We start from the raw sequence: 72,089 nt of genomic DNA, 5'->3' as shown, positions 1-72,089 counted from the left end.
AGCTTATATACTTCTGGAGACTAGAGGAGGTAAATTATCTAATTTATATAAAAAATGCATCATAAACGCATATACGTTTTTCTGATGCATATGTGTTTTTTTCATTTATTGCATTGACGGACGCTTTCCAGTGAGACAGTACTATCTATTATTTTTGAATTTTGTTTTTTGAATTACCGTATTTTTCGCCGTATAAGACGCACCGGCGTATAAGACGCACCTAGGTTTTTGGGGAGGAAAATAAGAAAAAAAATATTTTTAACCAAAAGGTGTGCGTTTGGTGGGTTTGGAACTAGGTGGTCTGTGGATGGCACTATTACTGGGGATCTGTGGATGACGGACACTGTTATGGGGGGATCTGTGGATGACGGACACTGTTATGGGGGGATCTGTAGATGACGGACACTGTTATGGGGGGATCTGTGGATGACTGACACTGTTATGGGGGGATCTGTGGATGACGGACACTTATGGGGGGATCTGTGGATGACGGACACTGTTATGGGGGGAACTGTGGATGACGGACACTGTTAGGGGGGAACTGTGGATGACAGACACTGTTATGGGGGGATCTGTGGCTTTCACTGTTACAGGGGGATCTGTGGCTGGCACTGTTACAGGGGGGGGGGATCTGTGGATGGCACTGTTATACATGTGTCATCCACAGACCCTCCCAGCCCATAACTGTGCCATCCACAGATCCCCCGCCGCTCCTGTATACTAATATAATATGTCTTATCCAATTAATAGTTATTAAATATGCCTCTTTATTCCTAAAAGTACCTTAAATCCTAAGCGCTTCAGTACAATGCCGGCAGGCCGGGCAGCCGGCGCGGCGCGTCACTCACTGACGTCACTTGCCTGCGCCGCCTGCTTCATTCATAAAGTAGGCGGCGCAGGCAGGTGACATCAGGGAGTTACGCTGCCGCCCGCCCGGCCTGCATTGTACGGATGAGCTTAGGATTTAAGGTACTATTAGGCATAAAGGGGCATATTTAATAACCATTCATTGAATATGACATATTTTATTAGTATACCGGAGCGGCGGGGCGGGCCTTTAGTACAGTGACTGCACCGCCCCGCCGCTATTGCCGGCCCCAGCTCCTCCTCCCAGTCCCTCCCCGAGTCCTCGCTCTCTTTACATCGCTGCCAGCGATGTAAAACTGACTGCATTCGCCGTATAAGACGCAGGGGCATTTCTCCCCCATTTTGGGGGAAGAAAAAGTGCGTCTTATACGGCGAAAAATACGGTATATTTTATTTTTCTCTCGATTGCCATTTTCTGAAGCTATGCCTATTTTCTGAAAAAGTATAATATTGTAGAAACTCAGACTTAATATATATCAAGATGAAATAGGAATCACAAATGAGATCCATATATTTGTGGCATAGATAATGATCAGATGGCCACTGATGTGAAGATCCATTCCACTTTTTATTAAAACCCAAAAGAGGAATTTGTCCCACCCACCACTTTATGGGTATAAATAGTACCAATATGGGGATTGCTAGTAGGAGCCACTGAGGAAGGAGCTTGTTGCTCCGAAAAGCGTTTGGTACTATAGCAATCTAGAAAGACCCCTGACATAACCGTTATGACATAACCATAAGAGTAAGGCTACTTTCACACTTGCGTTCGGGGCTCCGCTTGTGAGTTCCGTCTAAAGGATCTCACAAGCGGCCCCGAACGGATCCGTCCAGCCCTAATGCATTCTGAGTGGATGCGGATCCGCTCAGAATGCATCAGTCTGGCACCGTTTGTCCTCCGCTCCGCTCAGCAGGCGGACAGGAGGCAAACGGATCCGTCCAGGCTTACAATGTAAGTCAATGGGGACGGATCCGTTTGAATTTGACACTATATGGCTCAATTTTCAAACGGATCCGTCCCCCATTGACTTTCAATGTAAAGTCTGGACGGATCCATCTGAGCAGTATCACTTTCTGGGAACAAGCCTCCTGAGTTCCGTCCCCTCATTGACTTTCAATGTAAAGTCTGGACGGATCCGTCTGAGGCTACTTTCACACTTAGAATTTTTTCTACAATATAATGCAGACGGATCCGTTCTGAACGGATCCCATCATCTGCATTATATGAGCGGATCCGTCTGGGCGGATCCGCTCTGAGCGCAAGTGTGAAAGTAGCCTAACCCATCCAAAGTATACCAAGCCAAGTGCATTGGACTTCTAAAGCATGCTGCATCGGTGATTTAACAGATAGTCCAATCACGTGGGATGCCGAACAACGGTACACACCGGCTACAACACAGACTCAGGAGGCTTGTTCCCAGAAAGTGATACTGCTCAGACAAAAAAATCTCACAACGGAGAAATAATGTGATAACTTTTTATTTCATGATAAAGAATGGCATATAGAGAACACAGAGGTAATAGTAGATTCAATCATTAGATATATTACCATCTGCATTGAATAAGGAGGACAATATGTATATAATATGAAATATGAACACTAATCAGCTATGTCTGGATTAGACTATCAATTATCATGCACATTGATCTATGAATGAAATTGAACACCTTCCTTACTAACAATCATGCAATTGATTCTCATTTTTAATCATGTGCATTGATTTAAGAATGAAATCGGAGTAGCTGTATTAAGATCTTCATTAACAGACTTGAGTTCCGTACTCTTATACTATCGTGGTCATCAATTGAGTGAAATGGAATGATGAAATACAGACATTTCTGTGTGGCATTAGCAATGTGTAGGGTTATACAAGATTTTATTACAATTTTTTATTTTATTTTTAACTTTTTTATGGTCTTGATTTTGTTTATACATATGTGGATACAATAAATATCTGCTTTCGATATATATCTGTCCTGGATACATTCCTTGGTGATTGAGTGCATGTTAATACATTTATATAATAGTACCGACATCTGCAAACAGAGTCCTATCCCATCTATCAGAGGTTTGTTCACCCTAAACATATGTATCGATACGGGAGTACGTGTTTGAGTTGGAGTAAAACCAGTAGTCTCTTTCAGAGGTGTACAAACAACAGCATATATCATAGAGGTCGTAAGACTTCAATAAGGTAACAACAGTTACCCATCTGGTGGTCTGGGAAGAGGTTGAATCTAATATGGAGTTGCATTAAATTGCTACACATACAGTATCTCACAAAAGTGAGTACACCTCCAAGACGACCACTGCCTTGCTGCCTTGCTAATGAAACTGAGGATAAAGGTAATGGACTGGCCAAGCATGTCTCCAGACATAAATCCAATTGATCAGCTGTGAGGCATCCTAAAATAGAAGGTAGAGGAGCTCAAGGTCTCTAACATCCACCAGTGGAAGTGGATTCCAGAGAGGGCACTCCAAATTTATATTGTTATACAACTGTACACTGACTAGTTTACATTGTGTCAAAGTGTCATATTTTCAGTGTTGTCCCATAAAAAGATACAATATTTACAAAAATGTGAGGGGTGCACTCACTTTTGTGATATACTGTAATTACTAGATCCTTCTGGACCTTTTAGACTTTTTTCACTAACTTTTTCACAAATTGTTCAGTATGGAAATTTGGGAATCCAGATTAACAATGGTATATTCCAGGGATGCCCAACCTGTGGCCCTATAGCTCACAGCCTACAGCTATCAGCCTACAACAGGGCATTGTGGGAGTTGTAGTTTTACAACAGCTGGAGGGCATCACCGGTATGTCCTATATGATTGATAGTATAATGAATAATCAAATATCTACTTTGTGGGTCCAGCCAAGTATTATTGATGGATATGGCTAAAGATTTCTTAAGGGCCATGAGAGCCCTTCTTTGTTTCTTTGGAAATGTAGTGTAAAACACGTTAGAACTCCTTGTGAGTCAGTTTGAGTATTTTTTGGGATAAAGGCCACATCACATTTAGAGGTAAGTAATTCACACCTTAAAAGTGACCTATTTATGCCTTTAACATTTAAAGATAGTACATTACATCCCATACTGTGGAAAAGGAAAACTGCTAAAAAGCAAAACATAACATAGAAAAAAATTATTGTACGTAAACTGAAGAAGGAGTAGCATCTAAACTCACATGCATGGGGGTAGAAAACACTACTGGTGTCAGAAAGCACAACAAGGGTACACATCCCCTCTATAATAGGAACTGAAATCACAAAGACTGTCAGTCATTAGTAACCTCATGCAGTTCTTGATCCACTCTTCTTGGTGAAATCCAAGAGATCAGTGGAGGGTTGTCATCCGTTTCAATGTTCAATTTTTTTCAATATGGCCATGCCCTCAATCACAGTGTAGGCATGTATGTTGAACCTTTACGGTTAATAAATAACTTGGTTGGGAAGTGTAGCTGCAGATAAGTTTTTATAGAAATTAAGCTGGGCATATGGTTCTGGCAATGTTTTTTTTATTTATTTTTTCTTATCCACTTCCATCATTTTCTCTTTAATGTGATAGAACGTATATTGCACTATTATGTCTCTAGGCATTGTTTCTGGGAGGTTACAAAGTTTACGAACCCTGTGAGTCCTGTCGATACTCAACACGATGCAATGTATTAACGGTTAACATGTAAATAAATCCTGTTATTGCAGCACAACATGTTCAGTGTTAATGCAAGGTATAGTTTTTAGAAAAAAAATTCTAGCAATAAGCCTATGAAAACTGCCAAAACATTGCTAAATGAATTAGAAGTAGCAGAGAATCAGGCTTCATGTCACCCACCACTGGAACAGGCCACTATGAGATATTTAGGCCCCGGCACCCAGACAGAGGAGAGAGGTCCCATAGCAGAGAATCAGGCTTCATGTCACCCACCACTGGAACAGGCCACTGTGCGATATTTAGGCCCCGGCACCCAGACAGAGGAGAGAGGTCCCATAGCAGAGAATCAGGCTTCATGTCATAGCAGAGAATCAGGCTTCATGTCACCCAGCACTGGAACAGGCCACTGTTCAGATATTTTTAGGCCCCGACACCAAGACAGAGGAGAGAGGTCCCATAGCAGGGAATCAGGCTTCATGTCACCCACCACTGGAACAGGCCACTGTTCAGATATTTTTAGGCCCCGGCACCCAGAAAGAGGAGAGAGGTCCCATAGCAGAGAATCAGGCTTCATTTCATAGCAGAGAATCAGGCTTCATGTCACCCACCACTGGAACAGGCCACTGTCAGATATTTTTAGGCCCCGGCACCCAGACAGAGGAGAGAGGTCCCATAGCAGAGAATCAGGCTTCATGTCACCCACCACTGGAACAGGCCACTGTCAGATATTTTTAGGCCCCGGCACCCAGAAAGAGGAGAGAGGTCCCATAGCAGAGAATCAGGCTTCACTTCATAGCAGAGAATCAGGCTTCATGTCACCCACCACTGGAACAGGCCATTGTCAGATATTTTTAGGCCCCGGCACCCAGACAGAGGAGAGGTTCATTCAACTTTGGGTTGCCCCGCAATATAATGGTAAAATTAAAAAAAGAGGATTGAATGAGGAAGTGCCCTGGAGTACAAGAATATATGGTTATGGGGAGGTAGTTATAAATGTCTAATCTGTACAAGGGATAGACAGGTCCTGTGGGATCCCTGACTGGTTCATTTTTATGAATGTCAGCTTGTCCACATTGGCTGTAGACAGGCGGCTGCGTTTGTCTGTAATGACGCCCCCTGCCGTGCTGAATACACGTTCAGACAAAACGCTGGCCGTCGGGCAGGCCAGCACCTCCAAGGCATAAAAGGCTAGCTCTGGCCACGTGGACAATTTGGAGACCCAGAGGTTGAATGGGGCCGAACCATCAGTCAGTACATGGAGTGTGCAAATGTACTGTTCCACCATATTAGTGAAATGTTGCCTCCTGCTAACACGTTCCGTATCAGGTGGTGGTGCAGTTAGCTGTGGCGTGGTGACAAAACTTTTCCACATCTCTGCCATGCTAACCCTGCCCTCAGAGAAGCTGGCCGTGACACAGCTGCGTTGGCGACCTCTTGCTCCTCCTCTGCCTTCGCCTTGGGCTTCCACTTGTTCCCCTGTGACATTTGAGAATGCTCTCAGTAGCGCGTTACCAACGTGCGCTTGTACTCGCGCATCTTCCTATCATGCTCCAGTGCAGGAAGTAAGGTGAGCACATTGTCTTTGTACCGGGATCCAGCAGGGTGGCAACCCAGTAGTCCGCACACGTTAAAATGTGGGCAACTCTGCAGTCGTTGCGCAGGCACTGCAGCATGTAGTCTCTCATGTGTGCCAGGCTGCCCAGAGGTAAGGACAAGCTGTCCACTGTGGGAGGCGTATCGTCATCGTCCTGTGTTTCCCCCCAGCCATGCACCAGTGATGGGCCCGAGCTGCGTTGGGTGCCACCCAGCTGTGAACATGCTTCATCCTCATCCTCCTCCACCTCCTCCCCATCCTCGTCCTCCTCGTCCTCCAGTAGTGGGCCCTGGCTGGCCACATTTGTACCTGGCCTCTGCTGTTGCATAAAACCTCCCTCTGAGTCACTTCGAAGAGACTGGCCTGAAAGTGCTAAAAATGACCACTCTTCCTCCTGGGCCACCTCCTCTTCAATCATCACCCTAAGTGTTTTCTCATGAAGACATTGTAGTGGTATTGTAACGCTGATAACGGCGTCATCGCCACTGGCCATGTTGGTGGAGTACTCGAAACAGCGCAAGAGGGCACACAGGTCTCGCATGGAGGCCCAGTCATTGGTGGTGAAGTGGTGCTGTTCCGCAGTGCGACTGACCCATGCGTGCTGCAGCTGAAACTCCACTATGGCCTGTTGCTGCTCGCACAGTCTGTCGATGATGTGCAAGGTGGAGTTCCACCTGGTGGGCACGTCGCATGTGAGGCGGTGAGCGGGAAGGTCGAAGTTGTAACGCAGACAGGCGAGCAGCGGCAGGATGTGAACGCCGGAAGCGCGCACAGACGGCCTACACTTTACGCAGCAGCTCTGACATGTCGGGGTAGTTGTGAATGAACTTCTGCACCACCAAATTCAGCACATGCACCAGGCAACCGGCTAGTCCCAGAGCTGCAATGAGATTTCGCCCATTATCGCACACCACCAGGCTGGACTTGAGGCTCACCGGCAGCAACCACTCGTCGGTCTGTTGTTCAATAACCCGCCACAACTCCTGCGTGATGTGGGGCCTGTCCCACAAACTTATGAGTTTCAGAATGGCCTGCTGACGTTTACCCCGGGCTGTGCTGAAGTTGGTGGTGAAGGTGTGTGGCTGACTGGATGAGCAGGTGGAAGAAGAGGAGGAGGAAGCCGAGTAGGAGGAGGAGGATACAGGAGGCAAAGAATGTTGCCCTGCGATCCTTGGCGGCGGAAGGACGTGCGCCAAACAGCTCTCCGCCTGGGGCCCAGCTGCCACTACATTTACCCAGTGTGCAGTTAGGGAGATATAGCGTGTCTGGCCGTGCTTACTGGTCCACGTATCTGTGGTTAGGTGGACCTTGCCACAGATGGCGTTGTGCAGTGCACACTTGATTTTATCGGATACTTGGTTGTGCAGGGAAGGCACGGCTCTCTTGGAGAAGTAGTGGCGGCTGGGAACGGCGTACTGTGGGACAGCAAGCGACATGAGCTGTTTGAAGCTGTCTGTGTCCACCAGCCTGAATGACAGCATTTCATAGGCCAGTAGTTTAGAAATGCTGGCATTCAGGGCCAGGGATCGAGGGTGGCTAGGTGGGAATTTTTGCTTTCTCTCAAATGTTTGTAAGATGGAGAGCTGAATGCTGACGTGTGACATGATGGAGATACTTGGTGACAGAGGTGGTGGTGTTGGTGGTACATCCTCTGTTTGCTGAGCGGCAGGTGCCAACATTCCTCCCGAGGCGGAGGAAGAGGCCGAGGCGGCAGCAGCAGAAGAGGTAGCAGGGGGAGCCTGAGTGAGTTCCTTGTTTTTAAGGTGTTTACTCTACTGCAGTTCATGCTTTGCATGCAGATGCCTGGTCATGCAGGTTGTGCTAAGGTTCAGAACGTTAATGCCTCGCTTCAGGCTCTGATGGCACAGCGTGCAAACCACTCGGGTCTTGTCGTCAGCACATTGTTTGAAGAACTGCCACGCCAGGGAACTCCTTGAAGCTGCCTTTGGGGTGCTCGGTCCCAGGTGGCGGTGGCCAGTAGCAAGCGAACTCTCTTGGTGGCGGGTGTTCTGCTTTTGCCCCCTGCTCCTTCTTTTGCTACGCTGTTGGCTCGGTCTCACCACTTCCTCTTCCTCTGAACTCTGAAAGTCAGTGACATGACCTTCATTCCATGTGGGGTCTAGGACCTCATCGTTACCTGCATCGTCTTCCACCCAGTCTTCCTCACTGACCTCCTGTTCAGTCGGCACGCTGCAGAAAGACGCAGCAGTTGGCACCTGTGTTTCATCATCAGAGACGTGCTGAGGTGGTATTCCCATGTCCTCATCATCAGGAAACATGAGAGGTTGTGCGTCAGTGCATTCTATGTCTTCCACCCCTGGGGAAGGGCTAGGTGGATGCCCTTGGGAAACCCTGCCAGCAGAGTCTTCAAACAGCATAAGAGACTGTTGCATGACTTGAGGCTCAGACAGTTTCTCTGATATGCATGGGGGTGATGTGACAGACTGATGGGCTTGGTTTTCAGGCGCCATCTGTGCGCTTTCTGCAGAAGACTGAGTGGGAGATAATGTGAACGTGCTGGATCCACTGTCGGCCACCCAATTGACTAATGCCTGTACCTGCTTCGGCCTTACCATCCTTAGAGCGGCATTGGGCCCCACCAAATATCGTTGTAAATTCTGGCGGCTACTGGGACCTGAGGTAGTTGCTTCACTAGGACGTGTGGCTGTGGCAGAATGGCCACGTCCTCTCCCAGCACCAGAGGGTCCACTAACACCACCATGACCATGTCCGCATCCGTGTCCCTTACTAGATGTTTTCCTCATTGTTACCGTTCACCACAATAAGAAAAAAATTATTTGGCCCAATGTATTAAATTCAAATTCAGGCCTTTTTTTACAGGCACCTAACACTATTTGGCTATCTATTTAGGTACCGTATTACGCTAATACAGGAACAGCAGTAACAACAGATTTAGCTGAATATAAATTGTAGGCCTAGTATTAAGGCCCTGGATGACAGGTATCCCTTTATGGACAGAATTAGACTTGGAAATGCAAGGTAGCGTGTGAAGTTATTGAGGATGACCCTATCAGCACCTTCAATGTAATATACCCTTTTATGGATAGATTTAAACTTGGCCTGCTACAGCAGAAACCACGGATTTAGGGAATTGCTAATTTGGGAATTGAATTTCAACCCAGAACAAAATATATCCTTTGCCAGACAGCAGACAGTTTTACAATTGGCTAACCACAGCTGAAACACCAGATTTAGGGCACTGCTATTTTGGCAATTGTATTTCACCCCTCAATAAAATAGCAAGCACAGCCAAGCCCCTGATGTAGGATATAGCAAAAAAAATAAAACACTATTGATGGTTAAATGGACTTGGTGGCAGCTTGTGCTGGCACATCCCAAGACACAAAATGGCCACCGATCACTCCAGAAAAAAGTAACAGAAAAACGATCTGGGCAGCCTAAATACAATGAGCAATTAACTAGCAGAAGTTGAATGATACACAGCTGTAGATCGATCACTTCATTAAATGTAAATCCCTGCCTAATCTCGCCCTAACAGCAGCAGCTGCATCCTCTCCCTACACTAATCCGAGCAGAGTGACGGGCGGCGCTACGTGACTCCAGCTTAAATAGAGGCCTAGTCACATGCTGCACTGGCCAATCACAGCCATGCCAATAGTAGGCATGGCTGTGATGGCCTCTTGGGGCAAGTAGTATGACGCTTGTTGATTGGCTGCTTTGCAGCCTTTCAAAAAGCTCCAAGAAAGCGCCGAACACCGAACACGAACCCAGACTTTTACGCAAATGTTCAGGTTCGGGTCCGTGTCACGAACACCCCAAAATTCGGTACGAACCCGAACTATACAGTTCGGGTTCGCTCATCCCTATAGAAGAGCTCTTGAGATGATTAGTGTGAGTCTTTCTATATTGTACTGAATCCTTTCATACGGCACATTTTACTGGGGGACAAAGAGGATGACAGACTTGGTTGTAATTAATGATAGGAAGCTACAGTTTCATGTGGGTCAAGTCGCCATATGTTCACGAGCTGCATTTTATGAAGTCATTAAAGCAAAAGAAATTTTGAAAAAAGGTGAAAATGACAACCAACAAAACAATAACAAGTAGATTTTTGCTAGAGAAAGAGGCTAGGCATTGAAATGATTAGGAGAAATGTAAATTATCTATTTGGTGATACATATTCTTATATAGCAGAGAATGCTGCAGTTATAGCTGTACCATAACTGATAAATATGAACTTAAAGTTGCAATGCCACATAAAGTGTAATAGAAATAAACAAAATAATCAAAAATTGCACTGTGTCTTTCAACTTGTTTTTTGTGTTCTCACATGTGGATTGTGTCTTTTTACACCTTTTGCTGTTTATGTATCAGCCATAAATGTGCTGTTGTTTCATGTTGATCCTCAGGGATCATTGATCCCTAGATGAATGCCAGGAATCAGGCAATTGCAATAACACATAGGATTTGTACTGCCTGGATCCTGGTCAATAATGTGACATAATTAGAACATTTCCATTAGTTCGGTAATGGTTAATGACCGATAAATTTGTAACCTAAGATGGCAGTGCAGAATAAATGTTAATAAATAGCTGTTTTTATTTATTTTTATTTTGTCCAACAGTTTTCAAAATTGCTGGTATAGCAGACAGGCTTATAAAATAAATTAAAAAGCTTTAAGGGGTTGTTTATTTTAGGGTGGCCTTTCTACTAGTAACCCCCAGGTGGCCAGACCTGTAGAGGGAAGCATATTTCCCACTCATTGCTGCTGGGCTACCGCTGCTGCTTCACTCCGGTCTCCACGTGTCAACTGGAAGTCGGCAGTCTTTTTGTTTTTTACTGCCCATTGTCCCAAAGCCATAACTTTTTAATTATTTATTTTTTCATTAATATAGCTGTATGAGGGCTTGTTCTTTGTAGGACAAGTTGCACTTTCTAATGATATCATTTAATATTGCATACAATGTGGTGGAAGATGGAAAAAAATCCAAAATTAGGTGGAATTTGAAATTTTTTAAATTCTACAGCAGTTTTCTCTATGCGGTAAAACAAACCTGTTACCTTCATTGTCTGGGTAAGTACGATTACAGTGATACCACATTTGTACAGTTAGTCTTGCATTTTAATACTGAACAAAAATATAAAAACCTTTAAAAAATATTTTTTTCTTTTCATTTCCATATTCTGACCACTATAACTTTTTTGTAGTGATGTGCACGGAGCTGTTTGAGGGATAATGTTTTGTGGAGTGATCTATACTTTTCATGGATACCATTTTGGGGTATTATAACTTTTTAATCACCTTATATAAAAATTTTGGGGGGAGGTGAAGCAACTATAAAATACTGAATCGGCCATTCATACATTATGGGATAAATATTTTTGATATTTTGATAGTATGGGTTTGCACGCGGTGATACCCATAATGTTTATTTTGTTGTTGCTGTTGTTTATCTATTTAGATTTTGAGGAAAGAGGGTGATTTAAATTTTTAAATTTAAATTTTATTTTTTTACATAAAAAAAAGTTCCTATAGGAACTTGAACAATCAATGGTTAGATTGCTTGTCTCTTAGACTCCAATGCATTAGCATTGGAGTCTAGATTGATTACATTATGTTCCTATAGAGTCGTGCCATAGGCAGGCTCGGCATAGCAACCCACCTATGACAGCTTTGGATCATTCCGGAAGACGGAGGCTGCCGCTTTCACCATATAGCTCCACTGATCCCCACTAGGGGGAATCGCTGCAAGCCTGGGAGCATGTGATCCCTCTTTTTAGCTCCCAGATGCCATGGTAAAATGTGTGTGATCTACGTTATCATTGATAGCATACATTAGCCCTGAGTGTCAACAGTTTAAAAGCACGTGGGCAGGGGGGCGTGGCTAGGCTGCTGAACGAGATGGCTGCCTGAGTACAGAGCTCCTGCACCTCAGCGACTATAATCTTGCCTGCCTGCCTTTGATCACACTGCAGAGCTACCACAGATGAACAATACCCCCGGTGACATTATGGGGAAAACAAAAAAGCATCTGCAGAAGCTACAAGACGGTAATCTGGAGAGCTACTTTGACTGGGGAAAGTTTAAAGATGGCGCCGACGATACAGACAGAGCGGCACTAAGATCGCCTATAAGTGCAATGTCTCCAGCACCTGCTGCTCGATCGCCCTCCCCACCAGACATCTCCGACAGCACTGTCCTTGTGCATCATTCACCTCTGTCTCTTCCACCGACAAAGGAGGAGGCCAGGGACGCAGGACAAGCTCACCATAGAATCCAAGATGGCGCCCGTCCTCCTGCTCAACGGGACCACCTGCCTGGATTTCCTCACCCCCAACTGATTGCGGGACACACTGGGAGCAGAACCCAGCTGAGTGAGTACACCTCATGTGCTAGTGCCACCCCAGATCCCTTCCAACTGCTCCCCACCTCTGACAAGCCGGTCACTGAGGATTCCCTGAAGAATATGCTGCTAGCTTTAAAGTCCTCTTTGCAGACTGACATTGCAGGGCTGATTAACCCTCTCTCTGCTAGATTGCAGGCTGCAGAGGAGAAAATCCATCATGTGGAAACAAAGATGGGCGATTTTGCCTTGTCCCAGAATACTATTATCGATGCCCACAACACCTTGGCTGATGAGCTAGAAGCTGTCAAATTAAAAATGGCGGACCTAGAAGACCGCTCTAGGCGCAATAATGTCAAGTTCAGGGGTATTCCTGAAGAAGTTGCCCCTCAAGAGCTGCAAACCTATTTAAAGGGATTAATAAAAGTGCTCCTACCACAGATTCCAACACCAGACATGATTATTGACAGAGCCCACAGGCTTCCTAAACCCCCACACTTGGGTCCGAATGTCCCGCGTGACACTTTGGCGTGAATTCATTTCTTTCACACTAAAGAGGCACTTATGGCTGCAGCGCGCAACAAGAACCCACTACCTGCTCCGCATCAGAAAATCAAACTTTTCACAGACCTCTCTATGGTCACCCTTCATCGGCGCAGAACGCTGCTGCCCATTACGACGGCCCTCCGGGACAATTATTTTCCCTACAAATGGGGTTACCCTCTGAAGATTCTTGTCCGGAAAAATGGACAGACCCATGCCATCAAGACCCTGGAAGAAGGGAAACATCTTCTTTAGCTGTGGCAAATTCCGCTGCCTTCCAGTAAGGCGGATACTGACCCTACCTCCATGACCGCCCTTGCAGCAGAGGGCTGATGCCCTAGACACCCCCGCAACAGATGACATCTCCTATACCAGGATTGCCACAGGGGCAAAGCTTTGTTTACTCTTCCCCCTTGGTTTCTCTGTGACATCCTATTTGGGCATTTTAAAAGCATCCAGTTGTTATGGTGCAGGCCCTCGGATACCTTTTTTTTTTTTTTGCTTAGTTCATTTTGATTCTAGCACCGAACTCTCGCCTTACCTATACTTAGACGGTTACCACCGTCTCGTTTATTGCCTACTGAGATTTGGACGGCGACCTCCGTCTTATTTGTTTTGTTTGTTGACTCTCCCACCCTCCCTCTTCCCTCCCTCTCTTACCCTCGATAGTGCCTTAGTAATCGTAATTTTACGTATTGATATTGCATACTTTTACTGTGTTTTCTTCTTCTTAGCAGGAGCTAGGATAACTATACTCTTTTAACATCATGGGTCTCAAGATTATGTCCCTTAATGTTAAAGGCCTTAATTGTCCTCAGAAAATATCTTACATGTGGAAAGAAGCTTTGTCAGCTAATGTTGATGTTTTATGTATTCAGGAGACTCACCTACTACAAGCAGACGCCGATAGAGTACGCCACCGCCTGTTTCCTAATATTCTGCACTCCCACTGTGGCAGGAAGAAAAGATGTACCCTGATCGCTGTCAAAAACACTGTTGCCTATACTCCCATAAAAACCAGACTTGACCCGAACGGTCGCTATATTATTCTAGTTTGCTCCATCAATAACATTACATATACACTAGTTAACTTGTATGCCCCCAACTCCCGACAACTGGCCTTCCTACACAAACTGATGCGCAATGTGAATAAGCTCAAATAGGGGAAAGTAATCCTCTGTGGGGATTTTAATACCGCTTTACAGCCTAACATTGACTCCACATCCCCTGCAAGGAGACTTGATAGAGGGGTTGCTTCCTTCCTGTGTTCTGAAGGCCTAACGGACATATGGAGGGCCCAACATAGCCTGGAGAGGGACTATACCTTCTTCTCCCCAGTACATATGACATACTCAAGGATAGATAAGTTTATGGTGGACCATCCTTCCCTACTTCACACACTATCTACTGAGATTGGTCTTATCAAATGGTCGGACCATGCCCCGATCGCTATCACCCTCGAGGAACGGTTTCAATCTTCAAGAGCCCCTATTTCTCTATAATAACCCGAAGCATGTTTTGGAACTTTCCGCACACCTGAATGAATACTTTCAATTTAACAGTGGATCAGTTTCAAACCAGTTTGTCTTGTGGCAAGCCCACAAAGCGTTTATACGGGGATCTATGATTAAGCTGAACTCCACAGTCAAGAAACTCAGAGAGCGAGATATTACACAAACCTTAGAACACATTGCTGACCTAGAAGCCATAAATAAACCCTCCCCCACCCCACAGACTTCTAATGAACTTAGACTGGCACGGAATAAACTTAGCAGCCTACTACTCCAAAACTACCACAAATCCCTTCTACGGCTCCAATCCAAATTTTACTCCCAAGGAAACAAAGCGGGCAGACTTTTGGCCCAACAGCTGAAAGCCCAACAGTCGAAGTAAAAAATCTCCCATCTGGTACATCCCACCACTAAGATGAAATTAATTGATCCCAGAGACATTGCCAACCAATTCAAAGCATACTATCAAGCACTATACAATCTAAGAGATGACACTCCACTACCTGAAAACTACTCGGCCTTAGTAGAGGAGTTCTTCCTGCAAGCGTCCCTTCCTACTCTTTCCCAGTCACAATTACAGTCACTAAACGCTCCATTTTCAACCACAGAAATCAAGAAAGTGATCACATCACTCCCATTAGGCAAATCCCCTGGCCCTGATGGACTATCTGATGAGTAATTTCGCCACTTCCAGCATATCTTGGCCCCTTACATTTTGGAAATGTTTAATGCAATACAGGAGGGACACTCTTTCCCCCCAGACATGCTAGAGGCACTAATCGTCACTATCCCAAAACCCGGCAAAACACCTGATGTACCCCAGAATTTCCGACCTATCTCAGTGCTTAACTCTGACGTTAAAATTTTTGCCAAAGTCATTGCTAACAGATTAGCTCCACTCCTCTCATCACTGATCCACCCGGACCAAACTGGGTTTGTGCCAGGCCGACAAGCTTCTGACAATACCAGGCGAATCGTGGACTTATTCAATTATGCTGAGGTGCGTGGTCTCCCAATGCTTGCGATCACATTAGATGTGGAAAAGGCGTTTGATCGCCTGCATTGGGACTACGCATTTTCGACACTCTGCCACATGGGCTTCTCAGGACAGATACTACAGGCCATCCACTGCCTATATTCCTCTCCCTCCGTGAAAGTATGGGTCAATGGAGTACTGTCGGATTTGTTTGGAATCACCAACGGATCGAGACAGGGGTGCCCTCTATCACCCCTATTATTTATCTTAGCATTAGAACCCCTAGCACAGACTATAAGAAACTGACCTTCAATAGCGGGGATGGAGATAGGGGAAAGATCCCATAAAATTACACTTTATGCGGATGACATCATTCTTACTCTGACCGACCCCATCAACTCGTTAGGAACTGCCCTTAGAATGATCTCACATTATGGCTCCCTCTCCTACTATAAGATTAACAGCACTAAATCTCAAGCATTACCCATTAACATACCCACGAAGGAGAAGGCCACCCTACAATCTTTTCATGAACTAGACTGGCAAACGTCAGAAATACCCTATCTAGGAGTAAAGATTACTTCACCTTGCTCCTTTATGATAGGAACTATCACCCCCTTCTAGCCACTCTATCGCGTGACTTGACTAGCTTCACCATGAAGGCATTGTCCTGGGTGGGTAGAGTAGTTTCTTTCCAGATGATGACCCTCCCCAAGCTCATATATATATTCCGTGCCCTACCAATCCCGGTCCCTGCAACATTCTTCAAAAAGGCACAGTCGATTTTGGGCAAGTATGTCTGGGGTCCAACCAAGCCCAGAGTAGCCCGAGCATTATTGACTAAGAAAAAACACGCTGGAGGATTAGGCCTCCCTGACAATAAAGACTACTTCTGAGCGATAACACTCTCATTTGCTCGGGAATGGTGGATCCCTGACAATACAAAAGCCTGGATTCAGATTGAGTCCCATACAATCAAACATGCTACTTTGAAGGATTACCTGATCCATTCGTTGTGGAACCCTTCCCAATCGCATAATGAATTACTGACAGTACAGCATGTCAGCAACCTATGGTCCACAATTCACAGAGTGCAGGCAGACTCCAAATCCACCCTGCTACCTCAAGCAGACATAAGCGCACTGGAACTCAGCATTACTGACATTAACCTGACAAATTGGCATGGAAAGGGGATCATCTCCATATCCCAAATAATGCCAGATGGCCGCCTCCTCCCCTTTGATTCACTTCACAGCTTATTCGCATTGCCGCACACAGAATTCTATTTGCAAATACGACATTTTATCGCAAATATTGAACAATCTCCACCCTCAATAAACTCTTGCATACTAAGACTGTTTCAATTCCCATCCCTCTTCAGAAAACATACCACACGATACGTATATGACGCATTAGGAGACAAGGCCACATTCACCAAGACCTGGGGAAGACTTTCCTAGATGAAGATTGGATTTTAGCTATTAGGTTTCTGGCTTCTAATTTTAAATGTGTCACCCATTACAAGGCAGGGCTTAAGACCCTATTACAATGGTACCTTACTCCACAGAGGCTAAACATAATCTACCCCTCATCCTCCCCACATTGTTGGCGAGGATGCGGCGCTAAAGGCTCTCTACTTCACATTCTATGGGACTGCCCAATACTCACCCCTTATTGGCACAGTGTTTTTGACTTGATATCAGGGTTGGCAGCCCAGAATATTAAACCTACCCCGGAGCTGGCTCTTTTGTTTCTGGGTATACACACTATCCCTCCAGTACATAGGTATATCACAGGACATGTTTTACTTAGTGCTAAGCTAATTATTACACGTCACTGGAAGCAACCAACCTCGCCGACCTTGGCGGAGGTCATACAAGAGATTAACACGTCTTGTAGGTATGAACATTCCATACCTTGCACGACTATTTCTTCTAAATCCAAGCAACTTACCTGGGGTCCTTGGCTCCACAATCCTAATTACTCACCCTAAATTTTGGATAACTATGTACTATTTAATGCTGTTGGACAACACCAAATATTACTTGAAGGCCCTTCCTTCCCTTCCCCCCTTTTTTCCTTCCCCTCATTCCCCCTGATTGTTATGGTCCTTTTGTTTTAGACCTTAATGTACTCTGTTCTTACTATGCAAACCATCCACATATTACGCTCTAGTAGCAAGCCTATTGTATAAGCGTTTACACATGCTATTTTGATCAAGAATTTCCGGATGTACGGCTTGATCTCTATGCTTTACAAAAATGCCAATAAAAATTATTTACTCTAAAAGCACGTGGGCACCATCTTTAAAGGCCTGCCCAGTGCCCTACGTGTACGGTGCTGAATAGGAAGGGGTTAAGATGCACAGATCACATTCACAATTGTCAAGTTTTGTTTGGTTTAAAAATATACATCAAATTTACTGAATGTCAGAGCAGCAGATGCACTTTAGTAATAAAATCACTTTGTAGAGTTGAACACTTTAGTTTGAATTACAGAGTTCACAAACATTGATTTACTTTACAAAGGCCTCCATTAAAAAGCATTCACCACTGAGTACAGCAATTTATAAACTCAGTAAAATAAATTTAAGAATGCATTGAAAAATCATTGTGTCAATAATTCTGATAAAATGTAGGAAATCTGTAGCATACTGTAGACATGCTGAAAGACATCCAGCCATGGGTTCTGGCTGCAAGTCTTTTTCTTTCTGAACTCAGTGTGGGAGGTAAATCTTTATGTGAATTCTTTTTTTTTTTCCATGGACTGCTGACCCCATTTTCCAGCCAAAGCCACCGGCTTTGACATTTATTGTAGATTGTAAAGATCAAAACCTGAATGGGTATTCCTCTCCACTAAGTACAGTATGTAAGCTGCTGCTGCTGACAAATTCTTGGAAAAAAGGGGGGGACGACTGAGATTGCAGTGCGTGTTGTACTGTCTTTTCCTGTCACAAGAGACACTTTTGCTACTGATTGGGATCCTGTTTGCATTTCATTTGCATAATGCACTTGTCATGTAAGTAAGAAAGAATAAATTAAAAGAATTGTTGTTTGGAATAAATTCTCTGTCTGATTCCCTCTGCACTTCACATCCAACCCCTTCATTTCCTGTCTGACCAAGCAGAATGTAGCAATACAACACAGGATATAACATAAAAAGTGCGAGAGGCTTCCGTTTTATGTAGATCTGTTTTCATTGTTTCCTTTTTTGTCCATTGCTTGCCTTGGATACGAGTGTTAGTATTTGGTATAGAAGGATACCAGAGTAGGACCATGAGATGAAATAAGGACAGACAACGTGCACATCAACTTTTATTGTTACTATTGCACACACAGGACATACAGATGTGTTCACCATTATCTTTCTACAAATATCATTAAGGATGCCGATTTCTCAGATTCAATGCATTATCGCAACATAATAGCAAAACAGTTGACAGGCTGCAAATCACATCACAGCCACTGGGTGGCCACATATAGACACTTATAGCATAAACAATTTCAGAAAGTGTTTTGCAAAAAAATTAAAATATTTTAAGATTAATACCTTAATCTTTGGTAAATCTTACGAGAACAGGCTATGTAAGTGAGTATAGTACTCACTGTATTCTAGATCAATGATCGTATAATAGATAAATAGTGGTATAATAGTACAACATTGGGTGCTAATTATCTTTATATAGTGCTACCATATTTCACAGCACTTTACAATTCAGCCAAGTATAAAGCACTAAATTATAGGAAGACTAAAGATACATTTATCTTTAAGACTTTTATTGTAAAATTTGGAAAGCAGCTTTTTACAATTCACTTGTTAAAAAAACAGATATTGTTTTTATACTAGTGACTGAATACTGTTAAAAGAGCCTCAAAGAAAATGAGTCCTGACTGACTGCCGTTTAGCTGAAGAAACCATTTACACTGAAATCTCTAACTGTGTAATAGGAGATTTGCAAATTCGAAAAAGTTTCTAAACTTTTCTGTATGTGAACACCACCAACAAACTTGGCGGTGTACAGTTTGATTATCTGAATTACTTCTACCAATATACCAATGGATAATTGAATTCTGGTTGAATGGTCATATTATGTACACATATGTACACTGAATGGCCACTTTATTAGAGAGACCCATCTACTAGGCCAGGGATCAGCAACCTCCGGCAGTCCAGCTGTTCTAAAACTACAACTCCCAGAATCCTCCTTTCACTTCTGTGGCAATTACAAGAACAATCAAGTAAGTTTGTATGCTGGGAGTTGTAGTTTTGCAGCAGCTGGAGTGCCGAAGGTTGCTGATCTCTGTGCTAGGCCATTGGTCATTGTGGCATAGATTTCCTTAGATAATGAAACAGTTTTACAGGAATATTGACCAATGTAGAGAGGACAGCTTCTTTAAATTACCACAAATTAGATAAAGCTAGCAAAATGCTCTGAACAGCTAGTTCTACCCCATTCATAGTATTAATGTCTTAGGTCTGTGAAGGCCAAGGAAGCAAGGAAGATTTGCTGTCATGTTCTTGGAACCAATATATAACTAAATAATTCTGCCCTGCTGAAAATGTCCTTCTGCCATAGGGTAAACAGCTGCCATGAAGGGAACGATCTTGGTTGCCCACAATGTATAGGTAAGTCCTACTGTCAAAATGTCCATCCACAGATACCAACAGCATGGTACAACATAAATCTGGTACTATGCTGTTGGAAGCATGTTTTCCACTGATGTATTATCCAATTTTTGTAAACTTTTACTTACTGATAAAATTACTTCAAAGTTGCTCAGATTGCTTGATTTTCTTGTTCTCATGTCACACTACAACTGATCTAGAGAAAACTTGCTTAGTTTTTATATGCTGGCACTTTAATATCATGTATCAATTTTTTAGACACATGACACATATGTGTATTAAAGGGTATCCTGGAGCTTTCAACTATAAAATCACAATAACTTCCTAAACCTCAACATTTAGGGGAATTATTATGTGGACAGAAAGTGTCCTCAAGCACCCACTTGAGTGTAACTACCCACATCTGTGCAGGGAAGAGAGAGGAAGAAGACAATATATTTATATTTACATACTTGGAAATAAAACACCAGCTTGAGTGTACACAACCTTGTTTACCTAGGTTATTGAATGGAAACAACGAGGGTCATTTATCAAGTAGAAATACTAAATTTAGAGTATTTAATGCGCAGATTGTGGCGCAAAGATAATTTTTGTCGCAACGTGCAACTTCTCCCCGCTCATGCCAGGTCTAAAAAAGGGGCGTGCCATGCTAGCCCCTCCCATTTTTCCATTTGCCTGTTTTAGGAAGCTGCCTTACATTTAGAAGTGGAGGAGGATACGTCAAATTTATGTAGATGCCTGCACCTCTTCATAACTCCGGCGGATTGACCGCCAGCTATAGGGTTATTAAGACCGTCGTCTAAAATGCCGGTCTTAATAAATGTGTCCCACTATGTGCATTTATTGTGATGTATCTGTGATTTTATCCCATTTTAGATTGACCACATTTATCCTGGTGACCACATAAAACCTAGTTTCATTGTAAGAATGACGGGCCAATTTCTCTTTTTTGTAAAGGTATTGCATTTTGTTTTATATGTATTGTTGTGTATTTTATTACAATTTTACTGTTCATTCTAGCAAGAGAAGGTATGGTTGGCAATGGTTGGCAGGAACAAGGCTAACTCGCCTTCCCCCCCTCTTGGCAGTTGTGGGCTGGCCCTACTTCCTGTCAGGGGGGAGTACCAAAGGAGACAGCAAAACACATAGGAAGCAGATATCAGAGCTCCTTCTCCTACAGTTTGTTACTCCATTCACCTGTGAGACCATAACTCCAGAGAGATCTTCAGAATGCATAACATTGTTTCCAGAAAGCATCAGTGTGCCAAGACAGTGAGTGATAAGTGAAACTTACAGCTTTACAGACATTGATATGTGTGGGACTTGACCTTGGCCTGATTCTTTTAACTACCATTCAAGTCCACTGAGCCCCAATGAGCAATGGCCTGAGGGAGTACACCTTGACACAACACCTCATAGGGGCAACTACCACTCCAATCCTCTGCACTGGATCCTCGCTGCAATAAGAGAGATCCCTAAAGGGACATATCTCTGCTTGTGGAAACCTGCCTCTTGAATTTATAAAAAAATAAACAGATTGGGAATAATACTAGAATGTGGTGAATATTACTAGAAATCACAGGAGGACCATTATTCTAAAACATAACCTTTAATTATGATATATTAAAAGCCAATACACCCATAATTTAATGCACAAGAAAATAAATTGAAAATACAATTTTGTTAGCTAAAAGAAAAGAAAATAAATTGAAAAGAAAAAAAAGAAAAGAAAACTGATGCAGAATGACTATTCCACTGTCTTTTGTTTATGAGAGGGTTGACAGATATGTCAGAGGATTTGGGCATGTCCCTAATACTGACCCTAACTCTGTTGCCCTACCTGCAAACGGAATAGCTGCCCCGTGTCTCGAACCTGCTGATGGCCGTAAGGTCACCCTGACACGGGGGAGTATTCCGACTCTGTGGAATGGTGGCCCTAAATAAAGACCTGGACTACTATAAGTACAAAAAATAGCAACCAAATATTATGCCCCAGATGGGGTGACAAGAACCACCAAAATGCCATGTATTGAAGAAGAAAAAAGGAAATGTGATGTGAATAAAGATACAACACGAATATCCTAAAAAAATGTCCTTAACCGTCCCTACGTGTTTCACCTAGTTGATTTCAGGCTCCTCAAGGGACATATCAACATAAAAAATACCTGTCACCAAAGTTGTCACCAGAGAAAGAAAAAAATATAAATATAATATGTTTATCAGATAATAATATAGCCGTTAGAATGATGACTAGCGGACTAATAGATACTCAGTAGTTAAAGCCAAAAGTCTGTTACATTAATCCAAAAGGACACAAGGTACACAGCCTATTATATTGTATCATATACCTCCTGAGTTGATAGTGGTATTAATTAAAAAAAAATTTTTTTTAATTATTTTAATTATTTATATATATATATATATATATATATATATATATATATATATATATGTTTTTAGATAACCATAGTGCATAGATAACATTGCAAATAGATATGGACACATAAGTCAGATAGAAATAATGACCCTCAATAGTAAAATATAATACTTGGCCATGCACAGACAAGATAACAGCATATTCTGGCCCATAGAGTAAATGGTGCACAGTCTATCCTAATTACACCTTTGATAGTTGCGTGCCCATGAAATAGGGGCGACCTATGTCCGGTATATGCGACACTCAGGAGGTGGGGGATGGCTGTGTTGTCCACAAGGTGAGGGCAGCAAGAAGCTAACAACGCTGTCGCTATTTATATGTTACCTCCGGGTACCATCTGACATCATCGGTACCCACGTGACTTCGCTGCCGATCACGTGATCGCGTCGGCCAGCTCAACGAGCCGTACTGTGTGAGTATGGCTATACTGTATGCCAACGATAATAGAGGGACTTGACAACAGGTATCCCTATACATATCTAGTAGTTTAATAGGGCAGGCAAACCCATGTTAAATTATGGGTTACGTGTGGTTTCCTATATAGATCACCTGACTTAGCTAGCGATCATGTGATCTAGCCAGCTTGTCAACATCTCCCTATTTAAACCAATAAAGGCTAGATAGTGGGTAATTGCAGCACAGGGGAGAAGATAAATATTCTCTATATTTAAACAAGTACCAGCTGTGTTATAAGGCCACAGAGTACTAATAGATGTGTCAATTAGGTAGCTCCAGAATTATCATTTATATAACATCTATATGGGGGTGATTAACTGAATTATATTGGGGACCCCTAGGAGAGGTTAAACTCCTAAGATCAGTGCGTAAGAGTATATATGATGAAGAGATAAATCAATGCATTCATTTAATCCAGAGGGTGCAATGGTATTAAGCTTGAAAATCCATCTGGACTCTTTTTGTTTTTGCCTATGTATTTTATTCCGCAGTCACATTGAGCCAGATATACTACTCCCAGAGTGTTACAATTTGCCAAAACTGTGGGTATAAAATACTTTATCTTCGGAGCTGTTTTCAAAAGTTTTCCCTAAGGATATGTACATGCATGCCTTACATTTACCACATCTGAAAGTGCCAACTTTCCTATTTAGCAGCCACGTGCTGATTTCTGGAGAGTCTGGAGAGTGACTATGGACCAAGAGAGTGACTATGGAGAGTGACTATGGACCAAGGTATCTTCTATACTTCGCCCACATCTGTAAGTGATAGCCGGGCTCTCAGGTAACACTTCAGTTAGATCTGGGTCTGTCTTGATTAACAACCAATATTTTCTTTACCTGGGGTGTAGTAAAGAGGAGCGATCTCTAGAGTTAGCCCAATTCCATGCTTCATGTAAGCATGGACTCGGGTATCCTCTTTGTTTGAAGCAATAAAATAACTTGGATGCCTCCTGTGTGAAATTCTCTGGTTCTGAGCAGTTTCTCCGAACTCTCAAAAATTGTCCTTTAGGGATAAAAAAACTAAATTAAATTGTTGCAAAACAAACAAGTTGTGGTGATGTAAGTCCTTAGACCTGGAGTCCATAAAATATTTGACTGCTGCTAGACCCTTATTATGAGGAATTGAAGTGTAGAGCGCCTCTACATCGATGGAGGCAAACCAGCTGTCTGGTTCTATGGTGATCCCTTCAATTTGTTTTAATAAATCGGTCGTGTCACGTAGATACGACGGTAGGGAAGATACAAAGGGGTGCAGTATCTGGTCAATATAAGTTCCTGCATGGTGGGTTAAGCTATTGATACCTGAGACTATGGGGCGTCCCTTTAGGGGAACAATCCCTTTATGAATGTTGGAAAGACCATAAAATGTTTGTCATGGAACCATGAACCAGACGTACAACAGAGATAGGTGGAATAAGAATGCTTTATTGAAAATCAAGCCGTAGCTAAAGTCCAAACGGATGGCTAAACCGAAGCAGGGTCTTGCGTAGACGGAGGTCAGGAACCAGGAGGGTAGTCAGACGTAGCCAGGATCAGGAACCAACGGGGTAGTCAGACGAAGCCAGGATCGGGAACCAACGGGGTAGTCAGACGAGGCCAGGATCAGGAACCAGAAGCAGCAGCAGTCTTTGAAGCATGTGCACACAGGAGGACCAAGCAAGGAACTGAAGCCACAGACCTTCTATATATATGAGCTAGGCATCCAGCTCCTCCCAGTGGGAAGGAGGGGCAGCAGGGTGGGAGGCTACAAGAAACCCAGAAACCAAGATGGCCGCCAGCACATGTCAAACGAAGGAGAACAGTGAGAAGGTAAGACCATGACAGTACCTCCCCCTCAAGGGCCCCTCCTCCGCGGAGTAAGGAACGGTTTCAGAGGGAAGCGTGCGTGGAAGGCTCGGAGCAACGCAGGAGCATGGACATCTGTGGAGGGAACCCAGGAACGCTCCTCTGGACCATAACCACGCCAATGGACCAAAAACTGCAACCGACCGCGGACCAGGCGTGAGTCCAGGATATTGCTCACCTCATATTCCTCACGATTGCCCACTTGGACCGGACGGGGCCGAGGAACCGAGGAAGTGAAACGATTACACACCAATGGCTTCAACAGGGAGACATGAAACACGTTGGAGATCCGCATGCCAGGAGGAAGCGCAAGGGCATAGGCTACCGGGTTTACCCTGTGAAGCACTCGGAAGGGACCAACAAAGCGAGGCGCCAGCTTGGGAGTGGGCACTCGAAGGTTGAGGTTGCGGGTGGACAACCATACACGGTCTCCGACCTGGTAGGAAGGAGCGGGCGCTCGTCTGCGATTAGCCTGGAGTCTCTGGCGTTGCGCAGAGACCTCAAGGGACCTCTGGATCTGTACCCAAGAAGTACGTAGGACGGAAAGGTGATCCTCCACAGCCGGAGTATCCTGGGGAGAGAATACCTCCGGTAACACGGCAGGTTGGAACCCATAATTGGCCATGAAGGGAGACGTCCCAGAGGAAGAGTTCACCGCCGTGTTCCTGGCAAACTCAGCCCAAGGCAGGAGGTCAACCCAATTGTCTTGGTGATCGGAGACATAGCAACGAAGGAATTGCTCCAAGGCCTGATTGGATCGTTCTGCGGCCCCATTGGACTGAGGGTGGTAGGCTGAGGAGAAAGAGAGATGAATCCCCAACTGGGAGCAAAAGGCGCGCCAGAACCTGGACACAAACTGACTCCCCCGATCCGACACAATCTCCTTGGGCAAACCGTGCAACCGGAAGACCTCCCTGGCAAAAATCGAGGCCAACTCTTGTGCAGAGGGTAACTTCTTGAGAGGAACACAGTGGCACATTTTGGAAAACCGATCCACAATCATGAGAATGACCGTGTGGCCTCGGGATGCAGGAAGGTCCACAATGAAATCCATCCCCAGGTGTGACCATGGACGCTCCCCGGTGGCTATGGGTTGCAAAAGGCCCAACGGAAGGTGCCGAGGGGACTTACTCTGGGCACAAACGGAGCATGCCGCTACATATGCGGCGATGTCGGAACGTAGAGAAGACCACCAGAACAGACGTGAAACCGCCCAGGACAGCTGATTCTTTCCAGGGTGCCCCGCGGCCTTGGAGTTATGGTAGGTTCGCAACAACCGAGTGCGCAACTCCTCAGGCACAAAACATCTGCCGTTGGGTCTCCCAGAGGGAGCACCAGATTGAGCCGCCAAAATCTGCTCACCCAGAGGAGAGGTCAGGCTGGTGCGAATAGCAGCCAGGATCTGATTCGGGGGTATGACCGTAGTCGGAATCGACTCCTCCCCGGACAGCTCGGAGTACTGCCGTGATAAGGCATCCGCTCTGATGTTCTTGGAGCCGGGTAGGTAGGAGACCACGTAATTAAAACGTGACAAGAACAGAGCCCATCTGGCCTGACGTGGTGTCAATCTCTTGGCCTCAGAGAGGTAGGTCAGATTCTTGTGGTCCGTCAGGATGAGAACCGGAACCACCGAGCCCTCGAGCAAGTGCCTCCATTCTTTAAGGGCCTGCACGATGGCCAATAACTCCCTGTCACCAATCTGATAGTTGCACTCCGCGGAAGACAGTTTCCGGGAGTAAAACCCACAAGGAAGCAGAGGACCCTCTGGTGTTCTACGCTGAGACAGGAGGGCGCCTACTCCCGTCTCAGACGCGTCCACCTCGAGGACAAAAGGCAACCCAGGGTTGGGATGCGACAGAATCGGAGCCGACACAAAGGCGGACTTTAGAGCCTCAAAAGCTCGGATGGCCTCGAGCGACCAGACCTGAGGATTACTGCCCCTCCTGGTCAGATCCGTGAGAGGCTTGGCTAGCATGGAAAAGTCCCTGATGAACTTCCGATAATAATTGGCGAAGCCCAAAAAGCGCTGCAGGGCACGAAGCCCACTGGGCTGGGGCCACTGTAAGACAGCTGAAACCTTCTCAGGATCCATGAAGAACCCCTCAGCGGAAATGATGTAACCTAAGAAGGTTACCTGGGATCGGTGAAATTCGCATTTCTCAAGCTTACCGAACAGCTTGTTCTCTCGTAAGCGTTGCAACACTCGTCTGACATCCAGAATGTGGGCCTCCATGGATGCAGAATATACCAAGATGTCATCCAAATAGACCACCACACACTGCTGCAACAGGTCACGGAAAACATCGTTGATGAATTCCTGGAAGACTGCGGGCGCATTGCACAACCCAAAGGGCATAACCAAGGATTCATAATGACCGGTCCTGGTGTTAAACGCGGTCTTCCACTCATCGCCCGCCTTGATCCTTACCAGGTTATATGCCGCCCTCAGGTCGAGTTTGGTAAAGACCGTGGCCCCTTTGAGGCGATCGAACAGCTCGGAAATCAAGGGTATCGGGTAAGCGTTCTTGATCGTGATGCGATTGAGACCCCTGTAGTCGATGCAAGGCCTCAACTCACCGCCCTTCTTTTTCACAAAGAAAAATCCAGCCCCTGCCGGGGACGAGGATTTGCGAATGTGTCCGCGTGAAAGCGCCTCCCTCACGTACTCCTCCATGGCCTCATTCTCCGCTACCGACAGTGGATAGACTTTGCCACGAGGAGGAACGGCACCAGATTGTAACTCTATGGCACAATCGTATGGGCGGTGCGGAGGTAGGGCAACCGCACACACCTTATCGAATACATCCCGGTACTCCTCGTATTCAGGAGGCAACAGAGAGTCCGAGGAAGTACACAGCAACTTGACAGGCCCATGGATGCAACTAGCCCCACACTGCGGTGACCACGAGAGGATCTCGGCCGATCTCCAATCGAAAGTCGGATTATGCTTCTGGAGCCAGGGGTACCCCAAGACCACCGAGTAGTGTGGAGACGAAATAACCTGGAGACAGACCGACTCTCTGTGAACGGCACCAATGGCCATCCCCACTGGAAGGGTCTCCTGAGTCACGTGTGGCGGCAGAAGGGGTCTGCCGTCTATCGCCTCAAGAGCCAGTGGGGAACCTCGAGGCTGCAGAGGAATGGAATTGGCGGCGGCGAACACACTATCAATGAACAAGCCACCAGCACCAGAGTCCACCAACGCCTGGGTCGTCACCGAGCCCCCGACCCAGGAGAGGACAACAGTAATCAGTGGTTTGTCAACACGGGAAACCGGGGACGAGGAGACTCCACCCAAGATCTGCCCCCGACAGGACCTCAGGTGCGAGCGTTTCCCGGACGGTTCGGGCATGCCAACCGAAAATGCCCACCGAGACCACAGTACATGCATCGGCCCTCGCGTCTCCGGAGTACCCTCTCCCCCTCGGACAGGCGAGCAACCCCCAGCTGCATGGGTTGACCCCCAGACCAGTCATCCCCAGGAGGCGTGGGAGGAGAGGGAGGCACGGGTGGGACAGCAAACGTAGGCGCCAATCTGTTAGAAGGCCTCCGCAGGCTCTCCTTAAAGGAAGGTCTCTCCCTGAGTCTGGTGTCAATCAAAATCAGGAAAGAAATAAGGGACTCGAGCTCCACTGGTAGGTCCTTGGCTGCAATCTCATCCTTCAAGGCATCCGAGAGACCATGAGAGAAAGCAGCGACCAGAGCCTCATTATTCCAGCCCACCTCTGCTGCCAGGGTACGAAACTCAATGGCGTATTCAGCTACGGATCGTGAACCCTGTCTGATGGACATAAGGAGCTTCGCAGCAGAGGCAGCACGAGCCGGCACATCGAATACCTTCCGAAGAGAAGCAACAAAACCGGAAAACTCGGCAACCACCGGATTGTTGTTCTCCCATAAAGGGCTGGCCCAGGCCAAGGCCTTGTCCGAGAGCAGCGAGATCAAGAAGCCCACCTTTGATCTCTCAGTAGGAAAGGCATGTGGCAGCAACTCGAAATAAATGGCCACCTGGTTAAGGAAACCTCGGCACTGAGTTGGCTCTCCCCCAAAGCGCTGTGGAAGGGGGGCAGAACCGGTCATACCCCGAAACACCGCAGGTGCAGCAACAGGTGTCGGGGTAGACTCTGGCGCAACAACCGGAGCGGCAGTAGGAGCGGGCCCAGGAGCGACAACCGACCCATCGGCAACGGAAGCTAAATGAGCCGTGCGTTCAAGCAGGGTTTGTAACGCCACAGCGAACCGACCCAACAGGTGATCCTGCTGATCAAGTCTGGCAACCAGCGTAGGTAGCGAGGATGGCCCTGTACCGTCAGAATTCATGGCTTGGTCCTAATGTCATGGAACCATGAACCAGACGTACAACAGAGATAGGTGGAATAAGAAGGCTTTATTGAAAATCAAGCCGTAGCTAAAGTCCAAACGGATGGCTAAACCGAAGCAGGGTCTTGCGTAGACGGAGGTCAGGAACCAGGAGGGTAGTCAGACGTAGCCAGGATCAGGAACCAACGGGGTAGTCAGACGAAGCCAGGATCGGGAACCAACGGGGTAGTCAGACGAGGCCAGGATCAGGAACCAGAAGCAGCAGCAGTCTTTGAAGCATGTGCACACAGGAGGACCAAGCAAGGAACTGAAGCCACAGACCTTCTATATATATGAGCTAGGCATCCAGCTCCTCCCAGTGGGAAGGAGGGGCAGCAGGGTGGGAGGCTACAAGAAACCCAGAAACCAAGATGGCCGCCAGCACATGTCAAACGAAGGAGAACAGTGAGAAGGTAAGACCATGACAATGTTGCTGTTTTAGGGGTTATAGGTAACAGAAACTCAAACTCTTTACGATCAATATATTTGTCTTCTAGACCCTCACGTAAAATCTGAGATAATTCAGCTTAATAATTAATGGTTGGGTCTACTTTCAGTAGTTCATAGCTTTTTTTATCTGATAGTAAAGAAAGACACATATTCCTATATTGTTGAAGGGAAAGAATAACAATGTTTCCTCCTTTTATCAGATGACTTCACTATGATATTTCTGTTTGTGCTGAGTTCCTCTAGTGGCACCATTTCTGCTCGAGTATAGTTTTTATTTGGACATGTGTATGTTATTTTCTCTAAGTCCCTTGTGTCTGACCTCAAAAAGATATCAATATTCACTTCATTCAATGTTTTTGGTGGCATTTTTACACTTTTCTTCTCAGAGTCGTGAAAGGGCCCTGACCACTTGATCATTCATTTTCATCTAATAGATGTATCAGATTGTCAAAACCCTCCAAATCACCTATTTCTAGGCTTAGTTCAGAACATCTCTTTTTGTCTGAAGTAGCAAAAATTTTATGTCAATGGAGTTTCCTCATAAAGAGGTGTAGATCTTTAATCCATTCGAAACAGTTGAATCGTGTGGTTGGCACAAAGGTAAACCCCTTTCTCAATACATATATTTTGTCGTTTGACAAAACCATCCCTGACAGATTTATTATTAGGGTATTATCAGGGGATAATGTGGTTATTTTTTGTTGTTGTGTTGTTGAGGTTGTTGTTGATCCCTCAACACATAAGTATTTAATGGAGGTTGACCTAAAAAAGTCACAGGATTTGGTATAGGTAATGCAGACAAGCCAGAGGGTCCAGATGAACAACCATCCTGGTCCGACTGTTCCTGAGTTCTTTCGGTCCTTGTTCTGTCTCCCATTCCACCTGTATTCTGTGGGCCCCATTGTTTAGATGAATATGAGCCTGTGTAGTACTCACCCCTCCAGTTGGACCTAGAGCCCGGGTATCTATTTCGTCCCCTAGTTCGACCCCTCCCCCTCCAATTAGTTCTGGGATTCAGATATTGTGGTGGATATGGGATCGATTCCGGATCTGAACTTTTTGCTTCTGATACTGATGTTTCTGTGATCGATCCCCTTTGATCCACACCTGTATTAGTATATGCAGTACTGTTCCTAAGCTCTGTTAGGTCTTTAGTAAATTGTCTGTGTTTTCGTTCAACTAATGTTGTTCTAAACTTTTCAATATTATTTTGCAACTCGAGTTTCTTTTTGGAAAACTCTGTGTGGTCTTTAAATTTTAATGCTGTCTCTGTTAAGGCGGTCTTACGCTTCTCTAATTGTTCAATATTGGCTTTTTTCTGGTCCAATAGCAGTTGCATAAATCTTATGGAGCTAGCTGTAGCCTCAGTTTCCCATTTCGATAGTAATTCAGTAGTGCTAATTCGTGCTGCTGGACATACAGTGGCGGAAATAATTATTTGACCCCTCACTGATTTTGTAAGTTTGTCCAATGACAAAGAAATGAAAAGTCTCAGAACAGTATCATTTCAATGGTAGGTTTATTGTAACAGTGGCAGATAGCACATCAAAAGGAAAATCGAAAAAATAACTTTAAATAAAAGATAGCAACTGATTTGCATTTCATTGAGTGAAATAAGTATTTGAACCCCTACCAACCATTAAGAGTTCTGGCTCCCACAGAGTGGTTAGACACTTCTACTCAATTAGTCACCCTCATTAAGGACACCTGTCTTAACTAGTCACCTGTATAAAAGACACCTGTCCACAGAATCAATCAATCAAGCAGACTCCAAACTCTCCAACATGGGAAAGACCAAAGAGCTGTCCAAGGATGTCAGAGACAAAATTGTAGACCTGCACAAGGCTGGAATGGGCTACAAAACCATTAGCAAGAAGCTGGGAGAGAAGGTGACAACTGTTGGTGCGATTGTTCGAAAATGGAAGGAGCACAAAATGACCATCAATCGACCTCGCTCTGGGGCTCCACGCAAGATCTCACCTCGTGGGGTGTCAATGGTTCTGAGAAAGGTGAAAAAGCATCCTAGAACTACACGGGAGGAGTTAGTTAATGACCTCAAATTAGCAGGGACCACAGTCACCAAGAAAACCATTGGAAACACATTACACCGCAATGGATTAAAATCCTGCAGGGCTCGCAAGGTCCCCCTGCTCAGGAAGGCACATGTGCAGGCCCGTCTGAAGTTTGCCAATGAACACCTGAATGATTCAGAGAGTGACTGGGAGAAGGTGCTGTGGTCTGATGAGACCAAAATAGAGCTCTTTGGCATTAACTCAACTCGCTGTGTTTGGAGGAAGAAAAATGCTGCCTATGACCCCCAAAACACCGTCCCCACCGTCAAGCATGGGGGTGGAAACATTTTGCTTTGGGGGTGTTTTTCTGCTAAGGGCACAGGACAGCTTATTCGCATAAACGGGAAAATGGACGGAGCCATGTATCGTGAAATCCTGAGCGACAACCTCCTTCCCTCTGCCAGGAAACTGAAAATGGGTCGTGGATGGGTGTTCCAGCACGACAATGACCCAAAACATACAGCAAAGGCAACAAAGGAGTGGCTCAAGAAGAAGCACATTAAGGGCATGGAGTGGCCTAGTCAGTCTCCGGACCTTAATCCAATCGAAAACCTATGGAGGGAGCTCAAGCTCAGAGTTGCACAGAGACAGCCTCGAAACCTTAGGGATTTAGAGATGATCTGCAAAGAGGAGTGGACCAACATTCCTCCTAAAATGTGCGCAAACTTGGTCATCAATTACAAGAAACGTTTGACCTCTGTGCTTGCAAACAAGGGTTTTTCCACCAAGTATTAAGTCTTTTTTTGTTAGAGGGTTCAAATACTTATTTCACTCAATGAAATGCAAATCAGTTGCTATCTTTTATTTAAAGTTATTTTTTCGATTTTCCTTTTGATGTGCTATCTGCCACTGTTACAATAAACCTACCATTGAAATGATACTGTTCTGAGACTTTTCATTTCTTTGTCATTGGACAAACTTACAAAATCAGTGAGGGGTCAAATAATTATTTCCTCCACTGTATATAAATCCGTAGACCACTTGTACGATTGAGTTCTTGTTCTATGTAATTGTCTAGGGATTGAATCTCCCACCATGCTTTAATATATTCTTTATGTATATTGTATAGATCCCTAAAAGTGGTTTTAATAGAGGGACTAATTACAGTCCTGATCAAAAGTTTAAGACCACTTGAAAAATCTCAAAAAATCATATTTTACACTGTTGGATCTTAACAAGGATCCAAGTAGAGCTTCAAAATGCAACACGAAATCAGAGTGAGACAGAACATTTTTTGAGCATTCAATTTAATGAAAAAAAAAACTAATAAACTGAAACAGGCTGTTTTTCAGCTGATCAAAAGTTTAGGACCGCATGCCTTTAAAAAGCCAAATCTGTGCAAAGATGTGGATTCATTGTCATTTTCTTTCAGGTAGTCACACGTTGTGATAGCAAAGGCAAAAAAACTCTCCCTTTTTGAACGTGGTTGGGTTGTTGAACTGCATAAGCAGGGTCTCTCACTGCGCGCCATCGCTGCTGAGGTTGGACGCAGTAAGACAGTCATTTGGAATTTCTTAAATGATCCTGAGGATTATGGAACAAAAAAGTTAAGTGGAAGACCCAAAAAAATTTCACCAGCACTGAGCCGGAGGATCCAATTGGCTGTCCGTCAAGACACTGGACAATCCTCGACCCAAATGAATGCCCTTACTGGTGCTGACTGCAGCCCCATAACCATCAGACTGCATCTGAGACTGAAGGGCTTCAAAAAGAAAAAAACATCTTCAAAGACCTTGTCTCCTTGAACGCCACAGAACTGCTCGTTTGGACTTTGCAAGAGAGCACCAAACATGGGACATTCAAAGGTGGAAGAAAGTTTTATTCTCTGATGAGAAAAAAATGTAACCTTGATGGTCCTGATGGTTTCCAATGTTACTGGCATGACAAGCAGATCCCACCTGAGATGTTTTCTATGCGCCACAGTGGAGGGGGCACCATAATGGTCTGGGGTGCTTTTTCCTTCAGTGGAACAATGGAGCTTCAGGAAGTGCAGGGGCGTCAAACGGCCACTGGCTATGTCCAGATGTTGCAGAGAGCATTCCTCATGACTGATGATCCTCGTCTGTGTGGTAACGACTGGGTTTTTCAACAGGAAAACACTACAGTACACAATGCCCGCAGTACAAGGGACTTCTTCCAGAAGAATAACATCACTCTTTTGGCCCATCCTGATTGTTCCCCTGATCTAAATCCAATTGAGAACCTTTGGGGTTCAACGATAATGGCGGTGCTACTCATTACAGAGTTCATGCTTGGAAGTTGGATTTTTGTTTTGGGGGGGGTTATTTTTTTTTGGTAGGTGTGGTCCTAAAGTTTTGATCAGCTGTAAAACAGCCTGTTTCAGTTTATTCGTTGTTTTCATTAAATTGAATGCTCAAAAAATGTTTTGTCTCACTCCCATTTCTTCTTGTTGCACGTTAAAGCTTTACGTTGAAGCTCTACTTGGAACCTTGTTAAGATCCAGCCAAGCTAAATATGATTTTTTTCAAGTGGTCTTAGACTTTTGATCAGGACGGTATATTGGATAAAGTTAGCTCCTTATCTGAAAAGATTTCACTGGCTTCCAAAAGCCATCTATCTTCATTTGTTTGCATGCTCAGAAAGATAGAAAACTAGTTGATACTATATACATTTTAGCTTGAGCAATTAGAAATTTTCAGATTGGACATAGCCCTGTCCAAAGGGAATAATACTAGAATGTGGTGAATATTACTAGAAATCACCGGAGGACCACTATTCTAAAACATAACCTTGAATTATATTAAATTAAAAGCCAATACACCCATAATTTAATGCATAAGAAAATAAATTGAAAATACAATTTTGTTAGCTATATAATTGCATGATTGCTTTTAGGTTTCTGTAACCCTTCATTGTAGATTCCATCAAAAAGGTCTATTGGGCACCTCTCATGTCAACTATGTGATGGATCCATCTTTAGCTAGCCTTACATTTTTCTCTTCCTATGACATAACAGGAGAACAAAATGCCAGACACAGATGTGAACAAAGGCTTTGCTGTATATGTGTGAAGGCAGTTTGCCTGGATTTGTGGGAGGGGCTGAGGTCCGCCTCCAGCCTATTTAGGGCACCCCCTTTACCTGGCTCCTGCACCGAGGTCTGAGCTTTGACCCTCCCACCACTCCACTCATTTACAACTCATTTCTTCCATATCTCTATCCTTGGGTGGGCCCTCTTCTTTCTCAGGCCTACCTCATCCTCGGTTTCGGCACACCACAACCGACTACGCTTATTCCCTGATTTCCTAGGGTTCTTCACTGTACTACCGTAAGCGCCTCACACAAATATATATATATATATATATATATATATATATATATGGCTCATAATGTCCATGGTCAGAAAAGCATTTTGATGTTGGATCCCAGACTATTCCATTGATAAACTACAGTTTAAACAGGGTAGGAGCCTAAGTCAGATAATGGTAAAATACATGTCTCACATAGTCTATTAGGTAAAATTTTTTATTAAGATGTATAGATACACTTTGTTTTACCCAGTGCTGGCATAGCCCTGTATCTGAATAGCCTGGCAAAATTTAAAATAGTTTTTTTGGTGCCGATCCTAGCCTTCAGACCCAGGGGCACATTGCCCAACTGTGGCCTGCCCCCACACCTTCTTTGCAGAAATGATCCTGGATTACAATAGAATGGACAACTAATGTATGTAGTTGTGATTGAGAATAATGTCTCAATACAGAGAAAACCAAAATGTTCTGCAGTATGAATACTGGGAAATGTTTGGCAGAGGCTTTGTGAACATGCCCCTGCTACAGTATGTGTTGGAGACAGTTCCTGAGATTTATACACTGCCCATCCCCAAAAAAAGTCGCCACCAAAAATATTTTGTTCCACCTTTAGCTTTAATTACGGCATGCATTCAATGTGGCATTGTTTCGATAAGCTTCTGCAATGTCACAAGAATTATTTCCATCCAGTGTTGCATTCATTTTTCACCAAGATCTTGCATTGATGATGGTAGAGTCTGACTGCTGCGCAAAGCCTTCTCCAGCACATCCCAAAGATTCTCAATTGGGTTAAGGTCTGGACTCTGTGGTGGCCAATTCATGTGTGAAAATGATGTCTCATGCTCCCTGAACCACTCTTTCACAATTTGAGCCCAATGAATCCTGGCATTCTCATCTTGGAATATGCCCGTGCCATCAGGGAACAAAAAATCCATTGATGGAATAACCTGGTCATTCAGTATGTTCAGGTAGTCAGCTGACCTAATTCTTGGAGCACATACTGTTGCTGAACTTAGACCTGACCATCTGCAGCAACCCCAGATCATACCACTGCCCACACAGGCTTGTACAGTAGGCACTAGGCATGATGGGGGCATCACTTCATCTGCCTCTCTTTTTACCCTGATCAGACCATCAGACCACATGACCTATGCTTCCTAGCAAATTAAAGCCTTTTTTTCTGGTTTGCCTCACTGATTAGTGTTTTTCTTTACAGATACGCAGCTGTTCAGTCTCAATCCCTTGAGTTCCCTTTGCATTGTGCATGTAGAAATCCTCTAACTTTGCCTATTAAACATAGCCCTGAGTTCTACAGTTGTTTTTCTTGTATTTGATTTCACCAAACGTTTAAGTGATCGCCGATCACGATCATTCAGGATTTTGTTCCCGTCACATTTCTTCCTCAATTACGATGGGTCTCTACTATCCTTCCAGTTTTTAATAATGCGTTGGACAGTTCTTAACCCAGTTTTAGTGGTTTCTGCAATCTCTTTAGTTGTTTTCTCTGCTTGATGCATGCCAATGATTTGATCCTTCTCAAACAGAATAACATCTTTTCCACGACCACGAGATGTCTTTCGACATGGTTGTTTAAGAAATGAGAAAGAACTCATTGCACCAGTTGAGGTTAAATAACTTGTTGCCAGCTGAAAGATAATCATCCATGCAGTCATTATCCAATAGGAGGCTCATAATTATTTGCTTAGTTAAATCCAGGTGGCAACTTTTTTTTTGGGACAGGCAGTGTATTACACAATGTAAGACATAGGTTTGAGAGAGAAGAATACTCCCATATCATGTTATGAACAAAAAATACATGGTGGAAATGACAGATGCTTCAAGTCCCTGTGGATTTTCCATCTGAAAATGACAATTTCACTGGGATGCAACAAAATATTTATGACCAATAGTTTTATCTTGTCTCTGGGGTATCTCTTCCATGTAGATGGGAATTGCTAAGTGCCCTTAATCAAGATGCAGTTGGACATTTTATGCATCACTTCACATCACCAATCTGGTAATGATAATACGGAGGCTTTGTTAGTATCTGGTCTTATCATTACTCAGTAGGGTCTTCCATATATGTTTTTTTAGTTTTTTTTTGCAGTCCCTACACTACTGATGTTAACTTCTGACATGCTTATATTTCATGTATAATTCCTCTGAATTTTACTAAATTTAATGATAACTTCCTTACAGGAATAAGGAACTTATTGGTTAAAAATAAATCTTATACATGCACGGAAAATATGTATTCATCTTTAATTTACAAACTGTACTCTGGCTCTCTGTGTAATATACTCATATGCTCAGGCTTATGAAACTTTTAAGAAATGCATAATTTCTACAGTCACTGAACAACAGCGAAATTGAGGCCGTTTTATGGTAATTGCAAGTTTTAGTTCTGATGTTTGCACAGGTACTATAAAGGTTGGACATCAATGAATGCTTCCAGTGACCCGATTAACTCACTGGGACTGCTCATATTCAATAGTTTCTTAATTTCTTCCCTGTCCACAAAGATACACAGACTTAATCCAGCAGAATGCTCCCTCCTCCTCATCCTCCACTTAGGCCCTGGAGGTGTCTCCATTCTAAAGCAATTAGAACCACTAACCTTTTCCTTTAAGACAAAATTTCCAGAAGCTCAAAGGGAATTTAATACATCTAATAACAAGAAAATTAAATAGCCTCCCTTGGGCCTGGGAACACAGTATATGTCACATTCTTAGCAGAAAATTACTGATTTGGCATATAGGAAGAGAATAAAGGCATTTGGTGGATCACAATGGTCTAGCTTGAAAATTGCTGCCTGTAGAAAGTACTGTAAATCAATGCAGATGGATTATTGCCTAGTAATTTACATAAACAACATTGATAGAGAGAGGCTAAAAAAACTGTCTAGTCTAAATTCACACCACCTATAATTTGGTGCAGTTACACTCCAAAAATGTTGCAAAATTGAATCTGTGAATCTGTTTCTTTGAACCACAGGGTCACTTTATCCAACTCGGTAGCAAAAAATGCATTGTAATTTTGTGGGAGTTTCTTACCGTACATATTGCGGCAGATTTACTATGAAAAAATTGCCTTTTTTTGAGTGCATTTAGCACCAAAAAACTGACAGGGATACTTTGCATCACAGTGACTGATTTGTAAACTTTTGTACACTAGTCCAACAAGGTGTGTGGTTTCACTGGAAAAGAGGATGTGGTCTAAAGGCTTTGTGCTCCTCTGTCCCCTAAAAATAGTCCATCATTTTTGCAGCTGACAAGATAAAAAGATGTGTACCACATAAGTGTCCTGTTCCTTCAACAATAGTTTTTGGTTATTCTAATATTGTTAATATTGTACTTCATGACAGTGGTAAATTTGAATCAAAATATTTCAGTTTAATTTATAAAAAAATATCAAATTAAAAATTTTTGGAAAAATACATTTCTACTTCATGGTTGGATAATTTTTTAACTTATATTTTCTTTTTTTGGGACGTTAGAAGGCTTAGAAGTAGAGTTGAGCGAACACCTGGATGTTCGGGTTCGAGAAGTTCGGCCGAACATCCCGGAAATGTTCGGGTTCGGGATCCGAACCCGATCCGAACTTCGTCCCGAACCCGAACCCCATTGAAGTCAATGGGGACCCGAACTTTTCGGCACTAAAAAGGCTGTAAAACAGCCCAGGAAAGAGCTAGAGGGCTGCAAAAGGCAGCAACATGTAGGTAAATCCCCTGCAAACAAATGTGGATAGGGAAATGAATTAAAATAAAAATTAAATAAATAAAAATTTACCAAAATCAATTGGAGAGAGGTTCCATAGCAGAGAATCTGGCTTCCCGTCACCCACCACTGGAACAGTCCATTCTCAGATATTTAGGCCCCGGCACCCAGGCAGAGGAGAGAGGTCCCGTAACAGAGAATCTGTCTTCATGTCAGCAGAGAATTAGTCTGCATGTCATAGCAGAGAATGAGGCTTCACGTCAGCCACCACTGCAACAGTCCATTGGCATATATTTAGGCCCAGCACCCAGGCAGAGGAGGGAGGTCCCGTAACAGAGAATCTGTCTTCATGTCAGCAGAGAATTAGTCTGCATGTCATAGCAGAGAATGAGGCTTCACGTCAGCCACCACTGGAACAGTCCATTCTCAGATATTTAGGCCCCGGCACCCAGGCAGAGGAGAGAGGTCCCGTAACAGAGAATCTGTCTTCATGTCAGCAGAGAATTAGTCTGCATGTCATAGCAGAGAATGAGGCTTCACGTCAGCCACCACTGCAACAGTCCATTGGCATATATTTAGGCCCAGCACACACACAGGCAGAGGAGAGAGGTCCCGTAACAGAGAATCTGGCTTCATGTCAGCAGAGAATCAGTCTGCATGTCATAGCAGAGAATCAGGCTTCACGTCAGCCACCACTGCAACAGTCCATTGTCATAAATTTAGGCCCAGCACCCAGGCAGAGGAGAGAGGTCCCGTAACAGAGAATCTGGCTTCATGTCAGCAGAGAATCAGTCTTCATATCATAGCAGAGAATCAGGCTTCACGTCACCCACCACTGTAAGAGTCAATTTTCATAAATTTAGGCCCAGAACCCAGGCAGAGGAGAAAGGTCCCGTAACAGACAATCTGGCTTCATGTCAGCAGAGAATCAGTCTTCATATCATAGCAGAGAATCAGGCTTCACGTCACCCACCACTGTAAGAGTCAATTTTCATAAATTTAGGCCCAGAACCCAGGCAGAGGAGAAAGGTCCCGTAACAGACAATCTGGCTTCATGTCAGCAGAGAATCAGTCTTCATATCATAGCAGAGAATCAGGCTTCACGTCACCCACCACTGTAAGAGTCAATTTTCATAAATTTAGGCCCAGAACCCAGGCAGAGGAGAAAGGTCCCGTAACAGACAATCTGGCTTCATGTCAGCAGAGAATCAGTCTTCATATCATAGCAGAGAATCAGGCTTCACGTCACCCACCACTGTAAGAGTCAATTTTCATAAATTTAGGCCCAGAACCCAGGCAGAGGAGAAAGGTCCCGTAACAGACAATCTGGCTTCATGTCAGCAGAGAATCAGTCTTCATATCATAGCAGAGAATCAGGCTTCACGTCACCCACCACTGTAAGAGTCAATTTTCATAAATTTAGGCCCAGAACCCAGGCAGAGGAGAAAGGTCCCGTAACAGACAATCTGGCTTCATGTCAGCAGAGAATCAGTCTTCATATCATAGCAGAGAATCAGGCTTCACGTCACCCACCACTGTAAGAGTCAATTTTCATAAATTTAGGCCCAGAACCCAGGTAGAGGAGAAAGGTCCCGTAACAGACAATCTGGCTTCATGACAGCAGAGAATCAGTCTGCATGTCATAGCAGAGAATCAGGCTTCACGTCAGCCACCACTGCAACAGTCCATTGTCATAAATTTAGGCCCAGCACCCAGGCAGAGGAGAGAGGTCCCGTAACAGACAATCTGGCTTCATGTCAGCAGAGAATTAGTCTGCATGTCATAGCAGAGAATCAGGCTTCATGTCAGCCACCACTGCAACAGTCCATTGGCATATATTTAGGCCTAGCACACAGGCAGAGGAGAGGTTCATTCAACTTTGGGTAGCATCGCAATATAATGGTAAAATGAAAATAAAAATAGGATTGAATGAGGAAGTGCCCTGGAGTCCAATAATATATGGTTATGGGGAGGTAGTTAATGTCTAATCTGGACAAGGGACGGACAGGTCCTGTGGGATCCATGCCTGGTTCATTTTTATGAACGTCAGCTTGTCCACATTGGCTGTAGACAGGCGGCTGCGTTTGTCTGTAATGACGCCCCCTGCCGTGCTGAATACACGTTCAGACAAAACGCTGGCTGCCGGGCAGGCCAGCACCTCCAAGGCATAAAAGGCTAGCTCTGGCCACGTGGACAATTTAGAGACCCAGAAGTTGAATGGGGCCGAACCATCAGTCAGTACGTGGAGGGGTGTGCACACGTACTGTTCCACCATGTTAGTGAAATGTTGCCTCCTGCTAACACGTTGCGTATCAGGTGGTGGTGCAGTTAGCTGTGGCGTGTTGACAAAAGTTTTCCACATCTCTGCCATGCTAACCCTGCCCTCAGAGGAGCTGGCCGTGACACAGCTGCCTTGGCGACCTCTTGCTCCTCCTCTGCCTTGGCCTTGGGCTTCCACTTGTTCCCCTGTGACATTTGGGAATGCTCTCAGTAGCGCGTCTACCAACGTGCGCTTGTACTCGCGCATCTTCCTATCACGCTCCAGTGCAGGAAGTAAGGTGGGCACATTGTCTTTGTAGCGTGGATCCAGCAGGGTGGCAACCCAGTAGTCCGCACAGGTTAAAATGTGGGCAACTCTGCTGTCGTTGCGCAGGCACTGCAGCATGTAGTCGCTCATGTGTGCCAGGCTGCCCAGGGGTAAGGACAAGCTGTCCTCTGTGGGAGGCGTATCGTCATCGTCCTGCCTTTCCCCCCAGCCACGCACCAGTGATGGACCCGAGCTGCGTTGGGTGCCACCCCGCTGTGACCATGCTTCATCCTCATCCTCCTCCACCTCCTCCTCATCCTCGTCCTCCTCGTCCTCCAGTAGTGGGCCCTGGCTGGCCACATTTGTACCTGGCCTCTGCTGTTGCAAAAAACCTCCCTCTGAGTCACTTCGAAGAGACTGGCCTGAAAGTGCTAAAAATGACCCCTCTTCCTCATCCTCCTCCTCCTCCTCCTGGGCCACCTCCTGTTCCATCATCGCCCTAAGTGTTTTCTCAAGGAGACATAGAAGTGGTATTGTAACGCTGATAACGGTGTCATCGCCACTGGCCATGTTGGTGGAGTACTCGAAACAGCGCAACAGGGCACACAGGTCTCGCATGGAGGCCCAGTCATTGGTGGTGAAGTGGTGCTGTTCTGTAGTGCGACTGACCCGTGCGTGCTGCAGCTGAAACTCCACTATGGCCTGCTGCTGCTCGCACAGTCTGTCCAGCATGTGCAAGGTGGAGTTCCACCTGGTGGGCACGTCGCATATGAGGCGGTGAGCGGGAAGGCCGAAGTTACGCTGTAGCGCAGACAGGCGAGCAGCGGCAGGATGTGAACGCCGGAAGCGCGAACAGACGGCCCGCACTTTATGCAGCAGCTCTGACATGTCGGGGTAGTTGTGAATGAACTTCTGCACCACCAAATTCAGCACATGCGCCAAGCAAGGGATGTGCGTCAAATTGGCTAGTCCCAGAGCTGCAACGAGATTTCGCCCATTATCACACACCACCAGGCCGGGCTTGAGGCTCACCGGCAGCAACCACTCGTCGGTCTGTTGTTCAATACCCCGCCACAACTCCTGTGCGGTGTGGGGCCTGTCCCCCAAACATATGAGTTTCAGAATGGCCTGCTGACGTTTACCCCGGGCTGTGCTGAAGTTGGTGGTGAAGGTGTGTGGCTGACTGGATGAGCAGGTGGAAGAAGAGGAGGAGGAAGCCGAGAAGGAGGAGGTGGCAACAGGAGGCAAAGAATGTTGCCCTGCGATCCTTGGCGGCGGCAGGACGTGCGCCAAACAGCTCTCCGCCTGGGGCCCAGCTGCCACTACATTTACCCAGTGTGCAGTTAGGGAGATATAGCGTCCCTGGCCGTGCTTACTGGTCCACGTATCTGTGGTTAGGTGGACCTTGCTACAGATGGCGTTGCGCAGTGCACACTTGATTTTATCGGATACTTGGTTGTGCAGGGAAGGCACGGCTCTCTTGGAGAAGTAGTGCCGGCTGGGAACAACATACTGTGGGACAGCAAGCGACATGAGCTGTTTGAAGCTGTCTGTGTCCACCAGCCTAAATGACAGCATTTCATAGGCCAGTAGTTTAGAAATGCTGGCATTCAGGGCCAGGGATCGAGGGTGGCTAGGTGGGAATTTACGCTTTCTATCAAATGTTTGTGAGATGGAGAGCTGAACGCTGGCGTGTGACATGGTTGAGACGCTTGGTGACGGAGGTGGTGGTGGTGGTGTTGGTGGTACATCCCCTGTTTGCTGGGCGGCAGGTGCCAACGTTCCTCCAGAGGCGGAGGAAGAGGCCGAGGCGGCAGCAGCAGAATAGGCCGAGGCGGCAGCAGCAGAAGAGGTAGCAGGGGGAGCCTGAGTGACTTCCTTGGTTTTAAGGTGTTTACTCCACTGCAGTTCATGCTTTGCATGCAGGTGCCTGGTCATGCAGGTTGTGCTCAGGTTCAGAACGTTAATGCCTCGCTTCAGGCTCTGATGGCACAGCGTGCAAACCACTCGGGTCTTGTCGTCAGCACATTGTTTGAAGAAGTGCCATGCCAGGGAACTCCTTGAAGCTGCCTTTGGGGTGCTCGGTCCCAGATGGCGGCGGTCAGTAGCAGGCGGAGTCTCTTGGCGGCGGGTGTTCTGCTTTTGCCCACTGCTCCCTCTTTTGCTACGCTGTTGGCTCGGTCTCACCACTGCCTCTTCCTCCGAACTGTGAAAGTCAGTGGCACGACCTTCATTCCATGTGGGGTCTAGGACCTCATCGTCCCCTGCATCGTCTTCCACCCAGTCTTGATCCCTGACCTCCTGTTCAGTCTGCACACTGCAGAAAGACGCAGCAGTTGGCACCTGTGTTTCGTCATCATCAGAGACATGCTGAGGTGGTATTCCCATGTCCTCATCATCAGGAAACATAAGTGGTTGTGCGTCAGTGCATTCTATGTCTTTCACCGCTGGGGAAGGGCTAGGTGGATGCCCTTGGGAAACCCTGCCAGCGGAGTCTTCAAACAGCATAAGAGACTGCTGCATAACTTGAGGCTGAGACAGTTTCCCTGGTATGCATGGGGGTGATGTGACAGACTGATGGGGTTGGTTTTCAGGCGCCATCTGTGCGCTTTCTGCAGAAGACTGGGTGGGAGATAATGTGAACGTGCTGGATCCACTGTCGGCCACCCAATTGACTAATGCCTGTACCTGCTCAGGCCTTACCATCCTTAGAACGGCATTGGGCCCCACCATATATCGCTGTAAATTCTGGCGGCTACTGGGACCTGAGGTAGTTGGTACACTAGGACGTGTGGATGTGGCAGAACGGCCACGTCCTCTCCCAGCACCAGAGGGTCCACTAACACCACCACGACCATGTCCACGTCCGCGTCCCTTACTAGATGTTTTTCTCATTGTTATGGTTCACCACAACAACAAATATATTATTTGGCCCAATGTATTGTATTCAAATTCAGCGGGATATAAATTTGAGGCCTAGTATTTAGGCGCTGGGTGACCGGTATGGATTTAGTGACAGAATTAGACTTGGAAATGCACAGAAGCGTGTGTGTGAAGTTATTCTGAATGACCCTATGTGCACCTTCAATATTATATACCCTTTTAGGGATAGATTTCAAATAGCTCTGATATAGCAGAAACCACTAAATTATGAAATTGCTAAATTGGGAATTGTACTTCAACCCAGAACAAAAAATGTGCTTTGACGGACACTAAATATCTTGCCCAGCAACAACAGTACAGTGGTGGGTAACGAGAGATTTAGAGGGATTTAAATTTGAGGCCTAGTATTTAGGCGCTGGGTCACCGGTATGGATTTAGTGACAGAATTAGACTTGGAAATGCACAGAAGCGTGTGTGTGAAGTTATTCTGAATGACCCTATGTGCACCTTCAATATTATATACCCTTTTAGGGATAGATTTCAAATAGCTCTGATATAGCAGAAACCACTAAATTATGAAATTGCTAAATTGGGAATTGTACTTCAACCCAGAACAAAAAATGTGCTTTGACGGACACTAAATATCTTGCCCAGCAACAACAGTACACCGGTGGGTAACGAGAGATTTAGAGGGAATTAAATTTGAGGCCTAGTATTTAGGCGCTGGGTCACCGGTATGGATTTAGTGACAGAATTAGACTTGGAAATACACAGTAGCGGGTGTGTGTGAAGTTATTCTGAATGACCCTATGTGCACCTTCAATATTATATACCCTTTTAGGGATAGATTTCAAATAGCTCTGATATAGCAGAAACCACTAAATTATGAAATTGCTAAATTGGGAATTGTACTTCAACCCAGAACAAAAAATGTGCTTTGACGGACACTAAATATCTTGCCCAGCAACAACAGTACAGCGGTGGGTAACGAGAGATTTAGAGGGAATTAAATTTGAGGCCTAGTATTTAGGCGCTGGGTCACCGGTATGGATTTAGTGACAGAATTAGACTTGGAAATGCACAGAAGCGTGTGTGTGAAGTTATTCTGAATGACCCTATGTGCACCTTCAATATTATATACCCTTTTTGGGATAGATTTCAAATAGCTCTGATATAGCAGGAACCACTAAATTATGAAATTGCTAAATTGGGAATTGTACTTCAACCCAGAACAAAAAATGTGCTTTGACGGGCACTAAATAACTTTCCCAGCTACAACAGGACAACGGTAACGAGAGATTTAGAGGGATTTAAATTTGAGGCCTAGTATTTAGGCGCTGGGTGACAGGTATGGGTTTAGTGACAGAATTAGACTTGGAAATACACAGTAGCGGGTGTGTGTGAAGTTATTCTGAATGACCCTATGTGCACCTTCAATATTATATACCCTTTTAGGGATAGATTTCAAATAGCTCTGATATAGCAGAAACCACTAAATTATGAAATTGCTAAATTGGGAATTGTACTTCAACCCAGAACAAAAAATGTGCTTTGACGGACACTAAATATCTTGCCCAGCAACAACAGTACACCGGTGGGTAACGAGAGATTTAGAGGGAATTAAATTTGAGGCCTAGTATTTAGGCGCTGGGTCACCGGTATGGATTTAGTGACAGAATTAGACTTGGAAATACACAGTAGCGGGTGTGTGTGAAGTTATTCTGAATGACCCTATGTGCACCTTCAATATTATATACCCTTTTTGGGATAGATTTCAAATAGCTCTGATATAGCAGGAACCACTAAATTATGAAATTGCTAAATTGGGAATTGTACTTCAACCCAGAACAAAAAATGTGCTTTGACGGGCACTAAATAACTTTCCCAGCTACAACAGGACAACGGTAACGAGAGATTTAGAGGGATTTAAATTTGAGGCCTAGTATTTAGGCGCTGGGTGACAGGTATGGGTTTAGTGACAGAATTAGACTTGGAAATACACAGTAGCGGGTGTGTGTGAAGTTATTCTGAATGACCCTATGTGCACCTTCAATATTATATACCCTTTTTGGGATAGATTTCAAATAGCTCTGATATAGCAGAAACCACTAAATTATGAAATTGCTAAATTGGGAATTGTACTTCAACCCAGAACAAAAAATGTGCTTTGACGGACACTAAATATCTTGCCCAGCAACAACAGTACAGCGGTGGGTAACGAGAGATTTAGAGGGAATTAAATTTGAGGCCTAGTATTTAGGCGCTGGGTCACCGGTATGGATTTAGTGACAGAATTAGACTTGGAAATACACAGTAGCGGGTGTGTGTGAAGTTACTCTGAATGACCCTATGTGCACCTTCAATATTATATACCCTTTTTGGGATAGATTTCAAAGAGCTCTGATATAGCAGGAACCACTAAATTATGAAATTGCTAAATTGAGAATTGTATTTCAACCCAGAACAAGAAATGTGCTTGAACGGACACTAAATAACTCGCCCAGCTACAGCACTAGGGACAGATTTAGCTGGATATAAATTTGAGGCCTAGTATTTAGGCGCTGGGTGACCGGTATGGATTTAGTGACAGAATTAGACTGGGATATGGCCAAAAAATGAACAGACTATTGCTGGTTAAATGCACTTGGTGTGACAGCTTCACCCTGATGTAGGCTTTAGCCAAAAAACAACCACACCATTGAGGGTTAAATGCACTTGGTGACAGGCGCAGCTTGCCCCTGATTTTGTATATGGCCAAAAAATGAACAGACTATTGCTGGTTAAATGCACTTGGTGTGACAGCTTCACCCTGATGTAGGCTTTAGCCAAAAAACAACCACACCATTGAGGGTTAAATGCACTTGGTGACAGGCGCAGCTTGCCCCTGATTTTGTATATGGCCAAAAAATGAACAGACTATTGCTGGTTAAATGCACTTGGTGTGACAGCTTCACCCTGATGTAGGCTTTAGCCAAAAAACAACCACACCATTGAGGGTTAAATGCACTTGGTGACAGGCGCAGCTTGCCCCTGATTTTGTATATGGCCAAAAAATGAACAGACTATTGCTGGTTAAATGCACTTGGTGTGACAGCTTCACCCTGATGTAGGCTTTAGCCAAAAAACAACCACACCATTGAGGGTTAAATGCACTTGGTCGCAGCTTGTGCTGGCGCACCACAAGACACAAAATGGCCGCCGATCACCCCAGAAAAATGAGACTGACAAACGGTCTGTGCAGCCTAAAAACAGTGAGCAATTGAGGATCAGCAGCTCAATGATCCACAGCTGCAGATCGATCAGTTAATCAAGTCCTTTGGAGGAGTTAATCTGCCTAATCTCGCCCTACTGTCGCAGCCGCAACCTCTCCCTACGCTAATCAGAGCAGAGTGACGGGCGGCGCTATGTGACTCCAGCTTAAATAGAGGCTGGGTCACATGGTGCTCTGGCCAATCACAGCCATGCCAATAGTAGGCATGGCTGTGATGGCCTCTTGGGGCAAGTAGTATGACGCTTGTTGATTGGCTGCTTTGCAGCCTTTCAAAAAGCGCCAAGAAAGCGTCACAAAAGCGCGAAGAAAGCGACGAACACCGAACCCGAACCCGGACTTTTACGAAAATGTCCGGGTTCGGGTCCGTGTCACGGACACCCCAAAATTCGGTACGAACCCGAACTATACAGTTCGAGTTCGCTCATCCCTACTTAGAAGTTTAGAAGCAAAAATCCACTTTTTAGCCCTTTCATGACCAAGGGTCATTGATGCCCTAGTGTCCAGGTCAAAATTTACAAATCTGACATGCGTCACTTTATGTGGTAATAGCTTTGGAACACTTTTACTTATCCAAGCAATTCTGAGATTGTTTTCTCGTGACACATTGTACTTCATGATAGTCATATATTTGAGTCAATATATTTCACCTTTATTTAGGAAAAAATCCAAAATGTACCCAAATTTTGAAAAATTCACAATTTTCAAATTTCAATTTCTCTGCTTCTAAAACAGAAAGTGATAGCTAATAAAATATGTATTACTTTATGTTGGCATCATTTTGGAAATGTAATTAAATTTTTTTAGGATGTTAGAAGGCTTAGAAGTTTAGAAGCAATTCTTAAAATCTTTTAGAAAATTGCTAAAACCCACTTTTTAAGGACCAGTTCAGGTCTGAAGTCACTATGTGGGGCCTACGTAGTGGATACCCCCATAAATGACCCCATTGTAGAAACTACACCCCTCAAGTTACTCAAAACTGATTTTGAAAACTTTGTTAACTCATTAGGTGTTACACAAGACTTAAAGAAAAATGGAGATGAAATTTCTAAATTTCACTTTTTTTGGTAGATTTTCCATTTTATTATTATTTTAATTTATTTAACACATTGAGGGTTAACAGCCAAACAAAACTCAATATTTATTACCCTGATTCTGCGGTTTATAGAAACACCCCACATGTGGTCGTAAACTGCTGTACGAGCACACGGCAGGGCGCAGAAGGAAAGGAATGCCATACGGTTTTTGGAAGGCAGATTTTGCTGGATTGGTTTTCTGAACGCCATATGCTTTTTATTTATTTTTCTGCCTATGATCTTGTGCAGGGGCTCATTTTTTGCACAAAGTGTTGGGTTTTAATTGGTACCATTTTTGGGTACATAGGATTTTTTGATCATTCATTATTACACTTTATGGGCAAGGTGACCAAAAAATTGGCTGTTTTGGAACAGTTATCATTTATTAATTTTTACAGTGTTCATCTGAGGAGTTAGCTCATGTGATGGTTTTAAAGAGCAGATCGTTACGGATGTGGCAATACCTAATATGTATACTTTTTCTTATTTATTTAAGTTTTACACAATAATAGCATTTCTGAAACAAAAAAATGATGTTTTAATGTCTCCATAGTCTGAAAGCAATAGCTTTTTTTATTTTTTGGGCGATTGTCTTAAATAGGGTATAATTTTTGGCGGGATGAGGTGACGGTTTGATTGATACTATTATGGGGGTCACAAGCCTTTTTGATCGCTTGCTGTTGCACTTTTTGTGATGTAAGGTGACAAAAATTGCTTTTTTGGCACTGTTTAAAAAAATAAAAAATTATGGTGTTTATCGGACAGGATCTATCAGGTGATATATTTATAGAGACAATCGTTACGGACGCGGTGACACCTAATATGTGTATTTTATTTTTTTTTTTCATTTTTTTATAGGAAAAGGCATTTTTTTTTATTTACATTTGTATTTATTTATTTAATTTTAATTTTTATTATTTTCACTTTCTTTTTTTATCAAGTCCCTCTTGGATCATGAAGATCCAGTGGGGCTGATGGCTATACTATACTTTGCAATGCTCTTGTATTGCAGTATAATATTATTAGATGCCCTGTAGGTGGCAACAGCGTACGCTTTTGCAAAGCGTCCGGTTGCCATGGCAACCATTGGGTGCTGCCATCACAGCGCAGCAGCCCCCATGGTTGAGAGAGGGAGCTCCCGCCCTCTATTAACCCCATGGATGCCACAACCACGGCATCTATGGGGTTACAGCAGAGTGTCAGCATAGAGCTGACACTCTCTGCTGATGGCGGCGGCTCAGGAATGGATCCGGGAGAGGGCGGACCGCATCAGGGGCAGACTACATGAATATCGATGGGGCGGGGGTACTGCATCAGGGGCAGGCGCTTGGATTAAAGAGCTGGTTTGACGTTTATAGACATGATAGCTGCCCGGGGCATGTGCAAATATCACGTATATAAACATATTGCAGTCGTGAAGAGGTTAAGGACCAGTTCAGGTCTGAAGTCACTTTGTAAGGCTTACATAATATAAACCACCCATAGATGGCACTATTTTAGAAACTACCCCCTTCAAGGTATTCAAAACTGATTTTACAAACTTTCTTAACCCTTAAAGGTGTTCCACAAGAATTAAAGGAAAATTTAGATGAAATTTTAAAATTTCACTTTTTTGGCAGATTTTCCATTTTAATCAATTGTTTTCCAATAACAAAGCAAGGGTTACCAGCCAAACATAACTCAATATTTATTGCCCTGATTCTGTAGTTTACAGAAACACCCCATATGTGGTTGTAAACTTCTGTACGAGCACACGGCAGGACACAGAAGGAAAGGAACACCATATGGCTTTTAGAGGGCAAATTTCACTGGGAAAATTTTAAGTTGCACTTGTTGTCACATTTTAAGACCCACTGATGCACCCCTAGAGTAGAAACTCCCAAAAAATTCCCCTATTTTGGAAACTACCGGATAAGGTGGTGGATTTGTTGGTACTATTTTAGGGTGTATATGATTTTTAGTTGCTCTATATTACACTTTTTGCGAGGCAAAGTAATAAAAAATTGTGCTATTTTGGCACCATTTCTTTTGCTATTTACAATGTTCATCTGACAAGTTAGATCATGTGGTATTTTTATAGAGCAGGTTGTTACGGATGCGACAATGCCAAATATGGTTGTTTGGTTCAGTTTTAAATAATAAAGCATTTTTGAAGAACATCATTTTTTAGTGTCTCTATATTCTAAAACCCATAGTTTTTTATTATTTTTTGAGGGGGGCGACTGTCTTATGTAGAGGGTTATTTTTATTTTTTTGCATCAGATGACGGTTTGGTACTATTTTAAAGTGACCCAAAAAATTGCTTTGTTGACACCGTTTTTTTTTTTTTTTTTTTTTTTTTATGGTGTTCACCTGAGGGGTTAGTTCATCTCATATTTTATACAGCAGGTTCTTATGTACAAGGCAATACCTAATATATCTACTTTTTTATTTGCTTAAGTTTTATACAATAAAAGTAATTTTAAAACAAAAAAAATCATGTTTTAGTGTCTCCAAATTCTGGGAGCCTTAGTTTTTAGGTTTTTTTTCTGGGGCAATTGTCCTAAATAGGGTTTCATTTTTTACGAGATGAGATGATGGTTTGTGCATATGACTTTTTAATCACTCAGTATTACACTTTTTGTGATATAAGGTGACAAAAAAAATCACCTTGGTATTACACTGTTTTTATTTTTATTTTTTGCGGTGTTCACCTGTGGGGTTAGTTCATGTGATATTTTTATAAAGCAGGTTCTTACGGAGGGCGGCAATACCTAATATGTTTACTTTTGTTATTTATTTAAGTTTTCCTCAATAACAGCATTTTTAAACAACAACAAATCATCTTTTAGTGTCTCCACATTCTGAGAGCCATGTTTTTTTTTTTGGGGGGGGGGGGATTGTCTTATGTAGGATCTCATTTTTTGCGGGACGAGATGACGGTTTTATTGGTATGATTTTGTTGTGCATATGACTTTTTGATTGCTTGGCATTACACTTTTTGTAATGAAAGGTGACAAAAAAGTGGCTTTTTTTACACCGTTTTTATTTTTATTTTTTTACGGTGTTCACCTGAAGGGATAGGTCATGTGATATTTTTATATAGAAAATTGACGAGGCAAAAACCTTATATGTCTACTTTTCTAAATTAATTTAAGTTTTACACAATAATATCATTTTTGAAACAAAACAAATCATGTTTTAGTGTCTCCATAGAGAGCCATATTTTTTTATTTTTATTTTTTGATCGATTGGTGTTGCACTTTTAGTGATATAAGGTGATTTTTTTTATCATAGTTTTTATTTTATTGTTTTACATTTTTTATTTTATTTTTATAGATCCGGTCATTACGGACGCGGCGATACCTAATATGTCTACTTTTCTTTTTTTCTACTTTTTTTAAACTTTATTTTGGTAAAAGGATGCTTTTTTTACTTGCAAATTTATGTCTTTTTTTAAACTTTATTTTTTAACCTCTTTTTTCATTTAATTTTTGTTCCACTCTAGGACTTTTGGGGGTCTGATACCCTTTACAATGCATCACAATACTTCTGTATTTTAATGCATTGGCTGTAAGTATTTTACACACTGTAAAACACTTACAGCCTGCTTCCTGTGAGATCCAGGGGGCAGGATCTCACAGGCTGTCATGGAAGGCAGCCATGATGCATAAGGGCTGTTTCACACAAGCGGATGCCGTATGAAACAGCTCTAAGGAAGCCATCGGACTGCCTTCCCTGCCATCGGGTCCCCGTCACAGCAGTGCGGGGACCGATGGCCACACCACACCCGGCAGGATCCCGCATGTGCCGCAGTCAGTGCTGCTATCAGTAACTGCCAGACCCCTGCCGCTGATCGGCCGGGCTTAGCTCCAGCACCCACCCGATCCACCCGTCGTACATGTACAGCGCTGGTCCTAAAGTCACGTCCACCAGCGTCGTACATGTACGTTGCAGGCCCTTAAGGGGTTAAAGGAGTATTCTGGTTTCAGCAACAAAAATGTTATCCTCTAATTTTGTTTAATGTAAAGTTATAACATTTTCTAACAAACAATAGGTGAAATTTATCAATCTCTTTATGCCTCTTTTTGGCATAGAAAAGCCGCAGATACACCAGATTTGTGACTTTTCAATGTATTTGTAACTTTTGTAGTCTCATTCTGCATTTTACACCAAGTCTATAAAAAGGGGGCCATGGCGTGGGTAGAGTGAGGACGCTATGAGGGCAGGGCCATCGTTATCATCTATGCTGTAAACAGGTTTAAGTAATGTGCTTCCATAAATTTTATTCCAGCTCACAAAGCGAGCCGGAGGAGGCAGGTAATGTATGATGAGGCCTGTGCCTTGTCATAAATTACATGTCTCCTTGGGCAGCGGAGGCCAGATAAAATCAGGGCCATTCCTCATACTGAAGATCTCTGCTTGCAATCCTTTAAGGAGCATCTGTCTTGGCTATGTGATGGATACATAGCTGCATGGCTCGCTACTAGAGTTGAGCAAACACCTGGATGTTCGGATTCGAGAAGTTCGGCCGAACTTCACGGAAATGTTCGGGTTCGGGATCCGAACCCGACCCGAACTTCGTCCCGAACCCCATTGAAGTCAGGCTAGAGGGCTGCAAAAGGCAGAAACATGTAGGTAAATCCCGTGCAAACAAATGTGGATAGGGAAATGAATAAAAATAAAAATAAAATAAATACAAATTAACCAATATCAATTGGAGAAAGGTCCCATGGCAGAGAATCTGGCTTCACGTCACCCACCACTGTAACAGTCCATTGTCATATATTTAGGCCCCGGCACCCAGGCAGAGGAGAGATGTCCCATAACAGAGAATCTGGCTTCATGTCAGCAGAGAATCAGTCTTCATGTCATAGCAGAGAATCATGCTTTACGTCACCCAACACTGGAACAGTCCATTGTCAGATATTTAGGCCCCGGCATCCAGGCAGAGGAGAGAGGTCCCGTAACAGAGAATCTGGCTTCATGTCAGCAGAGAATCAGTCTTCATGTCATAGCAGAGAATCATGCTTCACGTCACCCAACACTGGAACAGTCCATTGTCAGATATTTAGGCCCAGGCACCAAGGCAGAGGAGAGAGGTCCCGTAACAGAGATTCTGGCTTCATGTCAGGAGAGAATCAGTCTTCATGTCATAGCAGAGAATCATGCTTTACGTCACCCAACACTGGAACAGTCCATTGTCAGATATTTAGGCCCCGGCATCCAGGCAGAGGAGAGAGGTCCCGTAACAGAGAATATGGCTTCATGTCAGCAGAGAATCAGTCTTCATGTCATAGCAGAGAATCATGCTTCACGTCACCCAACATTGGAACAGTATATTGTCATATATTTAGGCCCCGGCACCCAGACAGAGGAGAGGTTCATTCAACTTTGGGGTGCCTCGCAATATAATGGTAAAATGAAAATAAAAATAGGATTGAATGAGGAAGTGCCCTGGAGTACAATAATATATGGTTATGGGGAGGTAGTTAATGTCTAATCTGCACAAGGGATGGACAGGTCCTGTGGGATCCATGCCTGGTTCATTTTTATGAACGTCAGCTTGTCCACATTGGCTGTAGACAGGCGGCTGCGTTTGTCTGTAATGACGCCCCCTGCCGTGCTGAATACACGTTCAGACAAAACGCTGGCCGCCGGGCAGGCCAGCACCTCCAAGGCATAAAAGGCTAGCTCTGGCCACGTGGACAATTTAGAGACCCAGAAGTTGAATGGGGCCGAACCATCAGTCAGTACGTGGAGGGGTGTGCACACGTACTGTTCCACAATGTTAGTGAAATGTTGCCTCCTGCTAACACGTTGCGTATCAGGTGGTGGTGCAGTTAGCTGTGGCATGTTGACAAAACTTTTCCACATCTCTGCCATGCTAACCCTGCCCTCAGAGGAGCTGGCCGTGACACAGCTGCCTTGGCGACCTCTTGCTCCTCCTCTGCCTTGGCCTTGGGCTTCCACTTGTTCCCCTGTGACATTTGGGAATGCTCTCAGTAGCGCGTCTACCAACGTGCGCTTGTACTCGTGCATCTTGCCATCACGCTCCAGTGCAGGAAGTAAGGTGGGCACATTGTCTTTGTACTGTGGATCCAGCAGGGTGGCAACCCAGTAGTCCACACACGTTAAAATGTGGGAAACTCTGCTGTCGTTGCGCAGGCACTGCAGCATGTAGTCGCTCATGTGTGCCAGGCTGCCCAGAGGTAAGGACAAGCTGTCCTCTGTGGGAGGCGTATCGTCATCGTCCTGCGTTTCCCCTCAGCCACGTACCAGTGATGGGCCCGAGCTGCATTGGGTGCCACCCCGCTGTGACCATACTTCATCCTCATCCTCCTCCACCTCCTCCTCATCTTCGTCCTCTTCGTCCTCCAGTAGTGGGCCCTGGCTGGCCACATTTGTACCTGGCCTCTGCTGTTGCAAAAAAACTCCCTCTGAGTCACTTCGAAGAGACTGGCCTGAAAGTGCTAAAAATGACCCCTCTTCCTCCTCCTCCTCCTCCTCCTCCTGGGCCACCTCTTCTTCCATCATCACCCTAAGTGTTTTCTCAAGGAGACATAGAAGTGGTATTGTAACGCTGATAACGGCGTCATCGCCACTGGCCATGTTGGTGGAGTACTCGAAACAGCGCAACAGGGCACACAGGTCTTGCATGGAGGCCCAGTAATTGGTGGTGAAGTGGCGCTGTTCCGCAGTGCGACTGACCCGTGCGTGCTGCAGCTGAAACTCCACTATGGCCTGCTGCTGCTCGCACAGTCTGTCCAGCATGTGCAAGGTGGAGTTCCATCTGGTGGGTACGTCGCATATGAGGCGGTGAGCGGGAAGGCCGAAGTTACGCTGTAGCGCAGACAGGCGAGCAGCGGCAGGATGTGAACACCTAAAGCGCGAACAGACGGCCCGCACTTTATGCAGCAGCTCTGACATGTCGGGGTAGTTGTGAATGAACTTCTGCACCACCAAATTCAGCACATGCGCCAGGCAAGGGATGTGCGTCAAACAGGCTAGTCCCAGAGCTGCAACGAGATTTCGCCCATTATCGCACACCACCAGGCCGGGCTTCAGGCTCACCGGCAGCAACCACTCGTCGGTCTGTTGTTCTATACCACGCCACAACTCCTGTGCGGTGTGGGGCCTGTCCCCCAAACATATGAGTTTCAGAATGGCCTGCTGACGTTTACCCCGGGCTGTGCTGAAGTTGGTGGTGAAGGTGTGTGGCTGACTGGATGAGCAGGTGGAAGAAGAGGAGGAGGAAGCCGAGTAAGAGGAGGAGGCAACAGGAGGCAAAGAATGTTGCCCTGCTATCCTTGGCGGCAGAAGGACGTGCGCCAAACAGCTCTCCGCCTGGGACCCAGCTGCCACTACATTTACCCAGCGTGCAGTTAGGGAGATATAGCGTCCCTGGCCGTGCTTACTGGTCCACGTATCTGTGGTTAGGTGGACCTTGCCACAGATGGTGTTGCGCAGTGCACACTTGATTTTATCGGATACTTGGTTGTGCAGGGAAGGCACGGCTCTCTTGGAGAAGTAGTGCCGGCTGGGAACAACATACTGTGGGACAGCAAGCGACATGAGCTTTTTCAAGCTGTCTGTGTCCACCAGCCTAAATTACAGCATTTCATTGGCCAGTAGTTTAGAAATGCTGGCATTCAGGGCCAGGGATCGAAGGTGGCTAGGTGGGAATTTACGCTTTCTCTCAAATGTTTGTGAGATGGAGAGCTGAACGCTGCCGTGTGACATGGTTGAGATGCTTGGTGACGGAGGTGGTGGTGTTGGTGGTACATCCCCTGTTTGCTGGGCGGCAGGTGCCAACGTTCCTCCAGAGGCGGAGGAAGAGGCCGAGGCGGCAGCAGCAGAAGAGGCCGAGGCGGCAGCAGCAGAAGAGGCCGAGGCGGCAGCAGCAGAAGAGGTAGCAGGGGGAGCCTGAGTGACTTCCTTGTTTTTAAGGTGTTTACTCCACTGCAGTTCATGCTTTGCATGCAGGTGCCTGGTCATGCAGGTTGTGCTAAGGTTCAGAACGTTAATGCCTCGCTTCAGGCTCTGATGGCACAGCGTGCAAACCACTCAGATCTTGTCATCAGCACATTGTTTGAAGAAGTGCCATGCCAGGGAACTCCTTGAAGCTGCCTTTGGGGTGCTCGGTCCCAGATGGCGGCGGTCAGTAACAGGCGGAGTCTCTTGGCGGCGGGTGTTCTGCTTTTGCCCACTGCTCCCTCTTTTGCTACGCTGTTGGCTCGGTCTCACCACTGCCTCTTCCTCCGAACTGTGAAAGTCAGTGGCACGACCTTCATTCCATGTGGGGTCTAGGACCTCATCGTCCCCTGCATCGTCTTCCACCCAGTTTTGATCCCTGACCTCCTGTTCAGTCTGCACACTGCCGAAAGACGCAGCAGTTGGCATCTGTGTTTCGTCATCATCAGAGACGTGCTGAGGTGGTATTCCCATGTCCTCATCATCAGGAAACATAAGTGGTTGTGCGTCAGTGCATTCTATGTCTTCCACCGCTGGGGAAGGGCTAGGTGGATGCCCTTGGGAAACCCTGCAAGCCGAGTCTTCAAACACCATAAGAGACTGGGTGGGAGATAATGTGAATGTGCTGAATCCACTGTCGGCCACCCAATTGACTAATGCCTGTACCTGTTCAGGCCTTACCATCCTTAGAACGGCCATGGGCCCCACCAAATATCGTTGTAAATTCTGGCGGCTACTGGGACCTGAGGTAGTTGGTACACTAGGACGTGTGGCTGTGGCAGAAAGGCCACGTCCTCTCCCAGCACCAGAGGGTCCACTAAAACCACCACGACCATGTCCGCTTCCGCGTTCCTTACTAGATGTTTTCCTCATTGTTACCGTTCACCACAATAAGAAAAATATTATTTGACCCAATGTATTGAATTCAAATTCAGGCCTTTTTTTACAGGCACCTAACACTATCTGGCTATCTATTTAGTTACCGTATTACACTAATAAAGGCACAGCAGTAACCACAGATTTAGCTGAATAAAAATTTGAGGCCTAGTATTTATACGCTGGATGACAGGTATACGTTTACGGATAGAATTAGACTTGGAAATGCATGGTAGCGTGTGAAGTTATTGTGGATGACCCTATCAGCACCTTGAATCTAATATACCCTTTTAGGGATAGATTTAAAGTAGGCCTGATACAGCAGAAACCACGGATTTAGGGAATTGCTAAGTTGGGAATTGTATTTCAACCCAGAATAAAAACTGTGCTTTGACAGACCCAAAATAACTTGACCAGCCTCAGCAATAACAACAGATTTTAGATGAATATAAATTTAAGGCCTATTATTTAGGCGCTGGGTGACAGGTATACGTTTACAGACAGAATTAGACTTGGAATTGCACAGTAGCAAGTGTGTGAAGTTATTGAGAATGACCCTATCTGAACCTTGAATCTAATATACCCTTTTAGGGATAGATTTAAAGTAGGCCTGATACAGCAGAAACCACCAACTTAGAGAATTGCTAAGTTGGGAATTGTATTTCAACCCAGAACAAAAACTGTGCTTTGACAGACCCAAAATAACTTTTTTTTTAATGTTTTTTTTATAATTAAATTTTATTTATTATGATACAAAAACTTAAATACATATTACATAATTAACATTATAAAATCCATAAGTCCGCCAATTCTAATCTGTGAACGTGGTTAACAATAATTTCATACGAATATACATAATAGTGTCGACATTTGAACCTTCACATTCTACAACTATGGAATAAATACTGAAAAGCCGGACAGATAGCATTTTCCCCATCTCTTCCCACCAGGATCTAGAAACCAGGATCTAGAAATCAAAAGCCTCGCCAAGAACATCACCTTGATCAACAAGTGACTTTTTATGGGTTGATGATTGACCTCAGATAAATCTCCCAGGACCCATATCCTAGGAGACAGAGGAACAACAATTTTAAGTTTACGCGTCAGATTTTTTTGGACCAGGCTCCAGTACCTCCTCACCATTGGGCAGTCCCAGAACAGATGTAGATGATCTGCCCCGGGATCGCCGCAGCGGGGGCAGTCAGAGGAGGTCCGGAGTCCTCTTCTTTATAGCCATATAGGTGTCGCATAAATTTTGTGCAGAATATTAAATTGAACAACAATGTGATTAGAATTGTGTGAAACCAATTTTAAGCTTTCCCCTATGTTCTCCCAGTTTGGGGGACCCTCCTCTGAAAGAAGAGAAGACCAGGCTCTCTGTCCTGGAGAAAGAACATCCCGAAAGAAATTATCCATTAAGTGTCTATAACAGTAAGATAGTTTAATTCTCGTGACAGTTTTCTTACAAATTAAATCCTGTAAAAATAAAGGAGTGTCTATAATAAAAAGGTGACTGTTCAAAGTGCTAAAGAGTGCTGACCTCAATTGAAAATATGCGAACCAGGCCACCTCACCTAATTTTGCCCTTAGTTCCATAAGGGGCAGAATTTGTCCACCGCTGACTACTTGATGTAAGTACTGCACATTTTTAGTCCTCCAGTACTGACTGCAACTTAAGTCGTTTAGATTAAGAAGTTTCGGATTGTGCCATAATGGGGTGCAGATAAGCGATGCCTTAACTGCGCACCAAGCCCTTATAACCGACCAGGTTTTTATAGCCATTCTGCAGAAAAGTGTGTACCCGCTCAGTATATTTAATAGGTAATCGGATTCCAGTACAGTGAAGAAATCAGAAAAACCTGCCTCCTTCACCACTTTACTGCAGAAAGGACTATTTTCCCAGTCACTAAAAAGGCAGAGTTGGGAGGCAACAAAATAACCCCTAAAATATGGGAGATTAAGACCTCCCCGCCTATAGGGCATGGAAAAATAAAGTGCCTTCAGTCTCACACGCTTCCTCCCCCATAGTAAGTCATTAAGCATCCGCTCTATCAATCTGAAATGCTTGTCTGTAATCCATATAGGCGAGTTGCGCAGGACATAAAGAACCTGGGGCAGCACTACCATTTTTATTAATGAAATTCTATCCCCTCTTGCTTGCAGAATTTTCTGCCATATCTTAATTTTTGCTCTCAACTTCATCAGCAAGGGGAACAGGTTAAGCTGTAGATATTCCTGAGGTTTAGCGGAAATTATTATCCCCAGGTACTTTATTGAATCAGAGATCGTTATCTGATTATTTAATTTGCCTCGCAGCTCGTCTATCGGGAGAAGTACTGTCTTCTCCCAATTGATCTCAAGTCCGGATATGTCGGAAAAGTGACCGACCAGATCCATTATGCGAGGGAGGGTGGTATTTGTTTGATGAATAAAAACCAGAATGTCGTCTGCGTAGAGGGACACACGGTCATGCTTCCCCATTATGCCAAAACCGGCCACCTCTGGATCATGTCGTATCATGGCCGCTAAGGGTTCGATATAAATATTAAATAAAAGGGGAGAAAGGGGACAGCCTTGGCGGGTGCCTCTTCCCAGAATAAAGCTCTCTGTCATCAAATCATTGATCCTAATCCTGGCGACTGGGGAGTTATAGAGTAGCCGGACCATTGCCATAAATTTTGGGCCAAAGCCCATTTTTTTCATTACCTCCCAAAGAAAAATCCACTCCACCCTGTCGAAGGCTTTAGTAGCATCCAACGACAGGATGGAGCGGGCGCCGCGCCCCGGGGATTGAATATTCATAAATAGCCTATGCAAATTGTGATAGGTGCCCCTGTTTGGCATAAAGCCGTTTTGATCCGGATGAATAATCGTAGGGATAACGCGCGAGAGCCTCCTAGCCAGGACTTTTGATAGTAACTTAGCGTCTGTATTTAATAGGGAGATTGGTCTATAGGAGCTCAATTCGGCCGGATCTTTATCCTTTTTTGGAATTAGAACAATAAGGGCCTCCATCATAGAGTGTGGTAATCTCCCTCCCTGTGCTGCTTGGGAGAAAACCTCCAGCAGCAGGGGGAGGATCACCTCACTATGCTTGCGATAGACCTCATATGGAAGGCCGTCTGTTCCTGGCGATGAGTTCCCCGAGACGGACCCAAGGGCCTCCTGCAACTCAGCAAGAGAGAGCTCCTCCTCCAGATATTCTTTTTGAGTTTCATTTAACGTAGAAAGTGGAATTTTCTCGAGGAACCGCATCACCAGTTCAGACGACAGTCCAGGGGAAGATCTATATATCTGAGCAAAATATTGTAAAAAAATATTCCCAATTCCCTCTGGATCTGTTATGGTTTCGCCCTCTACATTACGAATTGAGATGATAGATTGCTTTTTCTTATCTTGTTGCGAAATTATTCTAGCTAGAAGCTTGCCCGGACGTCCAGACTCGATGAAATAATTGAGCCCCTTGAAGAATACCCTATGATTTGCTTTCTCTGTTACATATTTCTCCAAGGAGCAACTAGCCTTCTGCATCTCTTGCCTATTATGCTCAGTGGGATGGCTAGCGTATCGCTCAGCTGTGAGTGTAGCGATCTTACCCAGTTCCTCCTCTTTCTTTCTAAATGTTCTCTTTACTGCGGCAATCTCACTTATAAAGACCCCCCTTAAAAATGCTTTCAAGGCATCCCATACTGTGTTGATATTAGCAGAGGGAAGGTTAACCTCCCAAAAGGAGGATATCAGTAGTTTAATCGTCTGCAGATTGTCCAGAATAGTGAGCCAATATGGATTTAGCTTAAATCCTAGCCCCCTAGTATCCTTATTCTTCCCGCTGCGAACCTCAACCAGTAGGGGTGAATGGTCCGAAACTGTTCTTACTCCGTATCGCATCTTGCAGATATTACTCAGATTGCTCTCATTAGTAAATGCTAGATCGATCCTAGACATTGCTCTGCCCCCCCTACTGACACAGGAGTATACTCTCTTTCCTCCACCAAGATGTTCCCATATATCCACCACTCCCACCTCAGAGCAGAAGTGAGGCAGCGGGGAGTTACAAGGATACCTCCCCTTTTCCACATCAAGTGAAAATCTGTCTTTATTAGGATCAATGACCGCATTAAAATCGGCATTCTGGTCTCTTTTCAGAAAAGAGCATTAACTGAAGCAGTGGGTACATTGAAAATGGCGGAGGTATATAGAAAAAGGCTAGAATATAACTATCACCATTAAGCTTACCATGCAAGAAAATAAATCTGCCCTGGGCATCTATATGAGATTTTATAAGGGTGAAATCTATGGAGTTATGAATAAGAACCGAAATACCCCTGGAAGAGCCACTAAAGGTAGAATGATACGATTGGGACTGCCATCCCGTTGTCAGGCGGGACAAGGTTTCCCTAGTTAGGTGAGTTTCTACTATACAGATAATTGCTGGAAGATATCTTTTTAATGCGTCCATAATCGCTTGCCTTTTAACTCTTTCCCCAAGTCCTCTGACGTTCCAAGCTACAATTCTAGTGGACATCTCTCACAAAAGAAAAAAAAAAAAATATAACATTCCTGCAAGGTGGGTCCCCCCCCCCCCTCTCTTGATCCGCCCGAACTAGTCAGCGAACCTCTAACCTCCGGCCGTTCTCCCCCAGCCTGGCCCCCCCTCCTATCCCTCCAATCATAGTGAAGCACAATTTCAGATGCCCATCTGATCCATCCAGTCTGATGCCTGTTGTGGTGACTCAAAAAAAAGGGAAGACCCGTTATAAATTACTCTTAATTTCGCTGGGTATTGTAAGGAGTATTTAATCTCCTTAACCGCCAAGCGTTTCTTTATCTCTATAAAATTTCTTCTTCTTTCCTGAGTCTGCCGCGCAAAGTCAGGAAAGAAGAGCAGTTTTGAACCCTGATATTCAATAGGTGCACATTCTCTTGCTCTCCTCAAGATACTATCTCTATCCGCGGACAGTAACATAGTAACATAGTACATAAGGCCGAAAAAAGACATTTGTCCATCCAGTTCGGCCTGTTATCCCGCAAGTTGATCCAGAGGAAGACCCCTCTCTAGTAGCTATAGCCTGTAATATTATTAAGCTCCAGAAATACGTCCATGGCCCTCTTGAATTCCTTTATTGTACTCACCATCACCACCTCCTCAGGCAGAGAGTTCCATATTCTCACTGCTCTTACCGTAAAGAATCCTTTTCTATGTTTGTGTACAAACCTTCTTTCCTCCAGGCGCAGAGGATGTCCCCTCGTCACAGTCACAGTCCTGGGGATAAATAGCTGATGGGATAGATCTCTGTACTGACCCTTGATATATTTATACATATTAATTAGATCTCCCCTCAGTCGTCTTTTTTCTAAAGTGAATAACTCTAATTTTGATAATCTTTCAGGGTACTGTAGTTGCCCCATTCCAGTTATTACTTTAGTTGCCCTCCTCTGGACCTTCTCCAGCTCTGCTATGTCTGCCTTGTTTACAGGAGCCCAGAACTGTACACAGTACTCCATGTGTGGTCTGACTAGCGATTTGTAAAGTGGTAGGACTATGTTCTTATCACGGGAATCTATGCCCCTTCTGATGCAACCCATTATCTTGTTGGCCTTGGCAGCAGCTGCCTGACACTGGTTTTTGCAGCTTAGTTTGCTGTTTATTAAAATTCCTAGATCCTTTTCCATGTCAGTGTTACCGAGTGTTTTACCATTTAGTATATACGGTTGACTTGCATTTTTCCTTCCCATGTGCATAACTACATTTATCAGTGTTAAACCCCATCTGCCACTTATCTGCCCAAGCCTCCAGTCTATCCAGATCCCTCTGTAGTAGTATACTGTCCTCATCAGTGTAAATTACTTTACACAGTTTAGTGTCATCTGCGAAAATTGATACTTTACTATGCAAGCCTTCTACAAGATCATTAATAAATATATTGAAGAGAATAGGGCCCAATACTGACCCCTGAGGTACCCCACTAGTGACAGTGACCCAATCTGAGTGTGTACCGTTAATAACCACCCTCTGTTTTCTATCACTGAGCCAGTTACTTACCCACATACAGATGTTTTCTCCCAGTCCGAGCATTCTCATTTTATATACTAACCTTTTATGTGGTACAGTGTCAAATGCTTTGGAGAAGTCCAGATATACGACATCCATTGATTCGCCGCTGTCAAGTCTAGAACTTACCTCCTCATAGAAACTGATTAAATTAGTCTGACATGACCGATCCCTCATGAAGCCATGCTGATATGGCGTTATTTGCTTATTTCTGTTGAGATGCTCTAATATAGCATCTCTCAGAAAACCTTCAAACAGTTTACCCACAACAGATGTTAAACTTACCGGCCTATAGTTTCCAGGGTCTGTTTTTGGCCCCTTTTTGAATATTGGCACCACATATGCCATGCGCCAATCCTGTGCACGCGGAGGTCTCCCTGGGATAGGTTTCCCTCCCGGAATTCGGTGGGCTCTTTCTATTTGAAACATAGAGGAAAAGTTATCGCTGCCAAAGCTGTTCATAAGCACGTCTTTAAGTTGTTCCTCTAGATGACGGCCTTCAACTCCTTCTGGGAAACCGATTATACGAACGTTGTTGCGCCTTGATCTATTTTCTAAGTCCTCTATCTTGTTTTGAAGTGCTTGATTTTCTGAAGCAAGAAGCGAAGTTTTAGATTTTAATATGCCCATGTCAGTTTGCAGAGAGTCAACGGATTTTTCCATGCTATGGACTCGATCCCGAATCTTTGCTAGATCTTCTCTTATTAATGAGATATCGCTCTGCACTGACCCCAATTGAGTGGACATTCCTTGCACTAAAGTGCCATTATTTTCCACAGCACTTAGGATTCTGTCCAAGACAGCTGGGTCGTATTCGGTTTGCATTTGTGCAGAGAGGCTTTCCTCGCCTACCTCCTGGTCTGCATCCTCTAGACCATCCTGGGAGAGTTCATCGTTTTGGGAGGTTTTGGCGGATTTTTTTTGTCTTAGCAGGGAGTTTGATTTTAGCAGGATTTTTATCATTTAGAAAGGGCGACTTCAAAAACTTGTCGATTTTGTTCTCTGGGGTCTTTGCCCCAGGCTTAATTGCAGAGGAATCAACTGAGCGTCGTTTTGGGGCCATTCTCCCAAGATTTCCCCTTTTTTTTTTTTTTTTCTGTTGCCTTTTCTCTTTTTTTTTTCCTCTCCTTCCTTCCTCCTTTGATTTGCCACAGCTTTTTCCCCTGTTTTTTTTTTTTTTTTTTCTTTCCCCCCCTGCCTCCCCTATATCCTCACCTCTGTCTTTTCTTTTACTACTCTCCTTTATATTTCTTTTGATTCTTTTCACGCCGGCTGCCTTTTTTTTTTTTTTTTTTTGCGTAACGCAAAGTTTCGGCAATGCACTACACCCTCTTTGCTGCCATGTACACTACTAACCCCTCTCTTCACCAATAGCCAATAGCATAGAAATCAGCAGTACTGCAAGTGTAGACTGAATAAAATGGAATACTTATTTCTCACGTGACCAGAGTGTGATGTCCAGAGCCTTAGTCCCAGTGCACGCTGTGGCTAATGGAGGAGAGGGGCGATGTAAGGTATAACGGCAGCAAAATATCCGGCAGAGTGACAGTCCAGCATCCGCAGAAAGCAGCAGGGTGAAACCAGGCGAGCAAGGCAGTTCGACCACAGGGAGAGGAAGACGGCAGGCAGGGCAGCACCAGCAGAGCCCATCAATCAGAGCCAGTCAAGGGCCCAAGCAGAGCAGCCACAGCGAGGACGGCAGACAAGAAGCGCCGAACGGCAGACAGCAGGCAGAGGAGCGGGGCAGGCGAGGAGGCAAGGAAGCACGGCCGAGGGACAGAACACCCAGAGCAGGACGAGAGAAGCAGCAGCAGCACACGGCAGCAACAGGAGAAGCGATCAGCGGCCAGACCAGGTAAGATTCAGCATCTCAGAGCACGAGTCTTGGCATCAGCTGTTTGGCTTCAGCTGGTCAGCATTAGCCTGGAGGGGAGAGACCAGCACTGGGGAGGATCGAGACGCGCTCACTCACGTCATCCCGCCCCCCAGGCCCAAAATAACTTGACCAGCCTCAGCAATAACACAGATTTTAGATGAATATAAATTTGAGGCCTATTATTTAGGCGCTGGGTGACAGGTATACGTTTACAGACAGAATTAGACTTGGAATTGCACAGTAGCAAGTGTGTGAAGTTATTGAGAATGACCCTATCAGCACCTTGAATCTAATATACCATTTTAATGAATAGATTTAAAGTAGCCCTGATACAGCATAAACCACTAATTTAGGAAATTGCTAAGTTGGGAATTGTATTTCAACCCTGAACAAAAATATATCCTTTGCCAGACAGCAGCCAGTATTACAATTGGCTGGCCACAGCTGAAACACCATATTTAGGGTACTGCTATTTTGGCAATTGTATTTCACCCCTCATTAAAATAGCAAGCACAGCCAAGCCCCTGATGTAGGATATAGCCAAAAAATAACCACACTATTGATGGTTAAATGCACTTGGTGACAGCTTGCCCCTGATGTAGAATATAGCCAAAAAATAACCACACTATTGATGGTTAAATGCACTTGGTGACAGCATGCCCCTGATGTAGGATATAGCCAAAAAATAACCACACTATTGATGGTTAAATGCACTTGGTGACAGCTTGACCCTGATGTAGGATATAGCCAAAAAATAACCACACTATTGATGGTTAAATGCACTTGGTGACAGCTTGCCCCTGATGTAGGATATAGCCAAAAAATAACCACACTATTGATGGTTAAATTAACTTGGTGGCAGCTTGTGCTGGCGCACCACAAGACACAAAGTGTCCGCCGATCACCCCAGAAAAAAGTGACTGAAAAACGCTCTGGGCAGCCTAAAAACAGTGAGCAATTGAATAGCAGCAGTTCAATGATCCACAGCTGTAGATCGATCACTGACTTAAGTTTTTTGGAGGAGTTAATCACTGCCTAATCTCGCCCTAACGTCGCAGCTGCAACCTCTCCCTACACTGTTCAGAGCAGAGTGACGTGCGGCGCTACGTGACTCCAGCTTAAATAGAGGCCTAGTCACATGCTGCACTGGCCAATCACAGCCATGCCAATAGTAGGCATGGCTGTGATGGCCTCTTGGGGCAAGTAGTATGACGCTTGTTGATTGGCTGTTTTGCAGCCTTTCAAAAAGCGCCAAGAAAGCGACGAACACCGAACCCGAACCCGGCCTTTTACGAAAATGTTCGGGTTCGGGTCTGTGTCACGGACACCCCAAAATTCGGTACGAACCCGAACTATACAGTTCGGGTTAGCTCATCTCTACTCGCTACAAGACACAATACTGATACCATACTGTAGTTGCAACAAACTGTGCACCATGGTGTCCATCACATGCCAGGACAGATAACTTATTACTTACATAACACATTATAAAAAAAGAAGCTTCCATTTGAATAAATGCACACAGAGATCTTGATTTTGAGAAATTGATGTACAAAGTATACTGGACATTTGCATAACATTAAACAAAGCATAACTGTTATTTGCAGATGTCAGAGTATATCTTCATTATGGAAGTGTCAAGTAACAATTGTTCTGGACCTCAAAAATAGGCACAAAGAGGAAAAACGTTCAATTGCTCAAACTACTTTCACCCTCCAAATGCAGCATAAACTGGTACTCTAAAGACTTGTCGTCACCATGTGGTACAAATCTTACCAATCTAAAATTGTGTCAAATTGCTTTTGAAAAAAAAACAAAAACATTCATTTGTTACGGTCTATCCTTTGCTTATGCTGATAAACTCCCCCCCAAAAAAGAAAAAAAAAATATGCGAACAAAACATCATTAAATCAGGTCACAGCATGCAAGGGTTAATCTCATTTTCTTGAGTCAACACTACAATGTTACTTTGTACATTGAGTCCTAACCCCACCATATGTTTCTTATTTTTCCTCAGTGCTCCTGGCAGTTTGTGTTGAAGAAGTCAGTACGTTATTGTACACAGGACATCTGAAGATGTTTCTGTGCCGCCAAGGTGAAAAAGTATTTGTACAAGCATGTGCAAAGTACTTACTAAGGGGCAGATTTATCAAACTGGTGTAAAGTAGAACTTGCTTAGTTGTCCACAGCAACCAATCAGATTTGACCTTTCATTTTCCAAAAGAGCTATGAAAAATAAATGGTGGAATCTGATTGGTTGCTATGGGCAACTAAGCCAGTTCTACTTTACACCAGTTTGATAATTCTCCCCTTCAGCAAAATAGTGAAGTATACTAGTGTGAAAAAAATGTCCATACTAAATTAAAAGTGTAAAAGTAAACCCTTATAGTGCTGTTGTTAACATTTTCAATGTAATATATAATAGAGTGCTGATAGATGGAATAATATGACTTGATTACTTCAGCAACTTGATCAATCACCTGGTGGTCAGGTGGAGAATCCTGCAATGTGGGAACCTGCAAGATACAGCAGGCTGCTCTATACTTGAAAAGGCTGCTGGATCTCCATGACAGGGATGTGAACCCAGCCTAAACCATGTATTGGGGGCAGGTGTCAAGTCCTGTTGGAAAATAAAATTAGCATCTCCATAAAGCTTGTCAGCAGAAGGAAGCATTACATACTTTAAAACTTACTGTTAGATGACTGTGCTGACGTTGGACTTGATATAACACAGTGGACCAACACGAGGAGATGACATGGCTCCCCAAACCATCACTGACTGTGGAAACTTCCCACAGGACCCCAAGCAACTTTGATTGTATGACCCTCCACTCTTCCTCCAGACACTGGGACCTTGATTTCCAAATGAAATGTCAAATTTACTTTCATCTGAAAACAGGACTTTGAATAATAGTCCCCAGTCCTTGTTCTCCCTAGCCCAGGTAAGACACTTCTGACATTGTCTCTGGGTCATGAGAGGCCTGACACAAGAAATGCAACAGATGTAGCCCATGTCCTTGATACATCTGTGTGTGGTGGTTCTTGAAGCACTGACTCCAGCTGCAATCCACTCCTTGTGAATCTCCCCCAAATTCTTGAATAACATTTTTGGACAATCCTTTCAAGGCTGCAGTTATGCCTGTTGCTTTTCTACCACACGTTTGCCTTCCACTCAACTTTCCATTAATCTGCTTAGAGCCAGCACTCTGTGAAGAGCCAGCTTCTGTAGCAATGACCTTGTGTGAGATACCTTGCTTGTGGAGGATGGCAATGACTATTTTCTGGACAATTGTCAAGTCAGCAGTCTTCCTCATGATTATAAAGCCTACTGAACCAGACTTAGGGACCATTTAAAGGCTTTGAGAAACCTAGTGTTTTGTGATGATTAGCTGACACCATGGGGGAGATATATCAAGACTGGTGGATCCATCTGCCAGTCTTGATCTCCCTGCACTGGTGTGAGATGTGCCTGATTTGTTAAGAGGCAGAAGTCTGAAAATTAAGTCTACGTCAGCTACAGGCCGGCATAGACTTCAGCTATAACTTCCACCACTTTCTGACGAAAGTCATAGTAAATGCAGCGGTGACGCAAAGCCACGTCCCCTTCTGCTAAGCCATGCCCCTTTTCCATCGGCACTTCAGAAGAGTGGAGAGAAGCTCAAAAAGTCACAAATCAAGGTGCACAGATTCCCTGCGCCTTAATATGCAACTTTTTTGTGCCTCAATTGTGGCGTATAGGGCTTGATAAATGTCCCTCTATGAGTCTACATTACTGAACCTTTCTAATAATAATCACATTTTCTGAGATACTGACATTTGGGGTTTCATTAACTGTAAGCCATAATCATCAACATTAAAATAAATAAATGCTTGGAGTAAATACTTGAACTCATTGTGTGTAATAAATCTATATTACATATGAGTTTCACTTTTTAAATTGAATTACTGAAATAAATAAACTTTTTGATCATCAATTTATTGAGATGCACATGTATTTCTATTAGGGATTTAACCCTTTGAAATGCATAGGCTGAAATTGTAAAAAAAAATCCACAAAGAATCAGCATGCAGAAAATATGGTCCCTGTCCTTACTCTTAGAAAATGTATCATATTAGAGAACACATTTTCAAATACATACCCTATTAGGGAATTTTGGATGCATAGAGGGGTCCCTGTTTAGGGCCCGCATCTATTATAAAAAATTGAGAGCGGCTACAAAGATCATCTCTCATTCTGTTGAACCTGACATATCCATACATTACAAAGTCAGCATGCAGTAGTTGATTCATTTCTTCTGTGGTGACACTGTAGGGTGCTGGACAGTTACTTCTAGGTTTCAGATGCCCACTGGGGTTGCATCAGCAGGATATCCTGTGATCAACTTATAGTCAGGGGAACCTTCTAGAAAAAAAGGATTGTCCAAAGCGAACAACCCTATTAATAAAATCACAAAAACAAAGAAGAAGAAAGGTGGCACAGCTGCTGGACTCCGAACGAAATACATCACACTCAAACGATGTCCACCGCACATCAAAGTTTTCAACACAGGACGGTGGTGCTAAAGATCACAAGAATGCATAAGCTTAGAAAACTGTAGAGATTATAAATTGATCCTTTATTTCATACAGGGTACAATGTACAGTGCTGACAGGTGCGGAATCCACGTTACATACACAAAGTAGCGGCGATGGCAGTATCGCGCAGGCTTGCGCTTCCTCAGGCCACTCACGTAAGCGCATATTACCGCTCTATCTATTTAACATCTGGAGTGAGGTTTCCATAGAAACCCACAGCAAACGACACCCACCTGATATACAGTGGATATAATAAGTCTACATATGAATACGTTTTCTGTTTTTAACTGAGCCATTTTATGGTATTTCTATGTTCAGTGGATATAAAAAGTCTACACACCCCTGTTAAAACTGTTAAAATGTCAGGTTTCTGACATGTAAAAAAATGAGTCAAAGATAAATCATTTTAGAACTGTTTCCATCTTTAATGTGACCTATAAACTGTACAACTCAATTGAAAAACAAACTGAAATATTTTAGGTTGAGGGAAAAAATATAAAAACAAAATAATATGGTTGCATAAGTGTGCACACCCTTAAACTAATACTTTGTTGAAACACCTTTTTATTTTATTACAGTATTCAGTCTTTTTGGGTATGAGTCTATCAGCATGGCACATATTGACTTGGCAAGAGTTGCCCACTCTTCTTTGCAAAAACACTCCAAAATATGTCAGATTGCGAGGGCATCTCCTGTGTACAGCCCTCTTCAGATCACCCCACAGATTTTCAATTAGATTCAGGTCTGGGCTCTGGCTGGGCCATTCCAAAACTTTAATCTTCTTCTGGTGAAGCCATTCCTTTGTTGATTTGAATGTATGCTTCCGGTCGTTGTCATGCTGAAAGATGAAATTCCTCTTCATGTTCAGCTTTCTAGCAGAAGCCTTCAGGTTTTGTGCCAATATTGACTGGTATTCGGAACTGTTCACAATCCCCTCTAGCTTAACTAAGGCCCCAGTTCCAGCTGAAGAAAAACAGCCCAAAGCATGATGCTGCCACCACCATGCTTCACTTTGAAAACATAAAGACTTTTCCCACATGCTTTTGGGAGATTTCATATGTGTTTTTGCAAAATGTAGCCCGGCTTGGATGTTTTTCTTTGTAAGAAAAGGCTTTCGTCTTGCCACTCTACCCCATAGCCCAGACATATGAAGAATACGGGAGAGATTGTTGTCACATGTACCACACAGTTAGCACTTGCCAGATCTTCCTGCAGCTCCTTTAAAGTTGCTGTAGGCCTATTGGTAGCCTCCCAGACCATTTTTCTACTCGTCTTTTCATCAATTTTGGAGGGACGTCCAGTACTTGGTAATGTCACTGTTGTGCCATATTTTCTACACTTGATGATGAGTGTCTTCACTGTGTTCCATGGTACATCTAATGCCTTGCAAATTCTTTTGTACCCTTCTCCTGACTGATACCTTTTTAACAATGAGATCCCTTTTGATGCTTTGGAAGCTCTCTGTGGACCATGGCTTTTGCTGTGGGGTGCGACTAAGAAAATTTCAGGAAAGACCAACTAGAGCAGCTGAACTTTATTTGGGGTTAATACGAGGCACTTTAAATGATGGCAGGTGTATGCTGACTCCTATTTAACATGATTTGCAATGTGATTGCTTAATTCGGAACACAGCTACATCCCCAGTTATAAGAGGGTGTTCACACTTATGCAACCACATTATTATTATTTTTTTATTATTTTTTCTTCCCTCCACCTAAAAGATTTCAGTTTGTTTTTCAATTGAGTGGTACAGTTTATAGATCACATTAAAGGTGGAAAACATTCTGAAATAATTTATCTTTGTCTCATTTTTATACAGCACAGAAACCTGAAATTTTAACAGGGGTGTGTAGACTTTTTATATCCACTGAACATAGAAATACCATAAAATGACTCAGTTAAAAACAGAAAACTTATTCATAAACTTATTCATACACACTCGAAAACACTAGTTGTTCTAATGCATCTGTGCGCATAATCCATCTGGCCTCTCTTTGCAAAAGAGAACAATGCCCAATCCAACCAGATGATCGGTTGGGGATCAACTCAATACCAGCAAAATTAATAGTACTGTGACTGCCACTATGCGCTTCTCTCATGTGCTTGTTAAACCTAGGGCATCCCTTACTGACTGGATAGAGTTAATATACTCACGCACTCTTTCAAAAAGGCATCTGATTCTCTTGCCTATGTAGAAATGTCTACAACCACATGTGAGTAAATATACTACAAATGTGCTATGACACATAATGAAATCCAATACCTTCCTTTGGGAGTTAAATTTACAAAAATAACA

The sequence above is a fragment of the Bufo gargarizans genome, chromosome 9, assembly GCF_014858855.1.
Source record: "Bufo gargarizans isolate SCDJY-AF-19 chromosome 9, ASM1485885v1, whole genome shotgun sequence".
NCBI classification, from domain to species: domain Eukaryota; kingdom Metazoa; phylum Chordata; class Amphibia; order Anura; family Bufonidae; genus Bufo; species Bufo gargarizans.
Note: the sequence above shows the minus strand (reverse complement) of the source record.